The sequence below is a fragment of the Rattus rattus genome, chromosome 1, assembly GCF_011064425.1.
Source record: "Rattus rattus isolate New Zealand chromosome 1, Rrattus_CSIRO_v1, whole genome shotgun sequence".
Lineage (NCBI taxonomy): Eukaryota > Metazoa > Chordata > Mammalia > Rodentia > Muridae > Rattus > Rattus rattus.
In genome coordinates, this window is record NC_046154.1 from 257,995,779 (window position 1) to 258,067,556 (window position 71,778).

The 71,778-nt window shown below is 47.7% G+C and overlaps 1 protein-coding gene across 4 annotated transcripts; it reads right to left on the bottom strand.

Moving 5' to 3' along the window:
- Window positions 1–12,533: 12,533 nt before the first annotated feature.
- Window positions 12,534–60,574, bottom strand: Brd1 (bromodomain containing 1). 4 transcript variants are annotated; one of them, XR_004389771.1, is made up of 14 exons: window positions 60,280–60,574; window positions 55,771–57,151; window positions 44,778–44,934; window positions 39,805–39,936; window positions 39,270–39,398; window positions 38,521–38,833; window positions 32,971–33,231; window positions 27,051–27,361; window positions 26,864–26,968; window positions 17,030–17,165; window positions 16,463–16,590; window positions 15,364–15,473; window positions 15,029–15,183; window positions 12,534–13,991 (listed from the first exon to the last, which is right to left on the bottom strand). XR_004389771.1 is itself a non-coding variant. In XM_032919263.1 (14 exons), exons 2-14 carry the CDS (start codon window positions 57,135–57,137, stop codon window positions 13,808–13,810), a joined length of 3,291 nt encoding a protein of 1,096 aa, XP_032775154.1. In that variant the 5' UTR covers window positions 57,138–57,151; window positions 60,280–60,574; the 3' UTR covers window positions 12,534–13,807. The 4 variants fall into 4 exon arrangements, 3 of the variants coding, with proteins under 3 accessions (XP_032775154.1, XP_032775162.1, XP_032775146.1); XM_032919263.1 differs by having other exon boundaries at window positions 27,248–27,361; XM_032919271.1 differs by lacking the exon at window positions 27,051–27,361.
- Window positions 60,575–71,778: the final 11,204 nt, after the last annotated feature.

Sequence of the window (71,778 nt, forward strand, 5' to 3'; positions counted from 1 at the left end):
TGTAGCTCTCAGCTCCTCCTCCAGGGCCATGCTCCCCTAATGATAATGGACCAAATCTCTGAAACTGTAAGCCAGCCCCAATTAAATCATTTCTTTTTATAAGAGTTGCCTTGGTCATGGTGTCTCTTCACAACAATAGAACACTCACCCAGTCCACGCTGGCTTCAAACTTACAGCAATTTTCCTGCCTCAGGCTCCTAAATGATGTCATCGCAAGCATGGGTCACCACACCTAGATCATGGTGTGGAGGGGTTTTGTTTGGTTGGTTTGGGGTTTGTTGTTGTTGCTGTTGTTGTTGTTGTTTTTATGCTTCTGTTTGGTTCAGAGTTAGGGTTCTGCTGTCCTCAGAGTGAATTATGAGCTGCCCCTCCAGGTCTTTTGTTGTAGTGTTGTTTGCTTGTGTAGTTGTTTTGTTTCGCTGGAATGGGCTGTAGAGAACCTCCATGATTCTTTTTATAAGAGTTGCCGTGGTCATGTTGTGGTCATTTTGGTAGCATTCACCAGTGAGGAGACCATCTGGCCTGTGCATCCTATTTTGAAGGTAAATGATGACTGACTTGATCACTTTCATAAATACAGGCCTATTCCAGATTGTCTGCTTCCGGTGTGACATTTTGTCCTGTGCACACAGATTGTCCAAGGTGGGCAGTGGGCTATGTCTCCTTGTTACCTTGCCAGTGTCTCTAAGATCTGTACTAATGGCTCCTCTGAGCTCTACTGACTTTATTCTTGGTCTAGCTAGAGGTTTATCAGTCTATTGAACCTTCCCAATTTTGTGGATTGCAGTTCTGTCTTATGATTGTGGATTATTTTAGAAATCTCTTTGATATTGCTTTTCTAGAGTCCTTTGGTGGGAGTGTGGGTGATTTTAGAACTCTCTTCTTTCTAACACATGCATCAAATGGTATAAATTTCCACTAAGAACTTCTTCCACACATCCAACAATTCCAGATAATATAATCATTTAGTTCAAAATATTCTTTCAGTTTTCTCCTAGTTGTTCTTGACCCATTTGTTGCTTATTCTCCAAGTGCTTTGGGATGATCAGGTATCAAATCCTACATTTTAACAACACTGTGGTATGATGAGATCACATATGGGATGAGGATGATGATGGTGGTGGTGGTGGTGGTGGTGGTGGTGGTGGTGGGGGTGGTGATGGTGTGTGTGTGTGTGTGTGTGTGTGTGTGTGTGTGTGTGTGTGTGTGTGTGTGTGTGTGTGTTCTTAATTTGTAAGGTGTGTTTTCTAAAATGGCCTATTGTGGTGAACGTTCCCTAGGAGCATGCGAAGAATACATTGTCTGCTACTGGATGAAGCAAACCCACAGGTGTTCTGTGGTTAGGCAAATACACATATGGGCCTGCCCAAAATGCAGGCTTGGTAAGGGTGGAAAACAATATCTTAAACTTTGAGGGGGGCAAGGAACTCAGCCTTTCCCATCCCAAAGACCCACATGGAGTCTATGTGGAGGTTCTCAGACCACTGAGTAGCAGCACTCACTCATCTGAAGGGTAACCCCATCCTGGAGAGCTCCTGGTATATATTACTTCTGAATGTTGTGAGACCCTCTTGATGCTCACCATAAGATGGGACAAAGGTGAAGGTGCACACATTCTTGCTGGGCTCCCTCTTCCCTGCATTGAAAGCAAAGCAGCCTTTTGAAAACACACATTGTAGGAACCTACAGGTAGCCTCGGGGACCTGAGAACAGCCTCAAGACTACAGCCAGAGACAAGGGACGCCACCCCCAAAAGGGACAACAAGTACAAGTCACATGTTGAGCTAAGTAGGGTTCCTCCCAAAGACATTCCATCCATGTGGCAGATCAATGGCAGGGACCCTGTTCTGAGTTTCATTTCTGTTGCTCTGCTGAGGAGAGGGAAAGATGTATTTGCCTCGCACCTGGAAGTCACAGTCCTTCACTGAAGGAAGTCAAGGCAGGAACTCAACCAGTAACTTGAAGGTAAGCCTGCTTGCTGTTCCACACAGTGTCTCCTCTAACGAGGGAAATCACTCACAGACACTGAAATACAGCAGAGTCCGTGGAGGAACTCTGCCGACTGGTTCACTCCCAAGCCCACGCTAACCGAGCTTCTTTATAAAGCCCAGGACCACCTGCCCGAGGATTAGTGTCGCCCAGAGTAGACAAGTGTGGTGGTTGAATGAAAATGGCCCCTTAGACTCCGGGAATGGCACTATTAGGAAATGCATCCTTGTTGTTGGAGTAGGTGTAGACTTGTTGGAGGAAGTGTGTCACTGGGAGTAGGCTTTGAGATTTCAAATGCTCAAGTGAGGCCCAATGTCTCTCTCTTCCTGCCGCCTGTCCATCTGGATGTAGAATTCTCAGCTGCCTCTCCAGCACCATGTCTGCCCTCTGCGCTGCCACACTTCCCACCATAACAATGATGGACTAAACCTCAGAAACTGCTGGTAAGCCATCCCCAATTAAACGCGTTCCTTTCTAAGAGTTGCCAGGGTCATGGTATCTCTTCATAGCAACAGGAACCCTAAGACAGTGGGGCTCTCTTGTGTCAACGAAGACTCAGGCCAATCCCCTACAGTCGTGTCCACAGGTCAATCTGATCTAGGGAATTCCTCAATTGGGATTTTCCTCTCGGGTGATTTCTAGACTGTAGCAAGTTGACAGTTAAAGCTAAGACAACCCCCCAACACACACACACACACACACACATACACACACACACACACACACACACACACACACACACACAACTACATCGCATCCTGTTCCCATCCTGAAACAATGAGATGAGAAGTAGATCCTTTAAGTGGGGTGTGTGTGGTTATTGTTACCAGGCTTCTTCAGGGCTCTGGGACCTTTGGGGGCCTTCTGGCTGAGTTCAAAAGAGAGCGTAACCGAAGGTCATAGGGAGGCAGATCACCAGCCACTCAGCACCCACAGTACCAAAAGCCACAGGTTTCTGCAAGGAAAGGTGGGGACAGAAACAGGCAGGACCATTTCTATAAAGAGAAATGGCGAGGGGCCAGGACCCAGAAACATCCTTTAATCCAGGCAGACATCTATGGACTCCAGCCCCCAGCTCTCACAGTAGCCCATCAGAAGCAGTCAGTATAAATGTGACAGCCGGCCCCATCAATAACATGATTTAATTAAGAGATAATGACAGTGAGATTGAGAGCAGCGGAGCTGGGATAATGGCTCGGGTAGCCCAGAGGAGCGCACGGTAACTCCAGGCTTTGATATTAATGCATCATCCTGCACATTGTTTTGAGAGAATTACAATATCTTTCAAACGTCTTCAGACTTTTATTCTCCTTGCACGGTCTCTGAGTTTTCTCTGGCCCCCGTTGCTGATTAGTCCCAGCTAAATCTGCCTTTTCTCATAAAAGAAAAGATCATGCATTTTATTTTCAATTAACTTGAAGAAATCTATCAAGAGAAAAGTCTAAACGTACCTCATCATTCACAAACCAATTTCTCCATCTCCCTTCTCTCCCTCTTCTCCTTTCCCTTCCCTTTCTTCTTCTTCTTCCTCCTCCTCCTCTTTCTCCTGTGAGTGTTGGGAGTCAAAGTGCACTCTAAAGAAATGCTCTGCCTCTGGTATCCATCCCTAGCGTGGAGTGGTGGGATGGCCTTTTACTAGCCAGGGTACCCAAGGGGCTCCGTCAAGGCCTGGGATGCTATACCCCAACCCAGGAGAGCCAGTGCTCAGCCAGTCTCTTTCACCACTTCCAACCTAGGCTAAGTGCCTGGTGTTCAGAACCCTCTCTGTTCAATCCACCGGTCCCGGCAAGAAGTGATGGTGGAGTTCAGCTGACTCCTGGGTCTATCTGGCTGGGGCACAGTTCCAGCTGCTTTCTACTAAGCATCTCCCAAAGCCTGCAAGAACTACATCCACAAGGTCTAGCCTCTGGACCTAGCGGGACTGGGAGATGTCTGAGGAGCTCCATCTTCCCAGAAAAATGACTCCGGGATCCTGGAAGAGATGGTCGGTACCAACAGCCTGACCTGGTGCTGTCTAGACAGTCTCCCAAGCTCCTGATGCTGTTTGTGACTGGGCATAGCTGCTCTAGGGAAGAGTAGGTTTACGCCATTGATCAATAGCAACCTTTTCTTTTTCCTTTTTCTTTCTTTTCTCTTTCTTTTTTTTCCTTTTTGTTGTTGTGTGGTTGGTTGGGTTGGTTTGGTTTGTTTCTTTGTTGTTTTTGTATTTTTAAAGCAGGGCTTCTCTGTGGAGCCACAGCTGCTGTCTTGGAAGTCATTCTGTAGACCAGTCCAGGCTGGCCTCAAACTCACAGAGCTCAGCCTGCCTCTGCCTCCCTCCCGAGTGCTGTGGCACCACCACTCGGCTAAAAATAACCTTTTCTAACAGCTTCTCCTCATCAGAAGTTGGTCTTCTGCCCATGCTCAGCTGGTTAGCACATCAGTAGTGAAAGGGGAAGAGTGTAGGTTTCTGGTAAGTTCCTCAGAGGCCAGAAGAGCACCTTATGGGAAGGAGGCAGCCTGGGTTCCGGATCAGCCTTCAGTTCCAGCCGGCAGCACGAGAACCCACAGAGAACCACTGTTCTGAGCCAGGTGGGGCAGACACATCCCAGCACTTCCTTCTGAGGGTGCAACGTTTGCTTCAATCCTAGACAGTGTAAGGGGGTCCTGCTGCTGGCCAAGGTTTCCCCAGGTCTCTGCCACTTGTGCTCTACATACTGAGGGCCTTAGCCTGTGCCTTGAGGCCTCTATAGACAGAGTCCTGCCAAGCAGGTGTGCAAATCAATTCCCAGTGAGCTCATGTTCACAAGCATCTAATTCCATAGTAAGGACATCAATTTTTTCACATGTCTGCTGCCTCAATAAAGCTTAAAGGATCTAGAGAGAAAGAGTGGGCTGGGGGTGCCCTAGGGAGCCTGTTAAGATCTTCCTGCTGACCAGCCTCTCTCTCCAGACCTCTGTGGTGGTCAACCCTAACCAAGGCCTATCCCTCTCAATGGTTGTCAAACTTCCTAATGCTGTGACCCTTTAATACAACTCCTCATGTTGTGGTGACCCCAACCGTAAAATTATCTCGTTGCTACTTCATAACTGTTAATTTTGCTGTTGTTATGAGTTGTAATTTGATATGTAATGTAATCTGATATGCAGGATATCTGATATGCGACCCCCAGAGAGGTCACAATACACAGGTTGAGAACTGCTGTGCTGGGGCCTACATCTACGAAGTCTTTTCTTTCCCTCCCACCAGGAGGCTAGATCCCCAGGGCAGCTGGGCGTTATGGAAAACATTTCAATTTGCCCACATAGGGCTCAAATTCTAGCTCTTGACACTTTTTCTCAGAGGCTACTATCCAGAATGGGCTATAGCTCAAACAGACAGCACCACCAGAATGTAGCATGTAGTTTTTGCTACCCTGCTTTAAGCCCTGGGTGGCCCATGCCACCAGCCCCACCCAGGTTCCCTCAGATACGCAGATAAAACACACACACATTAGTATATTTTCAACCCGCCTCCTGGGCTCAACTGCTGGGCACCTCCAATCTCCCAAGGCTAGCACACTCTTCCCAATACTCTTCCAAGGCTAGCACACTCTTCCCAATACTCTGAGCTCAGCACCTCTCAGTCCACCCTCAGATTCACTTGCTCAGCCACCTTTAGTCCCTGCTCAACACCCTTAACCTCCCACCAGGGAATCGGTCTATAGCTGTTCCGCCCACGATCTCACATGGCTGTCTCCTTTTCTCCCTCTGAAGAATGGTGAAAAATTCCCTTCCTCCTCTGTGTCCCACCATCACCACCACCACCACCACATCATTGTCACCTTCAATCTTATCTTTTCCTCCTCCTCCTCCTTCTCCTGATCCTCCTCTTCCTCTTCCCAGGACCTGGAAGTCCCACCCTTTTCCTTCCACCAAGCAATTGGCCCTTGGCATCTTTACTGATAGATCAAGAATCAATCGGAGGATTGGAGAGATGACTCAGTGGTTAAGGGCAGTGACTGCTCTTCCAGAGGTCCTGAGTTCAAATCCTAGCAACCACATGGTGGCTCACAACCATCTGTAATGAGATCTGATGCCCTCTTCGGGTGTGTCTGAAGACAGCTACAGTGTACATATATATAATAAATAAAAAAGATTTCTTAAAAAAAAAAGGGGGGGGGCTGGAGAGATGGCTTAGCGGTTAAGAGCACCTGACTGCTCTTCCAGAGATCCTGAGTTCAATTCCCAGCAACCACATGGTGGCTCACAACCATCTGTAAAGAGATCCGATTCCCTCTTCTGGTGTATCTGAAGACAGCTACAGTGTACTTATATATAATAAATGAATAAATAAAAATAAAAAAAAAAAGAACCGATTGGGAAACAGGACCTTAGTAAGTGTGGTAGCTTACACCAGAAGTCATTGGTGGCCCAGCAAGGGCTGCTCAGAACACCCACTTAGATCTTTCCCAAAGTCAGCAGTGGCCAAGAGCAGAACAGCCCCCAAGAACCACAAAGCACCCACAAAGAGTGACCTGGGGGAATACCAAGGAACTTCAGGGAGATGGAACTACCCTTTACAAAGTCTGGGGAACAGACCCACAGCCTTCGGACACACAGCACATGCCATGGGAGTCCCCCAGGCAATAGATGCTGGCCCTACCTGCTGTGATCATCTGGGCATGGACTCTGTAACCAAGCAGTCAGCCGCAGAGCTGTAAGCCTGTGTGTGTTACCCTGGCTACTGCATCAGCTCAGTAGCTGTGGGCAAGGGTAGACTCCGACAGGACTTCCCACCACCCAGCATTTGACTCAGAGTCTCTCAAAGACAGGAGCCTGGCCTCCCGGTGAGACTTTCCACTTAGTACATTTATTTAACTACATCCCTCCAAAAGGGGTGGCAGTATACACCTTTAATCCCAGCATTCTGGGAGGAATCCAAACAAAACACTGGTGTGGCCAAAATCTCTCCCAATTTGTTAGCAGACTTTTTTTTTTTTTTTTTTTTTTCCCCAGAGCTGGGGACCGAACCCAGGGCCTTGCACTCGCTAGGCAAGCGCTCTACCACTGAGCTAAATCCCCAACCCCCGTTAGTAGACTTCTGATCAACATTTGTCAAACACCTGCATGATATGCTTGGGGACGGAGGTGGGGTGGTGTTTTTTGTTTGTTTGTTTGTTTGTTTGTTTTTACAAATTATACATGAATGATAACCTCAACATATATCCTGTTCTTGAAACGTGAGGTGTTTTTTTGGCCTGCATAAAATCTAGTCACATGTCCAAATATTAACTTCATGAGCAGTGAAGTAAATAAGATATTTTAAGGGACTGGAGAGATGGCTCAGCGGTAAAGAGCAGTGACTGTTCTTCCAGAGGTCCCGAGTTCAATTCCCAGCAACCACATGGTGGCTCACAACCATCACTGAAGTCAGCGACAGTGTACTCACACACATGAAATAAATAAATAAATAAATAAATAAATAAATCTTTTTTAAAAAAGACATTTTAAGTTTATTATTTTATGCTTGTAAATTTTGCCTGCATGTACGAACATCTACCACCTGGGCACTTAATGCCTATGGAAGCCAAAAGAGGGCGCCAGATCCCCTAGCACTGGAGTTACGGACGGTTCTAAGCCACAGTGTCGATGTTGGGAATCGGATCTGGGTCCTTAAGAAACCAGTGCTCTTCACCATGTCACCATCCATCTCTCCAGCCCAGTGAAAACATGTTTTAAGGCACGGTGGTGCACCCTTCAGTACCAGTACATGGGGGGCAGGGAGAGCTCTCCAAGTTCAAGGCCAACATGGTCTACATAGCAAGTTTCAAGCTATATATAATAACCTATCTAAAAGAAGAAAATAGGACCAGGATATATGACTTAGCCGTTAGTGTTTATTCAGGGGACTTGGTCACAGCTGTCCTCACATTACCAGGTTTCCTGGGGAGCTATCTGTTTAGCCAAGGGTCATTCACCAAGAGCCTTCCACGCTGAAGCAGGTAAATACTGTCACCCACCTGGGTTTGCTGTCCATGCCCCAGGTGTTGCCCAGGGCAGGACCCATCAGAAGGGCCTTTCATGCCTCCAGACCTCCGCCAACATGATCAAAGGGCTTCCCTCCCTGGTCAGTCCGCAGCTCCCTGAACCCCCGATTTTCTATACGACTCACACCACCATACACAGACCTGTTTCATCATCTTGAAGGTAGGGAGAAGCCCCATCCAGGGGAATGATAAGGCAGGCTACAGAGCCAACCAGAGACAGGGGTACTTGGGGGAGGGGCGGGGAGCAACATGGGACACCCAGAGACCATGTGGCAAGGGTGTAAGAATTCCTCCCCTCCCGTCCCCTGGACCTCTGAAGCAATACTCCACCTGAAGTACTTGCCCTTGCCCCAACATTGCCATGCAGACTTGTCAGCTAGCTACGTGACAGAGCGCAAGAACTTGGAAATGGGAAGTAAGCCAGTTCCTGTGGTCTCATCTGAAACTGGGGAGGAAGCACTGACTTGTAGCCTTTAGGAATGACTAAATAAAAATATCTACTGTATCTTCAAAGGTAGCTGGTGCCACTGACGAGGGAGTGGCCTGCCTAGCAAGATGCTCACACAGTTACCTGCCTGCACCTGAGCCCCCTACCTCAAGCCTTTAACCTATGGGTCTTCTCATTAAACTTCAACCCGGGGACATCGCCACAGCACTGGTGGAGCTTCAGTCGGCATAGTCGGGGAATCAGAGCTTTTCTTTGAGTCTCCTGGGTAAATGGGCGGATGTAGCAATGAGGCTATGGCTCCGTGAGCCCAAGTTCTGATTAGTTAAATGGCATGTTGCTTAAAGCAAGTCATCTTGGTTAGAGTTTCATTGCTATGAAGAGACGCCATGTCCAGACCAACTCTTACAAGGGAAAACATTCAACTGGGGCTGGTTAACAGTTCGGAGGGTTAGACTGTTTTCATCATGGCGGCATACAGGCAGACATGGTCCACAGGCAGCAGAAGGGACCCACTAGGCATAGCTTGAGCACACATGACCTCAAAGTGGCATATATGCCCACTGGACAGACACACCCAACTGAACTTTGACCGTATGTGATTCCCTTGGGCCCAGTTCTCAGGACCCCATGAAGTGATCTACTTGCTTTCTCTGTGGGAGGGCAATGACCACCCTATTCCTCACACCTTCTTCACTTTCTCTTTACCTGACCAACAAATTAGGTGACATCGTCTCTACAAGCTTCGCTCATCTCTGTTGTGACCAAGGCCAATTATTTTTGTTTGGAGCCATCAATCCCTCTGCAGTGGTAATATGGGTATTTAGGGCTGTAAGGTAGTGAGGCCCCACGTCCAGAGTAGCATTGCCCCTGGGAGCACTGGGGGCAGCCTTCTCTTCTCTTCTCTGGGGGTTCCTCCCTCACTAAGCCTAGCACCCTAGACTGAGCACCCTACCACCTCATGCTCTCAAATGCCCATATATCATAATCTGGGGAGAACCAGCCACTAGTCTGCAGGGAGGAGTGTAGTTTAAGTGACCAAGTCATAAGCACTTGCTTCAGATCTTCAGAAAACGGCAGGGTCTGAGAACGTCTAAGAAGCTGTGGTGGATGCCTTTTGAGCTTTCTAGAAGCCCACTGATCAACATGAAGAGAGGAAAGTCCCCAGAACCACCAGAATCCAAAACCCTGCTTCACCATGAACTACATCTACCACCAATCAAAATCAACCTAACAAAAACTGAACCAGGCCACAGGTTACCGGCCTCAAAGTGTTCAACCCTGGTTTTGAACGATTTGAAATTTACCAGCTGTAAAGAAACGTAACAGGGTTTTAAAGTATAAATGTTTCTATCACATAACCAATGTTCAGACCCACAGGGAAGTTCTGCATTAGACTGCAGCCACAGGGCTCATCTGTCTTGTGGTTGTCACACTCAGCCCGGTCCAAAAAGGCTGCTCCAGGCCATCTATCAAACGTACACCCCAGTAGCCAGAAAGAAAAACAAGAACACAACTCAACTGTATTTCCTCATGTCACCCCACCCCCAATTCCTCACTGGCTTGACCTTGCTTGCTTTCCTGTCTGCCCTCCAGCTGCAGAGGAAAAAGAACTTAGGGAAGAGGCTTTCAGGTGGGGGCTCTGCACCCAGGGCTGTGGTGAGGCCAGGTGGAGAGAGGTCACATGAACTGATTTTTGTTTGTGGGCACTCTGATTTTTTGTTGTTGTATTTTCCAGGGTGTTGGTTTTACACTTTTACCGTAATTTTTAAAAAGCGATTTTTTTTTTTTTTAACAGCGGATGGTGGTGGATGCCTTTATCCCAGCACTTGGGAGGTTTTTGAAGATCATGGTATGAAGGGCTGGAGAGGTGGCTCCGTGGCTAAGAACAATTGCTCTTGCAGAGGCTTGGGTTTGATTCCCAGCCCCTGTAAGGCCAGCTTAAAACCTGAGATCCAACACACTTTTCTGACCGCCAAGGCACGCATACATACGTAAAGGCAGAGCATTCATACACACAATGGAGTAAATATGTTAGAGGGGGAGTACAGTTCAAGGCAGGGTTTCTTTATATAGCCTTGGCGGTCAGAGAACTCGCTGTGTAGCCTATGCTGGTCTCTGCCTCTGCCTTCTAAGTCCTGGGACTAGAAGCCTGCGCCACCCGTCAGGCTGCGCCACCCGCCAGGCTGTGCCACCCGCCAGGCTGTTTTTAATGCCTGTAAACTGAGCTGTGTGGGCTTCATGTCTACCTTACATCTCTCAATTATTTTTTCTTTACAGCTAACACATAGTGAGTTCCACCATGCTCTGTGGGCTTCATGTCTTACATCTGGTCCACCTTACAACTCTCCATTTTTTTCTTTCAAGGTATCACACAGTTGAATTTCACTATGAAATGTTCATACATATACATCAGTTTTGGTGTCTTGGGTCTGAAATTTTGCTAATTCGGAAGGCAACGAAGTGCTGAGTGTCATGGTACCATTTCACAGATTCGTGTACACAAAAAGATGGAGGAAAACCATCTGCGTCTTCAAGACGACCACGCTTGGACCAGCTCCATCTCTCAACATGAATCCGAGAGACACCCAAGCAACTCATTTCGGCGCCAGGATGGGAACCAGAGCTGGCCCAGGACCTCGGCTGCTCACAACATAAATCAGAGGCAGTACTTAAAGTGTTCAGCCATCTGTGGAAATACGCACACCCAGCAGGTCAAAGCACTGAGAGGAAACTGAGCTTAGCCCTGAGTAGGATATGAACACCCTCGCACACCAAGGGGATATCACAGAAGAGGTGAGGAAAGAACGTAAGAGCTAGAAGTTGAAGCCGTGTGCTGTGAAATGCCTCGTTCAGACACGGCAGAGTCATGAACCCACAGAAGCCAGCTGTGATTATCTAATCAAACCGGTACAAGACTGAACCAGCGAGTTCCCAGTATAGATGAGGCCCATGATCTCCAGGCCCCATTCCCTACTAAGGAGTCACTGCTGTTGGCACTTAATGGCTGCTGGGGGAGACACCTTTTAGTGTTCCCAAGCTCCATGGATGGCCCCATACCCATATGGACATTAACTGGAATTAGTGGGCTAATAAGGAAAAAGGACAGCAAGTGGAGAGAGGGACGGGGGTACGCCTGGGGGATACAGAAAGAGTTAGAATAGGGACCTGGAAGTGGGTATGATCACAGTTCTTTGTATACAAATATGGAATACAAGATTTTTTTAATTCAAAAACTTAAAAAAGGAAAAAAAAAACAAAACAAAACAAACAAACAAAACCAAAACCAAAAACAGCAGTTTAAGCGGCGGTCCCAGGACTAAGGCTGTGAATCTGAGAAGACAATGGGGGCCTCCTGAGACGCAATACACACTCCCAACACTGGTCCATAATGGCCCAGCCAAAGTGTCACTCTAGGCTGAGGTCACACTCTCTGACCAAGCCATTCCCACAAAAGGCCACATTCAGCACAGAGACTTGCTATTCAGCCAGGACGGTGCTCGCATCCCTGCCTCCAGGGTTGATGCTGCTTAGTGGGCTCCAGGGTGACTGGTCACCTAGTCTATTTGGCACCTTCTAAATTGTCAGGGAAGGAAGTCTAGACAGATTGGCCTTACACCAGTGGGGTACACGGTGAGATCTGGATCAGGGGGTTGGAGAGACAGGAATGAGAGCTGAGAAATACCCAGCTAGTTCTGAAACATTTCAGACAATCTCTCAGGTGGAGATACCTGGCCCTGGCTTCCCAGGAAGCAGGGATGACAACAGGATTCAACCTCTTGTTAGCTCTCTGTATCCTTGACAATCTCAAGACACACCAAGCCATTCCTGTAGCAGCTCACACCCCAGCCCACACATGCACCAGCTCCACCCCACGGGCTGTCCCAGGGCAAAAATCAACCACAACTCAAACCAGAACCAACAGCAGGAGGTGGGGTGGGCAGCAGTGGACAGCAGGTGGAAAGTCAACAGTGTCTGCACACCATCAGCACAGATCCACTGCCTCAGTCCACCCCAGGCTTCCTCAGAGAGCCAGAAGGGGATGCTGACCCCCCTTTTTTTTAACCATCTGCCAAACACGGGACAAAAACTACCAAAGGAAGACTTTTTATTTTTCAAGTTTCTATGGAGATATTACAAACATGTAGACTTAAAAGAACATTTAAAATTTTTAGTAACTATTTAGCTTTAAAATAAAAATATGATTAGGCAAAATAATAAATAATGCCATCCCAGGTCAGCTGTTAGATCAAGTGTGTCACACCTGGTCACACCACCCACTCAAGGCCTCAGTGCTCCCACATGTACCTCAGGCTACAGCTCACCCAGCCTCCTAGTGATGCAGGAATGAGAGGGCCACACTGTCCAAATCTTCACTTTATTTTTAATATAAAAATGCAAATTTGGAAACCCACCCTGCCTTTTCCCCTAACATAATGCTTTACCTCTTAGAAATAAAAATAAAGTACTAATTCTATATACATCACATGTACCATACAAAAATGTATCCAAAGGTCTATTGCTACCAAAGTGTTCTAAATTAAAACAAGTTACAGAAAGCTCCTCATTGTAAACAAAAGATTACAAGTTACAAAAATCAAAGTACACACAGGCCCATCATGTATATAACCTCGCAACACATTCTGCTCCCACACCAAGTTGAGTTTTTATGTGCCTGTATAAAAATGCATATCAATATACCTTTGCAAATTTATTTTTTCATTATAAAGCAAATGAGTACACTTTCTACAATAAATAACCCGCTGGGAGGCACACCTGCAGGAGCCAGGGCGGAACAGGAGACTCAGGGCAGTCGGAACGGTGAGAACGGGCCCTGGCCGGCAGCAGCTGGCGGGACATTTTTTGGTGATTTGCAAGTGATGCACACAGCATAAATTTATTCCCTCTTTGCACAAAGTACCATTCAAAATAATGTCATTTTCTTTCTTAAAATACACATTTGTCATTGTAAATTTACACCCCGTCTTATTAAATAAGCGGTACTCTGTGTAAAGAGCATGATCTACAAAATTATTAAACATTCAAAAGTCTTTAAAAAAAAAAAAAAAAACCCTACAGATTAGAAGTAAGTGAGGCCTCGGCACTCGGCACCTGCAGTGGGACCCCACACCACACTGCTCGGAACAGACCCTCCTCACCTGCGAAGCCAAGACCAGATGGTTTCATAGAAAACTTGGAAGTGAAACCTCCCCTCCCGGGGGGGAAAAGAATTAAAGAACTACACCTAGAAAATCAGAATAAGTTAAGTTCTGAACAATATACAAACATGTACAGCTTATCAACACTATTGACAGGGCTCCTGGCTGGCTGTGGCTTTAGCCACTGCCTTTTGCTGGAAGCCACCTCAGTCAATGTCACTGAGGTCACTGGCTGGCTCCCCATGGACTCGGCTCAGATGATTCATGGCTCGATCAAATGCAATCCGCACAGCCTTCCGGATGCTAGAGTTCCTCCCTTCCATCATTTTCAGTTTGTCAATGGTCTCGTCCACACCAAGAGGAACCATCTTGGACTTGGGAAGCCACTGCCTTTTAAAGAGAAGACAGAGCATAAGAACCGCCAGCCCATACTTGGTATGGCCCACTAACCATCAGCCCATGTGCGCAACAAGGAACCTGGCGGGGTACCCAACCCAAGCTCCCCACATGCTGGACACCTCATGCAGGAAGTTCAGCTGCATAGGGCATCCACCTAGCCAGCCCTGTCTGGACTCAGGTAAGGCATGTAAACCATAATACAATCCTCTTTTCCATACACATGTAAGTGGCCTTGGAGATAAATCTGGAACATACAGCTATGCGCACAGAACAGGCCCAAGATAACACAAGTGTGTGGCCCACTAGGTGAGCCCAGGTACACGTGTATGTAAGGGACCAAGCAGGATGTGTATACACATAACATAGGCCAGTGAACTCTGGAGCAGAGTAAGGAGGCATCCTAGGATGGGTGAGAAGACTATACACAGAACCATCGAGTGGGCAAGGCCAGTCTAAGCCTCACTGAACACCAACTGCCAGGAGCCAGAGCCAGGCAGAGAGAAGAGGACCACAGGGGACCTGCTATCTCCCCAAGAGTGGCCACTCAACAGGACACTACTGACGCACCTCTTAGTCCTAAGCAAGGCCAGCTGAAAGGACCTAGTTACACAGGAAAGGGCTGGATTCAACTAAATATGGTCAAGGTGTCACTAGATAATACCCTCAGGGGATATTAGGGTCTGATCCGTGGCATAAGGGAGTTCCGGTAGCTCTGGGTAGAGAGAGGACAGGAAGATGGAGAGGGTGGAAAGGGGTGGAGCTTGTGTCCTGGCAGAGCTGTAGGATCAAAAAGCCCATTGCAAGAGAGTCTAGAGCAAGAACTAAAGACAGCCTGAGCCGCTCAGGGATCTAGGAAGTGAGAGGAGCTGTCAGCAGGAGAGACCAGCACTCCACCGTGCCCAGGCGGCAGCAGACAAGGACCAGGAAAGACTGCTCGGAGGCACCCTGACTCAGCATGGGTAAGCGAAGCCCCAGGAGTAACAGAACCCCAGCTCTGCCTGCTGTAGAGTTCCAAACACCACACTCACCAGCTTCTCTTATTGTCGAAGAACAAAACAAGGAACAGCTTCTCCTCAGACTTGGTCTGCATGTGTTCACCGATCTTCAGCACATCCAGGGGCGGGGCGGGGATGGTGACACCATTGTGGTGGCCAGGCACTCGTGGCATCTTGGGGTCAATAATCTGCCAAGGACATGCTCCAGTGACTCAGAGCCACATGCCTAAACCCACAGCCATTCATACACCTACCCCAAGCTCTGACAATCACACCTTTGGCAGCACAGAACTGCAAGGTGCATAGCATGCACTGGCGCCCCAACCCAGGTCCCACCAGAACACCCTACTCACTGCCTCCAGACTCACCAGTGCTGGGTAGGAGGGATAGCCGCTGCACTTGGCCCACACCACCTTCAGGGGCTCCAGGACGGAGGCAGCAGCATCGGTGGAAATCCACATGCTGTTCTGTCCCACCTCTAAGAAAAAAGGAGCACCTGAGTCAGACCAAGCAGGAGAACCACTAATCCCCAACACAGCCACTAAGCCTGGGGCTAGAAAAAGTCCACTCCCCTCAGGTCCCAGCTCCCCTAGCTGCTAGAGCAGATAGTTCTACAACACCTCGGCCAGGAGAAGCAGGAACCTCACTGTTCCTCCTGTGGAAGTGAGGCCTAGAAGCCTGTCAAAGGCCTCCCTGCTTCCCACCACCCCCAGTTCTAAGGCCTAGGATTTCAGGTCCCCTGTACCGCACCATACTTAAACCTCTATTCTAAAGACAGGATCCTTAGCATGTACCAGATGCCTATTACACAACCAAACAGCCAAATACAAGTTCTGGCTTATTCCAAACTACTGCCACCTGGCTCTTGTGAGCCTCGCTGAGTATATCCAGCCGCCCAGGACACACCTGTGTACAGGCCTCACCGACTACAGTTGGTAAGTGATGCCACTCTCAGCAGCACAATGTACTAGCTTCTCCATAACTCAGGACCTCCAGCACTCCTGTCACACTGCACTGCAGCCTCTATGGCCACAGCCCATTCCCTGCAGTCTCCAGCCCTTCTCAATTTCAGGTCTTTGCCCTGACAAGCCTCAAACAACAGCCAAGTACTTCTATCCCCGGAGTGGGCTTGGTCCACTAACAGGAAAATCTAAACAGCATCAGCCTAGCAGCCACTCCTCCCTTACACGGAGCCTGAAGCTAGGAATGATCAGCCTGCTGTGACACCTTCAGTTACAAAGCAGATATCCTCAACAGACCCTGTCCTGGACAAATACCATCATCAGGAACTACCCAAGCCAAGTACAATGCAGCCCCGGACAGGCCTGAAACCCGAGGCAGCGGCCCTCCATCAGTGAGTTAAGCATATGCTTATTCCTTTCCTCTAATGTGGGGGGGCTTGACTCACAGCCCCAAGCCACCAAGACCAGACCTTGCCTTTCCATCCAAGTCTGTATCCCAACTCACCAGCTGCAATCCTGGCCGCCTTGGCGTAGTTTCCATTTTCAATACAAGATATCAGCTCACTGCGGTCTTCCAGTGTGTGCCTTCGTACAAGCGCGGGCTTCCCTCGGCCACACTTGGGTGTACTAAAGCTTCGGGAGGAAAGCAGAGATGAGTCAAACTCAGACTACGGTTTATAGTGCCCTTCCTGGGGCTTCATCCTGTACCAGGTGCCAGGCTGCCAAGGGACAATGTGGTGTGGAGACCCAAGGAAAGTAAGCCTGTCCCCATGAGGCCACTTGACAGAGTGGTCACTACAGTACCGATAGGCAGAGCACTCAGTGCACACCACAATCTTAGTAAGAGAAAAGATTTGGGGAGTGGGAAGTACAGAGTTTAATTATACTGATTTAATTATACACTGATTTAGAGTAACTTCTGACTTCTGTTAAATTCTACTGAGCAGGTTCAATTTATCCCGTGAGAAATTGTCCCTGAATGGCAGAGCACACACATAAACTCCAGGGCAATCTTTCTAGATCTTCATTCAGAAGGCGGCCAAGGCCCCTGCTGCAGAAGGCAGAGGGCTACCTTGAGTCACAGAGTGGGCTGTTGCTGGAACAAATGCTGGACTCAGATGCACAGCGCCGTCGGGGCGCAGCTTTCCTCCCTGGGCAGCTGCCTGGCTCCTGCTCGCTTCTAGTACCCCCAAAGCCATTGGTGAGACCTGGAACACAAGAAGCAGACAGATACACGGTCACAATACACCAGAGCGCTAGCTCAACTTAATACCCTTTCTCCTCCTTAAAAATTACAATCAGTTTTCCAAATAACTGTGCTTCTGTGAGGCAGGGTCTCAGGTCCAGGTTGCTCCTGAATCTCTGATCTTCTTGCCTCCATCCCTGGTTCCTGAGGTGCTGGGGCTCAAGCCCAGAGTTCCCGGCTGCTAGTCCAGCTAGTTGAGCTACATCACTGGCCCCACAAAGAACATTCTATACACAAAAGCCAGCACCTCATCTCTCACTCCCACGACCTCAGTGGACAGACGCAGAGGCACTGCTGTGTAAGCTCAGCACAGCAGACCACAGGAAAAAGTCAGAGCAGTTCTGCACATGCTCAATGAGTTCCATGAGTGCAAAGCAAAAAGAAACTGTCACCACTTCCCAAGTTAACCTATCACATGCTGTAAGGTCTGTGAGCTTACAACAAAACCAGACTGTCCACTAGACAAGGTAGCAGTGTCTAGATGAGAGCCCTGCAGTACCCGAGGGAGGTGGAACACTGCAGTCCTCCACAAAATACACTGGCCACGCACAACTGTAGGGAGGGGAGGAGGGGAGAGGGGAGGGGGAGGGAGAGGGGAGGGGGAGGGAGGGGAGGGGAGGGGAGAGGGAGAGGGAGGGGAGAGAGAGAGAGAGAGAGAGAGAGAGAGAGAGAGAGAGAGAGAGAGAGAGAGAGCGCACAAAGAGAGATCAGGGCAATACAGTCCAGTAACAGAGCACCTGCCTAGCATGCATGCAGGCCCTGGGTCTGACCACCAGCAAAAAAAAAAAAGAAAAAAAAAAAAAAAAAAACATCAATGTTAACAAGGACTTTTTTAAACATATGGATAAAACATTTTAAACTAGCAAGTGTGGGCCCAATTCACCTGAGCAATGCCAGGTCCCCAAGCACCAAAGAATGTGGAACTTGGCAGGAAGCTGAGCCAAGATATACATCAGGTATAATGTCTGCACAAACGCAACCACAGCATCTGGATATTTGTAAAGTATTTTAATAAAGGCAAATCTGAGTCAAGGCAACCACCATATTCCTCGCAAGCAAGCGTGACCCTCAATTTAAGTCAGTAAGTAGAAAAAGGCACATCCACCCATGGTCCTTGCAGACCTCCCTGATTCAGAAGGATCATGTCCCCAGGCTGTGTGCTTGTCTGGCTTCTTCTGGCTGCACCAGTTTGGGAAAGGGAAGGGGACAGGAACAGCAAACAGACAACACTTTTTGTTCACATATGCCCATCTTCCCCATATAACCTTAAAAATGTAAGCTCTATTTTCCAAAGTAAAGCATGTAAACTTATTTTTAAAGAATGTTTTCTTGGACGTATGAGGTGACTAAGGTCTTCACTGCGTTCTCCCACATCACACCTGTGAAAGGACCTGCTTGTGCTAAAGACTTCTGAGAAGCTTCCTTGTTTGCTCACTGGCAAAGCAGAAGACACAGACAGGGAAGAAGCCACATTCCTCTCCTAAAAGCCTCAAGGCTCAAGAATTCTTAGGAGGTAGGAGAACATGGTGCTGCCTTGGGTAGGTGCAACACACAACGTAGAATGGACACCTGCTGACTTAGGTCAGCAAAGTCAACACAGAGACAGCCCTGCTACCTGGATGGACAGAGAAACGCAGAGCCCTTGCTCCAGGACCCAAGATCTTAGAAAACTACAAGCCCCAAATCATCTGCCATGGCTAGGCGGAACTGGCAGGTCAAGCCTCTCTGTGCTAGGAGACACCCCAGGAAAGGACCCAGAAGTACAGTTCCCACAAACACTTGGTACTCCCGACAAGGATGGCAATAGCTTTTACCTGCAGCAGGGGCCTTGTCAGGGCCTAAACAGCCCTTGGGGAGTCTGGAGGAGGTTGGAAAAACTAAAAGAAAGTTTGTAACTTTGAGAAGGGAAAAAATATGATTAAATGTCTCTGCCATTTTCCCAAGTGTTTAATTACCAGGGCACACTGCATCTGGGCTCCTAAGTTTACAGAAAGTTTTCACACGTTTCATAAAGACACCTTGAAAAGCTGGCAGAGCCACTGTGAAACCTGAGAAGCTTCCAGGAGAGACCCCTGGGGCCTGCAGAGACAAGCAGTTCTCTGGGCCTGCTTTTCAGAGGGTGCTACAGCCCAAACTACTACAGTGCTTGCATGGCCCAATCAGATTCTTATTCCAAGGCCCTGGACATGCCCCAAGAGGCAACACAGGCCAGAGACACGAGCTTGAAAAGCTCTTGCAGCCACTGTCTGAAGAATGCATGGCTGTGACCCAAAGCCAGGTAATGAGCAGTCTCTGCCTCCCTCTTTGTGATCCACTTCCTACAATGATTCTCCCATTAGCTGCGGAAAGGAGAGCAAAGGAAAGTGCCCTCCTAGCACTGAAGTTTACTGTAGAAGATCACATACATGCCAACTACTCCTGACAACCAGAGCAAAAGATGAGATGGCTTCTACACAAAGCCAATGGCCCCATGCATATGGTGCAGAGGGTCCTGATGTCTCCAAAGACTAAGGCAGAGTTCAAACGCCTGCCTTACTCAGGACCAAAGGAGCCCACAAAGTAGCACTGCAACATGTCCCTAGGTGGGCCAGCCTCAGCCTTGTAACTACCACAGCATCCCTAAAAGCTCCCCCCGGCCCAGGTATCTACAGCACAACTGGGGTACACAGAGTGGCCAATAAAGGGTACCCTGAGGTGCTCAGGTCTTCAGCTCTCACCCACAGGCCAGGGAGAAGTCCCAGGTTGTCTATTTGCAAAGCTGAGAGGCACAAGGTGGGATAGTAGGGACATGATCCTTTCTACCATGGGCTCCTAACCTGCACAATGCAAGAGCTCACGGGCTGCAGCAAGTGAGAATGTTGGGGCCTAGTAAGCTACACTGACCAGGCTCTCACCTACAGAACACACAAGGCTTATGAGATATTATAGTCACTGAGTGCATCCTTGCTGGTAACACCCACTACCAAGAGACAGCTCCCCAGAGTCCACGGATTCATTTCAGACAGCACAGGATCGTGTGCCCACAGCTCCAGCTTGTTCTCACCTACTGCACCTCAACAAGCCTGCGTCCTAGGCTCGGAACGCAACCACTTGAGGGTGGCAGCAGAGGCATCTATGGTCTTCCGATGGCACCAAAAGAACGTCACAGTGGGTGCATGTTCCCACCTTCTGATAAAAGCATGGCAAACAATACCACCCCACCCACCACTCTGCTTTTCATGAGTGAAGACACGGCTGCATATGGCCACAACAGGCCAGAAGCCAGGCCGAAATGCCCTCCCGAGGGCCATGCAGGACTTCCCAGTTGGCTCAGCAGATATCCGCACAGCTAGTAACTAGACGAGCAGTGCTTAGTAAGCCAAGACACATGGAAGGAGAGGAAAGGGACACCAGACAGAGAACAAAAGATGCTAACAACCAAGTAAGGAGCTCTATTTAGGGCCATTAGGGCAACGAGTGTGTACAGTCAGTCCCTTCAGACACCTAGACCAAGACGCCCTAACCAGAGCCCCCAGTCATCACAGGTCAGTTTTGGATGTGCTCAGGATGAGGCTCAAACTGCTGGATTTGTTGTCCAAGCTACAGCAGGTTCTGCTATAGCACCAGGAAGACCTGAGGCACCGAGACATCAGCTCAGGCACCAGGCTCCTCCAACTGCTGGCCCGGGACAGATCTCCTCCAGGGTAGGTGTGTCTGAGTGTCTGTTTAGAGGATGGCTCAGCAGATGACTCCAATGTGATCCTCAAGAACTAGGAGCAAGATAAGAAGGCAGCGAAGGCTTTGCAATCCAAGAGGCCATTTAGCAGAACTCCAGTCCAAGTCGAGGTTAAGAGAAAAGGATTAGGATCCAAAGAGTGAGCTACCCAGGCACATTAGTGGTTAACTGAGAACCTGGAAAACAGTGAGAAGCCATTTAGTCTGACTGCAAGGGCAGGAATGTCTCCTCCCTCAACAGCCTTGGCCATGGAAGACATTCACTTGCTTATCACCACACCACACACTTCATGGAGAATCTCCACACCACAGTACGAGTAAGGAGTGACACGGGTCCTGGCCTGATGGTCCATTGACGGAAATAAAACAGGCAGAGTAAAAAAAATCTACGAAACAGAGCCAGCTCCAAAAATTATGATAACCATAACAGCAGTCACACCATGCTCGGCACTGCCCACATGGCCCGCCTGTCCTGCAGGCATGAGCAAGCGGAGGCCTGTGGATGGGCAGTTTAAAAATAAGTAAGTCCATACTTAATCTAACTTGGAATCTTGCAGTGCACTGGAGAGCACCAGAGAATTCCCCTAAAAGTTCAGTGCCAGATGAACCTGGAAAAGATCAGAAGGTTCTGAATATTCCAAGTCCTCAAACAGCGAAGAACTGCAACTTGAAACAAGAAATCCAGGTGCGCAGAAAGCACCAGAAGGTTCAAGTGGAGGCACAGCCAGCACCGATGGTAGGATGGGCCCATTCAGCCCATGCCTGGCCCACCATGGGCCAAGCAGATGCAGCAGTGGACGCCTCCTGTTCCTGAGGGTCAGATCTTAGTGCTAATAAGGCTCCCGGCTGCTCAGGAGTGCGATTAGGAATTCATCATGCATCCACTGAAATCTACTGCCATTCTGGAATAAGAAAGCAGAAATCTCCATTTCAGTCAGGATCAAAGGCACTGGGGAATCACACAAACTAAAGGTCTATTATTAAGACTCCGTGGGACTCACCGTTATTACTAAGAACCCAGAAAAGAACTGAGATGTGCACACACATAACATTTCATGAACTCGTGATTAGTAACCCAGAGGTGACAAACAGTCTCGCAGAGCCCATACGGCCTAGTTAGCCACAGTACTTGGCAGAAGCTGCCAGGTACAGAGCAGGGGCTCAAAACAGCAGCTCCACGGTGAAAGCTTTTTCTACAGTGTCTTGCAGGGTCAATAAACTTTCTGTTGCTGAAAGATATGAACCCTGAGGAGAAAGCCATCCTGTGCATGCAAGTCACTTGGTACTGAGACACTCACTGAGCAATCTCCTAGCAGTAGAACACAGCATAGTACGGCCAGTTCAGTGTCAAAGGACTTCCAGAGAGCTCAAAAGACACCAGTCTTGCACTAAATGCGGCTAAGAAAAGCTAAAGTTACATGGCTTCAGAAACACCCAGAAGTGAAACAACTTCCGTTTCAAGCTGCTTCCTCTGGCATATTAGAACTGCTTCATCAAAACCAAGTGTTATTGGATTTAAATAAGAGGGCATTGAGAACAGTTTCTATAAAATTACTGAATGCAAAATAAAAATGAAATTAGCTGGGCCTACTAGTACAGGCCTGTGATTTCAGCTACTTCAGAGGCTGAGGTAACAGGCTAATGAGTTAAGGCCTTTGTTATAGAAAAGGTTCAAAACCAGCTTGTTTCAAACTTTTCTGAAAGGGTCACCAAGATGGGTCAGTGCAAAGGTAAAGGTACTTGCTACACAAGTCTAATGTATGTTGGGACCCACATGGTAGAGACAATCTTTTGATCCCCACACACACTGTGGCACGCATGCACGCACGCACGCACACACACACACACACACACACACACACACACACACACACACACAGTTGAAAGGGGCTCCATAGTACACAACTTGCCATGAAGCACCAGAGTCAACCTCTAAGATAGACAGACAGACAGATATAAAGTTGTGTGTGTGTGTGTGTGTGTGTGTGTGTGTGTGTGTGTGTGTGTGTATGTATGTATGTGTGTGTTCATGTTCCCTAGTATCACACACACACACAAGAAGTAAAATTTGAAGAAATTTTTCGGTAACCAAAAAAAAAAAGAAAAAGAAAAAAGAAAAAAAAATCACAATTTACTGAGTTTGGCAAGAAATGCTCTTCAGGGTGTGGTGCTTCAGGCCAGGTAACTCAGAGACATCGATGGAGAGAGATGGAGAGGTGCCAACAGTCCACTGTCACTACCAGGCCAGCCTTGCCCTTCCAAATCTCTGACCTGGACCACCAGGCAAGGTTCCAGGAAACAGATTTCGCTCATCAGCAACTTATGTACTGCTCACTGCTGACGCGCAGACAAGAACAGCCAACACTAGAGTGCCTGGGAGGAAATGCAATTTCCTTAGTGTGGTGGTCTGAGTGAGAATGGCCCCCATCTGATCACATTTGAATGCCTGGTCCCCAGTTGGTGAAGTGTTTAGTAACATTTAGAGGTGTGGCCTTGTAGGAACTGTGTTGCTGGGGAGGGGTTTCCAGGTTCCAAAGCCCAGGCCGTTGGGCTAGCATTCCCTTTCTCTGACTCATGCTTGTAGATCCGATAAGAGCTCTCAGCACCAAAATGGTGAGGGACTGACAGACTCTAACCCTATGGAACCATGAGCCATAAATCAAATGCCTGCTCTTACAAGTTACTCTTCACAGCAACAGAAAGGTAACTAAGACAGAAGCTGGTACCAGGGAGTTAGGGTGACCGGCCTGACCATGGTACTTTTTGGAAAACCTTGGGACTTTGGAACACTGTAAGTGGGGTTAATGAGCCAGAGTAATAGGAAGCCTGGAAGACCATCCTGAAAGCAACGTAGACTAGGAAGGGCCCGTTCAAGAGCTTTAAGAGGGAAACAACATTAGCAACTGGGCTAAAGACCATTCTTGTGATATAACAATGTGGATGCTTTTGTCTTTAATCTAAGACTCAGCCGGAGATACCAGGAGGTGGTGGTGTGCGCCTTTTATCCCAGCCTATGGGAGCAGAAGCAGGCAGATCTCCAGGTTCCAGGTCCGCCTAGTCTACAGACCCAGGACAGCCAGGATTACAAAGAGAGGGTTTCTGTCTTGGAAAAACAACAACAACAACAATCAGCCCGAAACTAAATTAGAATGGGAGAGGGGGATTTAATCTAATAAACTCTGTTGTATAGTTGTTAGTAATCACTCTTATGTGTTATCTACAATGAAAAAGAACAAGTGTGAAAAAAAGAAAACACAAAATACAGAGTTTAAGGAGAAAAGAAATAGCACCAAATTTAATAATGGAGCCCAGGCTTGTTCCAACAGAGAGGAGGAGAAATGGAATAAAAGGAGTGGTGTCCTTAGGATGAGATTCTACTCAGCTGACCCTTGTGAGAAGAACAGGGCTAAAGAATGATCTGTTCCTAAAAAGCAACAAGTCAAGGTTTATGCCAATGTAATTCAAGTCGGGCCAAGTTCCATCCCCGCTGGCAGCCTAATACAGCTCTTCAGCCCGGCCGTTCTGACTTCAGAGTCTTGTTGAAGAATACAGGAATGAAGGAGGTATGGGATCTTCCTCCTCTCTTAAGGAAAGTCACTGAAACCAGACTCGTTGAAGGTCAGTCTCTGCATGGGGAAGTCCGAAAGGCTACTGAGTGTGGCTGAACTGTATTGGAGATGCCAAGATGTTGAAGCTGCCAACGTTACAGGACGTCTACCAAGGAGAGCTACAAACAGCATGGAACCAGTTCATCAGGGAGATGGTTTGCAATCCGCAGAGCTGGAAGGAAAGCCACCTCAGTCTTTGACATTGGACACAGAGCTATAGGACTGGGAGTTTGCCCTGCTGGGTTAAAGCCTTGCTGTGGTCTAGTATTTCCTCACTGTGCTCCCTCTCCTGCCTTTTGGAATGTTCATGTATTTTCTGTGCCATTGTATGCTGCAAGTATGTGATTTGTTTTTTTATTTTGATTTTACAAGGGGTTAAAATGAGGAGTCTCAGAAGACTTTGAACTTTTAAACTGTTGAAACTGTGAGACTATGGGGACTTTTGAAGTTGGACTAAATAAATACACTTTTCACTGTGATATAGCCACAAGCCTACAGGGGCCCAAGAAATGGAATGTGGTGTTTTGAATGAAACTGTTCCCTGTAGCATCACGTATTTGAATATTTGTCCCCAGTTAGTGTAACTGTTTGGGAAAGATTAGGGAGGTATGACCTTATTGGAAGAGGTGTGTCGCCAGTTTTAAGGTTTCAAAACCCAAGCCATTTCCAGTCAGCGATCTCTCCTGCTTGTGTGATCACTATCTCTCCTCTCTCTAGTGCCATGCCTGCCAGGATGCCTGACATCTCCTTGCCATGATGGGGACAGACTCTTAACCCTCAAGAAACATGAACCTCATTTCTCTTCCAAGGAAGTCGCCTTTGTCATGTGTCTCTTTATAGCAACAGAGAAGTAACTAAGACGCTAATCCAGGTAAAAAACAAAGGTGTAAGTAAACCTGCCTCCAACAGAGCAGACACTGAACATCACATCTGATGCTGGCAACCACTGCCTCAGAGCACAAACACCCACTCCCCACTGTGTCTTATCTGGGATTGGACGGGAAGGAGGCTGTGAGGAAGCCAGGCCAGTGCTGTCCAAGCACAGCACAGGGAATTTCCATGGAGGTTCTAAAGGTACAGGCACACATGGCAACGTCTTAGAAAATAAAAACACTACTCAGGTTAACCGTGGGCCTAGGTGATGGCTCAGTGGGAATTCATGTGCCACCAAGCTGATGGCCCCAGTTCAATCCCAGAGATAATGAACTTCCCGGTTCTCTGATGATTTATTCCCAACCCCACCCCATTATGTATGCACACTGTGGCATCCAACCAAACTAATTTAGCTTTTTTTGTTTGTTTTTGTTTTTTTGAGACAGGGTTTCTCTGTGTAGCCCTGGCTATCCTGGAACTCACTCTACAGACCATGCTGGCCTCAAACTCATAAAAGTCTGCCTGTCTTCTTCCCACCCCCCACCCGCTACCCGCCACCCCCCCCCCCCCCCCCCCCCCCCGGCCAGTGCTAGAATTAAAGGCATGAGCTACAAAACCTAAGCAAATTTCTCATTTAAAAAGAAAAGGACTACCTCCATTAAGAACAAAAAGCTGGGGGCTAGAGAGGGTTCAGAGATTAAGAGCACTGCCTGCCTTTCCAGAGGTCCTGAGTTCAATTCCCAGCAACCACATGGTGGCTCACAACCATCTGTAATGGGATCTGATGCCCTCTTCTGGTGTGTCTGAAGACAGCAACAGTGTACTCACATACATAAAATAAATAAACAAATAAACAAACCTTTAAGAAAAAAAAAAAGAAAAAAGCTTACTAAAAAAGAGAAACGTTTTGAGTATGATTTTACCAAGCATTAGTAGTACATGTACCTTGACATGTACTTACCAGTCAAGTGCACGTGTACTAAAACAAGATACAAAACACATCGAGGGAACATCACAATTTTCTTTAAGCCAATTATGAAGTGTTACAAGTAATGAGATGACAGAATATTTTCAGAAAGCTCAGGGAAGATGCAGTCTTCAGTAAAGAGAGGTTCAGGTTCAAATCTATGGCTCAGTTTGTGGGCACTGCTCTTAGGCGACACCCACTACCCCAGGACACCTAGTGCCAGGTGTGGCCATTCACAAGTACCAGTTTACACACACATGCACACAATAGTCAAGGTACGCAAATCACATTCAAAGTCAATAGGTGAAAAGCCACAGAGAAAGAGGAGGAACAAAGGAGGGCGGGGCCAGACATGCCACTGCTGTATGGCCAGCTGCTGGGTTGCCAAGAGGCTGAATGGCCGCTGGTTGAAACAGTCTGCAGCTTTAGGACTGAGAGGATGCTCAGCACCACAGTTTTACATTAAGAGTTCCCCGGAGAGCTGCCCCTGACATTTACCTGTATCCAGGCGCTTTCCCGGGGACTCCTCCTCCACTTCGGAGTCTCCACATGTGCTCCTCGACCTTTTCCTTGGCTGCAGTAGAGTCTCCAACCTCGGAAGGACTACAGACAAAAAGGTTTTGGTCCCTAGCTGAGGAGAAGTTGGCTGGGTTTCAGTGTTCTTGGCAGACTTTGGGGGGCTTACACTTTTCGATTTGCAGAAGAGAACAGAAGTGCGTCTGTTTACATCGCTTGATGGCTCCGCCACTGCGGAGGCCGCCGCCGCCGGCACATCGCCACTACTGGCGAGGGTGGGCTCTGGAGGGTGTCCGCTTACCAGTGCGCTCTGAGTGCAAGTGCTATGTGATGCATTATCAAATGTGACTCTTTTGAATAGCTTACTCTGCTCGGGGTTGAGTTCTACTGGTTTGAGGGTTGGTGGTTCTGAATTAGTCTCCGGGTCTGAAGGAAGAGGTAATGCATCTGATGGTTCAAGTTTAGGGGGAGATTTATCTCCTGAAAAAATTATAAATAAAGTGATTTTGAAAACTGAAGATTATAAAATCTATTATAAAACTTATATAAATGTGAAGTCCACCAAAACACTAATTCAATTAAGGAAACAGCATCACACACAATGGTCTGCTCTCGTGTGCAGCCCGGGGCCTCAGGTAACACTGTGTGTTTCCCTAACAAAAGATTTCGGGCCTGGTGTCCTACGCCCAGGTGCACAAGTTACTTTCTGGAAAAAACTGTGAAAGAGCATTTAACACACAGCAATATTAAAACTCTTATCTGAGTTCAGGACAATCTCTGCATCAGTATGTACTTACCTTGAGGAAACAGTCATAGAACTCAGGGAGCCATAAAGGTTCCACAGTAGCTTACGCTGCAGCACAAAGTGACGAAGAGAAAGAAAACAAACACTGAACTGCCGAACCAGGGCTTCTAAGCCAAAGCCAAAGCCAAAGTCTGGGGGTGGTAAGTGGCTGGTGAAGACTCTAACGGAGGTAGGCTCATCTTCGCTCCCTTAGAATACACAGACCAGCGAGTTGCCCACTCTACCCTCATATCTTTAAAAATAAAAAAGACCCCCAAACTTATTTCAACCTCTTCAGGAAGTTTAGGTAGAGCTGGCTCAGTGGTTAAGAGCACGCGCTGCTCCTGCAAGGGACAGAGGTTCAGTTCCCAGCACCCACGTAGCAGTCAACAACTCTGTCTAACTCCAGCTCTGAGCAATCCAACGCCCTCTTCTGGTCTCTGTGGCACAAGGCATGTGCACTTGGCACACTTCCAGAGGCAAAACACTCATACAATAAAATAAAATAAAATAAAATAAAATAAAATAAAGATAAAGATAAAACCAATATGACCTGACATCTTAATCATTAAACGCAAGCCCAGGGAGAAATATCTTCCTGTCCCCACACACAAAGGGCTCACGACAGAAGAGCAGTGAAGCCCACTGTGTAAGGTTAGGCCCCCCGGTTAAACTGCTAAGGATTCTTTCAGAAATTCTCACTACAGGACATGTGGTAGGAAACTTAAGAGCATCCATTTCAACATTCCAAAGTAGCATGCACGTGTTACCACTAGGTATAGTTTCTACTTTATTCGAAGTACAAATCTCCCACAAAACATTTACACTCAAAAGTCACTGTGAAAATAAAAGGCTACTCAGGGTCACTTGATTAACTCACAACAAAGGCTCTATGCCAAGACTGGTCTCCTTGTCCTCCCCCTACCAGCAACACAAAGCTGAGGGACACCAGACTGGAGACAGCCACATTAGTGGCTCGGGGCTCACTGTGTGCCCGTGGAGCCTGTGAACAACCCCACCACAGTGGTGACGCAGCCTCCAACAGCCTGTTGAAGAGGCTGTGGCTGAAAGCTTTACCCAGGAGTTAAGAGTGCACAAACCCCTGCTACAGGAACCAAAACTCTGTACTTGAAGAATAAACTTCCAATGAAGTGGAAATGCTCAATCTCAATCACTTACATGTTCAATATGAAACTCTTCCTGCCCGCTTGGGTTAGGTTCATTAACAGCTTCGGAAGGACAGTGTGATTGGCAAGGCACACAGGGACACTGACAAGATGGGATTAGGAGCAGTGCTGAGCCATGCATGGCGTTCTTGGTCCATAAACACGAAACAGAAGCCACTGGCTGCTGTGTCAGGCTGGTAGGTAAGCTGGGCTGGGAGTGACCGCTTTCTGGCTCACTTACACTCAAGTCTCCAGTCTGCCTCCTACCTCCTCTTCCTTCATGGGTCTGTACCTTTTAACTGAGTCCACGCAGCTGATCCTGACTGAGGCTTCCAAAATGTCCAATCCAGTCCCTATGGCCTCTTGAGGCCAAGGCTAATGGGCAGCCCCAAGCAGTACAAGACCACCAGAGAACAGCACCAGAGGCCTCCTACCCAGGGCTCCAGACACTGTAGCTCTCCCATCTTTCCACAGCCTAGAGGTACCAAAGGCCCATTTTGTGCCTCCTGCTTAACTTCCAGATTCAGTCACTACTGCTAAGACAAGTGAACATGCCTGTCCCTCCCCACAAGGCCTCCACCACACTCCATTCCCTGCACCCACTGTCTAATCCAAAGCTGCTTGTCCACGAGGGACTGCATAGCCAGGCCACTCATCTATGGTCCCCTCTACACTCAAGCCATGTATCCTCCCTGCTTTGTAGCAACCTGAGGAGAAGCCCTGGGTCTCAACCACCACCACAGTTCACTGTCATACTCTAGGTGTTACAGAAACAAGCACACTGGATACACAAGGCTATACAGGTCAAGTGAAGCATCGCCTCCAGTAACCTTATGGCTACATGGACCACCACTGGGGGTGTTCCTTAGTCTCCTCACCACAGTGAGCCCTAGCAACCCCTGAGGCAGTCAGGCTCCTTATGAGTGAACTCTCACTCTAGCACACTGGGCAGTGCCAGGGCTGCAGCTAACACTCCATCAGGTCCCTCCCTCAGACAGAAAGAACTCTTACCGGCAGTTAAAATACAAACGTAAAACATTTTGATTTTTAAAACCTCACTGTCTGCTAACAACTGAACATTACTTGTAAACTGTATCTTCTGTTAACTTCCAGAACCAGTGCCACACAACTTGAAAATGAGTAAGAATAGCAGTACTCAAAACTCCCCAACTCAACTTACAACCTAGAGCAGCGAGGGAAAGCTGCCCATCCTCTTCACATGCGGATCACAGACTTCACTCAGACCAGCTATGCTGTTTGACCATGACGCTCTACACAAAGCCAATTGAATGCTTCCACCAAAGCCAGACAACTCTGGATACCACAGCAGAATGTGTAGACACATTTAACAGCTAGAAACCGCACCAACCCCCGCCAGCAATCTACTCCTGCTTCCCTCTCCAGCCAGCCCTGAAGGAGCAGTCGCCACTGCATTCAGTGGAGTTTAACATGGGGTGCACAGAGCAGGAACAGTCACTGGCAGTGCGGATCTGGCCCAGAGTCTTCCACACCCCACAACCTACATAGACTCTGGGCTTCCCAAAGCTCCTAGTTAAAAATGAATGAATAAAAAGGTCTAAGAGCTCAAGTTTGCCCCACAGGTTTATCATGACCCTATTCCATGTGTCCCTTAGACTTCAACTGACTGAATTCTTCAACCTTAAGTTCAGCATGGAAGGCCTCCTGAAAAACAGCCTTCCCCTTGCACAAGAAAGCCAGGGCATGTCCACTGTCCAAGAGAATAAGACCTATTTTGTTCCTCAGACATTAGCCTTTGGGATGTTCCCTCTAATGCAAACACCCTAAATGTTACAATACAAAAATGTTATTTAATTACAGTTTTTAGTGAAATTGCTTATTTTATATTGATAAGCCTTCCTAGTGTGAAGAAAAAATCTATGATCATTCTCAAAAACAAAACAAAACAAAACAAACAAACAAACAAACAAGTCATAAGGTCTCAGGACCCTAGCTGGTCTGGCACTTGCTCTATAGATCAGGCTGGCCTGTAAGTTCATAGAGCTCTACCTCTGCCTCTGCGCCTCTGCGCCTCTGCGCCTCTGCCTCTGCGATGTATGACTGCACCCAACCAAAACATCCTCTTGGGGAAGAATATGCTGAATTACATAATGTCTTGAGTTCGGGGTTCTGTCCCAACATGCATATAGCAATTTTCACAGTTCTGCTTCTGTTGTTTACAGCAGAATTTAAGTTCTCCCCCATTGCCTGTCTGGAATTCAATCTCTTTAAGGGGCCCTAAATTCCACCCCACAGCTCTGCCTCAGAACGAACCATCAGGCTATTTCCTTCTCCTTTATCTTTCCTCTCAGCTAAAAGGAAAATGTTCCTTTCCTGCATTTTAAACACTGGCCAATAGCAATTCTGCCTCAGGTAACACCTATTGCTTCCTTTAAAGGGGCCACAGCAGTACACAACACCAGATCTGGTCTTCCAATAGCACTGCTCTTCCTCAGCCCTGTAAAACCAGACTGGTGAGGGAACTTGGGGGGTTGGGGAGGTGGAGAGGGGATTCTGCACACCTGCACACAGCTGTGAGAAAAGAAGTTTCTCTATCAAGAGCAAGAAACCGCAATATCCATGAGCTGTCCTGCCTAAACCTTCTCCCCAGCTGACTCTTCACAAGAAACAGCGCACAGACTCACTGGGTGGCTGGACCAAGGGTCCTACCCTAGCAGTGGGAAGAGGAGCCTGCAAGGGCTCCATGGGAAGCAGGCAATGGCACTACAGGGAATCACCACAGAATGCAAACAATAACAGTACCCTGGATGCATGTTTGTCAAAGGTCCCATCAACAAAGGTTCCTTAAAGAAAGCATAGAGCCCCCAACAGAGGCAGAAAATAGCCATGTGCACATCATTTGGCTTCTAGAAAATGAGGGGAAAATGTGTCACACACTGAAGAATAAAACCTCTACTGTGTGGACCACACAAACCTGTTCCCTAATGGCAAGGCAAAGGGTGTTTGTGGATTTACAAGTGGACACACTGGAAGGGTGTAAGGCCCGGAGAACTCAGTAGTGTTAGCCCTAGCTTCTGCTGGTTGCCTAGCATAACCACATGAAAGATGCAACCAGAGAAGGATGAAGTGGGCTAGAAGATTGTCACCAGCTGTTAAAATTATAAGACTAAATTTAACATGGCACAAGCATGACTGAGACCATGTCATTCTGAGGATATCTACTAACAGCCAGCCATACAGACCAAATGCAAACCACAGCTACATCTGCCTTGTGCTAATGTTTTCATATTCTTATTTGGATGGGGCAGAAAAAAATACCCAGGAAGATACTAAGTCAAACTGCTAACAGCAGTGGCGGAAGCAGTTTTATTTTCCTTTCCATTTCATGGAACTGGAATGTGGTGACGGTAAGGCAAGAGGATTACAGGGTGCTATGCTTCTCTAAACGTGCCACCACACAATGACCTGCTTATCAGGTGTGGAGCCCACTGGGCAGACAGCCTCTTCTGTACTCCTCCCTTCCTCTCCATCCTAACATCTCAGCTATCCAGCTCTTCCCAGATGCCACTCGCTGCTGCCAGAGTAAGACCGTGTCCACTGCAGGTGACCCACAGGAAGGGCCTGAAGCAGAGAGTCGGGAGAGGGAGAGGCCTGTGCTCAGAAGCACGTCAGTCCCCTCCAGCCAGGGCCGGGCTGCACTCTAGCAAGAATCATTCCTTTCAAAAAGCTGGCATAAGGCAGCGGGGGCAAAGGGGTAGAGGTGCTCACGAGGCCTCATCGCCTTGGCTTGATACCCAGATGTTGTAAGATGCCAGGAAAACCAACTCCAACTAGTCCTCTGACCTACACACACAAAGTAAAAACAATTTCAGGGGATCTAACCATCTAATGCTCTGCCTCGATTTAGAAAATACAACTAAGAATTTCTTATTCCCTCCATAGAAGCCACCTTCAATCCAGCATCAGCTCTATAAACTATCCCTTGTAAAGTCTTTCAGGCTCAAGTTAAAAAGAAAACCTAGGAGGACTATCCAGTGACCAAGAGTTCTGTGACCCTCAACACTTACAAGTTCACGACTGATTACTACAGAGCATCATCTAAGCCTGTCAGGAGACACCCATGTCCATGAGGTACGGCCCTCCCACCCCATCATGCTTACCTTCCTCCCCTGTGTCTGGCGCCAGTGGAGCAGCATCGTCTTCAAAGCCTCCTGTGCCTGCCCCTGTGGATGGGGTCTGGCTGTGCTGCTGACTCAGCTTGTTTCGGAGAAGAGCAATCTCTTTTTTGAGCAGCTTTGCCCGTTTACTCCGTGAGCCGCTGGACTTCATGGAGCAGGTCAGGTCCAACTTGTCCAGTAGTTCTCTCAGCTGCTCCTCCAAGCTCATGTGGGCCCTGTTGGCTGGGTCCAGCAACCTGTCCACTGAACCAAAGAACAGACATCATCAGCCCCCGACTCTCGGGCGCCTCTTAGAATAACACACTGATCCCAAGTATTCTTTAAAGCCTGCCCATGGCCACAGCACAAGCTTCACCATTTCTTTTTTGTTTGGTTGCTTGGTTTTTGTTTTGTTTCATTTCACCATTTGATGCCATATATAGTCCCCTCTACCCTGATTCTGAACACATGACAAGGCTGGCGCTAGAAAAAAGGCACTCCTCAGTTAGTGTGACACAAAGGACTAACGTGGCCACAGCAGAGGACATGCAGGAACCGTGTGTGGCCTCTCCTGGAAGAGGCTCCCACTCAGTCCTGCTGTGTAAAACGTGAGGGGCGCGAAGACCACCAGAAATGTGTGAGACCAACACAGACACAAAACCGACTGCCGACAGGAGCTGCAGTGCACTACGCTCACATCAACACCAGGCGCCCAAATTCTAAGAACACTGACTACAGAACTTAGTAAAACAGCCAAAGAAATTCTTTAATCTTGCAAAGATAAAACCAAAGACCAGCAGGGGCAACAGAGAGACATACACAGCATAAAGGAGACCTGCCCAGACCTGGCAGCTGACCAGTGAGAACCGGAACTGCCCTGTCTGAAGAACAGCACTGACCAGCACGAGACACGAGCAAACCCTGCCCGGCTGGCTACCTCAGGGCTCATAGTCACACTATTTCAACAAAATCTAAAAGTTAACGCCTCAAATGAGTTCCGGTAAACAAAATTCCTTTAATCTGAAGTACCGAAAATAAAAAATAATCTTAACACCCCTCCCCTCAAAACTTTCCAATGCTGGCTTCCTTTTGCTCTGTTCTTTGCTTGCTGAGATAGGATCTCACAGGCTGGCCTCACTTGTGACTCTCCTTCCTCAACTCCCGAGTGCTAGGCCTGCACACTCTGCTTGTCCCTTCTTTTGGATTTGTATGAGCTTGGCTTAGGGAGTGGCCCTGTTGGGAGGTACGGCCTTGTTGGAGAAGGTGTGGCCTTGTGAGTGTGGGCTCGCTGCCTGGGAGCCAGTATTCCGCCAGCAGCCTCCCGAGGAAGATGGAGAACCCTCAGCTCCTCTTGCACCATGTCTGCCTGTTGCCATGCTCCCACCTTGATGATAATGGACTGAACCTCGAAACCTGTAAGTCAGCCCCAATTAAATGTCCTTATAAGAGCGGCCTTGGTCATGGTGTCTGTTCACAGCAGTGAACCCTAAGACATTGGTCCAGGGACTGGGGCACTGCTGTGACAGGTGTGACCATGTTTTCATGTGGAAGAATGTACATTTGGGGGACTTTGAATTTGGAAAGCCATAATGTTTTAAGTGGGGCTTAAGGGCTATTCTAGTAGGAATATGGAAGACTTTGTTGCTGTGAGTGATTTGAACTGTGTAGACCTGGCCCAAGAGGTTTCAGTGGAGAATTTCAGTTGTGGCCTAGAGACTGTTTTGTAGTTTGGTGAAGAATATGGCTGCTTTTTGTCCTTGCCTGAAGAGTCTGCCTGAGGCTAAGGTGAAGAGACTCAGAATAATTGCATTTACAAAGGAAGTCTCGGAAACGCCCATCACAGACTTTCTTCTGTTAAAATTCAAGAGTGTTTTGAATAAGCATACCAAGGTTAGAAAGGAAATCAGGAAGTGAGCTAAAACCTATATTCAAAGATAATAAACTGAATTAAGGGAGTGGTAGAGCCTTGGGGCAAGATCCCACCCAGCTAAATTTAGGTCCAGACAAGGTAGAACAAGCCTTTGAACCCCACCCCCACCCCCAGGCAAAGGCAAGCAGATCTCTAAATTCAAGGCCAGCCTAGGAGCAAGTTGTAGGTGAAGAAAAGCTTAAATCCAGGCCTGGTGTTACACACCTTTAACCCCAGGAGCCAGGCATGCCAATCTCTGAGTTCAAGGTCAATCTACGGAGCAAGAACCGACACAGCCAAGCTAGGGTGGAAAACAGGAAGCTGGTGATAGTGTTATAGAAGAAGGGGCCATGTTCCAGCTCCTGCAAGCAGCAGAATTTGGCAGCTTCAGTCATGTGTCTCTGGCTTTATGGTCAAGAGGAGAAAACAGACTACTGGGACAATTGATGCTAGTTAACTGGAGCTAAAAAATTAGTGGTGATTAAGAAGAGACCAGCAGGGCTGAAGAGATGGCTCAGGGGTCAAAGGTCCTGAGTTCAATTCCGGAAACCACGTGGTGGCTCGCAACCATCTGTAACAGGGACCAATACTCTGTTCTTGTGTGTCTGAAGAGAGCTATACTGTACTCATAAAAAATTAGACCATCACTGAGATGAAATCTTCTGGGAGTTTTTCCTGAGAACACAAAGAAGCTGTGTTCATACTTCTTAATGTGTAAGAATCACCCGGGTGGCACTGGTTTTGAAGGTAGGAAGGGTCATGAAGAGCAGCTGAGGCTGGGCACTGTGGCCATGGTGAAGGTACAGCCTCAGGTGTAGTTGATGGCCCAGGACTGAAAAGGTCGTGCAAAGGAGGCTTGGCACCATGAAGAGAGCCTATGAGAGGTTATTGGTAAGGCCTAGCTGCAGCGGACGTCCCCAGTGTACAGTAGTGGCAGTTCCTCTGAGTTTAGAGGGCTACAGAGGGCAGAGCTGGAGACAGAACACCAGCCCTTTGGAGGATCATATGTGGATCCCAGAAGCTAAATCAAGAAGCTATAAAACAGAAGTTGCCTTGGAGACTCTGCTGGGGAAAGCTGCTAACAGGGAATGGGCCAGCCCAGAAGAAAGAAGTCTGCTGCAGTCAACAAGGATGGCAAAGGGGGTGGGTGATCTGAAGACATGGAGACTCTGACAGACATGGAGACGCAGACTTTGCCCCGCTGGTTCCTGTCCTGCTTTGGAGATTAGTTAAATAACTGAATGAATCTCAGAAGATCACTGACAGACATGGAGATGCAGACTTTGCCCCGCTGGTTCCTGTCCTGCTTTGGAGATTAGTTAAATAACTGAATGAATCTCAGAAGAGACTTTGAACTTTGAACATTGTTGAGACCACGACTTGAAATTGGACTAAATGTAATTTGCATTATGCTATGTTTAGGTATGGCCTCTCACAGACTTGTCTGAACAAGCCTCTGGGGGCCAGGGAGTGGAATGTGATGGTTTGTATAGGCAAGGCTCAGGAATGGCACTGCTAGGAGGTGTGGTCTTGTTGGAGTAGGCGTGGCTCCTAGCTGCCTGGGAGCCAATATTCTACTAGCAGCCTACAGAGGAAGATGTAGAATTCTTAGCTTCTTCTGCACCATGTGCCTGTCTGGATGCTGCCATGTTCCCTTCTAGATGATAATGTACTGAACCTTGAACCTGTAAGCCAGCCCCAATTAAATGTTGCTTGTAGGGGAATGTCAGGGGGAGGTGGGAAGGAGTGGGTCGGTGGGTGAGGGAGCACCCTCATAGAAGTAGGAGGATGAAGGGGGATGGGATAGGGGGTTTCTGGAGGGGTTTCTGTTCACAGCAGTAAACCCTAAGACAAGCATCTTCATTAGAGCAGGCTCAAAACAGTGGCAGAGGTACCCAGAGCTCATCCTACTCACTGAGGGAGAAATCAATTTGTGCTTTTCATTATTACCTTCCCCTTTGGCAAAAAGCCTGGCGTAGAAATTTATTTAACAATGGCAAAGTTGGTTTCCTGGAAGTATCAACTTTGAGGCCTCCAAGCCCTGTCCATCTACAGAGCATGAGAATCAGAAGCTATTGGGTCGAAGACTCCCAGATGTCATTGACTCCTCTGCTTCTAAGGGCACCCAATACCATTCAGAGCAGTCACAGCCACAACAGCTAAGACTGGAGCACTACCCTTGCCTCCCACACAGGCTGAAGAAAGAACAGGATGTACATGAAGGACTGAGAGTCACTCTAATCCTGGGCGCAATCAGGCTCATCTGCTGGGGGGACATCTCAGCACAAGATGGCTCCCACTAACCAGTTGCACTGGACCTGTATCTAGGGTTGCAGAAATCTCTCACCTGTATGTATGCAATGCATCTATTTTTCCAAACAAGGGCTCATGTAACACAGGCTAACCTTAATTCACTATGTAGCCAATATGACCTTTAAATCCTAATCTTTGTATCAACATACCCAGTTTATGCTGTGCTGACACTGAACCCTTTGTGCATGAAAAGAAACTACTAAACCACACTCTGGCCTGCTTGTGTTTTCTTTCTAATTATACTTTTTGGATCAATTTTGGTTTTTAGGCAGGGTCTCAGAGTGTAACTCACAGTAGCCTGGAAATCACTACAGTCTAGACTGGCCTTGAATTTGCGGCAAATGTCCTGTTTTAGCTTCCTGAGTGTGGCACTACATCCTATCTTGAAAAAAAGAATTCTATCTATCCTGTATGCCCTGCAGATGCACGAGTACTAAAGAGACAGTTTCTCTGGGGAGTGAGGGAGCCTTCGAGGGCCCTGACGTCACTAAGTCACAAATATAACCAATGGGAAAGCAAAGGCAGAGTCAGAGCTGGCTGACCATCCAGGAGAAGGAAAAGCACTGGATAAACCTAAGTCAGTACAGTTCCACCATGTTCCTGGGCAGTCAAAACAGGAACACAGGATCTTGGGTAAATACAAGCAAACTTCATGCACCTACATAATAAAGATTAAGGGGCAAAGACCTTCATAAGAACTGCTTGAAGGGCAGACATGGCGGTGCACATGTAACCGCGGCGCTCAGGAGGCAGGAGCGGGTGGACTTGTGTCAGTCCCAGGCCAGCCTGACCCACATGCAGCCAAGGCTGTCATCAAGACCTTATCTCCAAAATCAGCACCTTACTTGGAGGAAATCAATGAACAGCACAGCAGCATGTCCCTGGTGGGGTCCAGAGTACAAGCTCACCCTGAAGGGCTAGGAGGGTTAGGCCATGTCCTAAAAACAGGCTAAGGCTGGGCCCTCTGAGGACCTGCAAGCATCCCAGAGAGAGGATCAGAGGCACAGCCAGTTTTAGTTCCTGCTTTTATTTCTCAGCTGAAATATGATGACTAATGGCTGCCTTCTCACTGCAAGACCTCCTCAGAAGCAAGGCCAGTCCCTTTGGGGATGAATGCTTAACTACAGTGTCTTCACGGCCTTCACCACCTAGACCCCTGTTTCTTGCAGTAAGTGTGTGAAAATGTGGCAAGGCCCATGTGAGATGTGCTGCATATACGGTGCACATGCACCTCAGGAGCACGCATGCTGCCTGTATGCTGGAGTCTTAATAAGTACAGTCTGAGAGAAAAAGCATCCGCTGTCCTCCTGGATGCAGTGCCGGGTTCTTACCCTCTTCCCAGGAGAAGGGCCGCCGAGGGGCTGCGATGGGTCGCTCAGGCAGGTGCATTCCCGAGGCCTCTTCCAGGCCGATGCTATCCACCTCACGCCGGGCCTGCCTCAAGACAACACCTCCCTGATCTCGCAGCCTCACTGCAGCTCTATAAAACACGGTGTCCTTGGCATTGTACTTCATGCAGTTATCTACAATGAGATTAAAATCCTCCTCAAACGCATGGAGGTTTTTATACCCTTGAGCTTCTAGCCGTTTCCTCATTGTAGCAAAGTCCATGGGATGTTTAATGTGATCCAAATAATCTGGTACCTAATTTTAGGAAGGAAAATAAACATTTACAAACCAAAGAAAAAAAATCAAAACTTATTTCATGCTTTCTATAGCTAATCACACCTGAGACATACAACTCCGCCCCGCCCTCCCATCAACTCTAAGCCAATACAAACTAAGCCCAGTCACTACAGGGACCCTCCCAACCTACTTCCTTGAACTAAAAGTACAACAGATGGGGCACCAGCAGGGTTCTCATCACCAATAACTAATTTCTGAGTAGAAATTCTCAGTGCCTTACAAAGAGGCACAATCTTTTATAATTAAAATACTATTCACTAAAATTCATTAAATATTAAATAATAATGAGAATTAAGAAAGCAGGTAACCTGCTCTCCCTAGTCCCGTGCTTCCTAACCAAGCAGCAGTATGGATCCAACCACATGAAAAAGAACAGAGTTACAGCAGCACGCACCTCCTTGAGACTCACGGGCTGGGCAAAGATCTTTGCAGGGTCCTTCTCCTGTAGCTGCTCCAGGACTGAGCGTAGCAGCACAGTCAGAGGTGTCAACCGGAGCTCCATAGCCATCTGCTCCACCTTCACCTGGCAACAACAGCATAGACTATCTCTAGAGGAGCGTAGGGACAGCTCTCTTGGAGACAGATCGTGCACCTCCAAATACAGCACAATCACAGAAGCGACACTCCAACCATCAGCACAGAGCGGCCTACGTGAACGCTCCCACCCTACCACAAGGCAGCCTTCTCTCTGCAAGGACAAGCATTTCTCCTTTAAGACCCTTGTACACTGAGGTGGTGGCTACCCAAAAAGAACACAGAGGTACCACAGGACCAACTATAAGGTAGGGATATGCTGTGGGGAGGGAACAGCACACAAAATCAGCAGGTACACAGGGGCCACTCCGGAGCATTCCGTGACAGCAGCAAGATGTCCATCTAGAGAGAGCCAGCCCTGAAGGTGGCAGCTCCCGAGGGCCCCACACACTCACCTGCTCCCGTTTGAGTTTCTCCCGCTTGCGCAGCAGCTCGATCAGCAGGCGTGCACGCTCCAGGTCATGCCGCAGCCGCTGCCAGTACTTGAGCTTCTCTTTGGCAGCTTTCATCTCTTCATCATTTTCTCTCTGAGAAAATTAAATCAAACTTTCCATCAGTCAAACCCAGAAGTTCCTGCCAGGGGTCTAACAAGCTCATATAACAAGTGAGACTAAAAGGGTAACAGGACCTGGGACCCAGTCTCTTTTAAGAATCCCTATAAATGTACTGTGACAAGGAACAGGAAGGTCTAATGGGACCATGGCACAAGGGGTCCTGGTTTGACTCCAGGAGGTAGGAATGGAGGGGGTATTAGAAAGGAGATGTACGGGGTTGGGGATTTAGCTTAGTGGTAGAGCGCTTGCCTAGGAAGCGCAAGGCCCTGGGTTCGGTCCCCAGCTCCGAAAAAAAGAACCAAAAAAAAAAAAAAAAAAAAAAGAAAGGAGATGTACGAGAGGTACAAACCTAAGCCATCCTTACTGGCAGCGGAATATTACACAGGCTCCGTTCGGGGCTCGGCAGGTAAGTGTAGGGATCACTTCTAACTAACCCCATAGACTAGCACGGGCACTGTAGTTGCCAGTCACAGCTGCCTTCTCAGGTGACAGAGCAGTACACCAGATAGCACCTCTCCTAACTTGGTCAGCATCTTGCACCAGCCCCTCTCTACCCTAACCATCAAAATGTGCAAAAAGTGCAGCACTGGGAAGTCAAGCGACACAGACAGTAGCAGAAAAGCAGTGGGGCTCTGCCTGGTCACATGGATGTGAATCCTTGAGAAGCTCAGAGTTCTAAGCAGGATTAAGAGACAGAAACCCCGGGCTGGAGAGATGGCTCAGCGGTTAAGAGCACCGACTGCTCTTCCAAAGGTCCTAAGTTCAATTCCCAACAACCCCACATGGTGGCTTGCAACATCTGTAAAGAGATCCGATGCCCTCTTCTGGTGTGTCTGAAGACAGCTACAGTGTACTTATATATAATAAATGAATAAATCTTAAAAAAAAAAAAAAAAAAAAAGAAGAAGACAAGACACCTGATGGAGCCACTCAAGGCTGAAATGTCCAAAGGGTACTCTTACTACCTCACAAATGTACAGGGGACAAGAGCCAATGCCACAGGGATAGCACACGTCCCTCGATAGCAACCAAGGACACCAAACAAGACCAGAGCCCTATCTACAAAGGACCAGGTTTTCCAGCCACTTCCTAAGAAATTCAACATGCCACATCCTCTCAGTAATCCATGCATCTTATTTAAACCAAGTTCCCCAGAGCTCTGCTCTCCCAACCCAGATATCACTCTTTCCTGCCACCCCATAGTGAGCCTGTCCAAGACCCGGGTCCTCATCCAACAAAATAGTCATCATCCAAAGCTATATCCCCACTCTCTATTCTGTGTTAAAGACATGGGATGACCTCCTTGCAGTAACGCAGTGTCCTGTCCCTATGGTAAAGGGATGGAGAATAGCCTACCCAAAAGTTTCTGCACTACTGGACAGTAACCTAAATAGCCACATCTGTCAACCACAAGCAAAGTGCTGACAGCCAGCTGTAGAACACAGACATGAGACCCTTCTCTCTCTGGACAGCTTTGCCTCTCACAGCCCAATGACACCACAGCAGAGATTCTGCAACCCAAGCTACCAGCACACTGGTCAAGGATGGAGGGTCTCAGGGAAAAGTGTCACCAACCAAAAACTCTGTCGACAGCCACTCTTCATGGTTGAAAATGACAGCACAGAATGGGCATGGCATGATCTGTCTCAATGCACATACTTCAGCACCCACAGTAATGTACGCTGTACCTGATATTACCGACAATTCTTAAGCATTTAGTTGGGGTTGATGACAGTATCATCTCATATAGTAAGTAAATACAAGGAAAGGGAGGTTCAGAAACCAACCACCACCAGGTGTGTCCATGTACACCTTTAATATCAACTCTTACGAGGCAGAGACTGAGTTCTATGAGTTCAAGGCCAGCATATATAGCAAGCTCCAGGTCAACCCTGTCTCAAAAATAAACAAAGAAAAAAGAAACTAATACCCTAACATCTGGACAACTTCCTATCTGCTACTTAGAAACAGACTTGGTTACTCAGAGAGAACCCCCATGAAGCAAAAGAAATCTCCCGATTGCCAATAGGTCTGAGCTTGAGTATTTAGGGATAGGCAAAACTCAGTGGTTTGCTCGTGGCCTGGTTTTAATCTTTATAAGGTCATGGGGTAACTGGGCCACTGTCTGTACTCCAACATGCCACAGGCTCATGAAGACAGGACCCTGTACACCAACCTACACCAAGCATCCCATCTATGAACCAGCTTCCCAGTATGGTTCTGACGCAGTCTGCTTTGGTACAAGCAACCAATGCTGGGAGTCTTCCAGGAGACTTCTGAGAAGAGGAAGCTCAGTCGTCACCCGCCCACTCCCAAGAAGAACACATGCATTCAGTGTTTCCACTCCTCACACAGGTCACGATCTAGGCGCTGGGATAAAGGAGGACAGCAGAAACCAAACCCTGTGACAAGGACCAGTCCAGCAGTGAGGCCAAGGGCCCCTGTACTGGGAGAACTGGTCAGCGTATCTGTGAGGCACACAGCAGATTGGCAGCAGTGGCTCCCATACGCTTCAACCATGACCCTAAGGGCAGCTAGGCTCAGCCATGTCAGACCCAAGATTTCCAGAATTCTATGAATAAATGGGTAGAAGTAGAGGCCCAGAGCTAGAGGGAAAGGAAAACAGGAAATAAAAAAAATAAAATAAAAAATAAAAAAAATAAAACAGGATGAGTGGGGGCTTGCACCTTGCAAACTGTTGGACCAAATCTAAGGAGCCACACCAACCCACCTCCTACTATACCTCAGCAGAGGGCACAAGCAACATGCCTGCTTTCCTACCAGAGTAGGGCCTACGGAGTCACCGCACAGCTGGGAAGCTTCTAACCACCACAGTGAAAGACTCCAGTACAACAGCAACCTCAGTGATGTCCTCTCATAGCAGCTCATCCTGTCCCACCATCCCTATGCCTCATCCATCCTCCACAAAGTTAGTCACAGTAGAGAAATCGCACAGCCTTTTTCCAAAGCTGGGCTGAGCAGAGACAGCTAAAGTCAAAGGTAAGTCAAATTCTAACATTCAGTATTTCTAGTCTATAGATCCAGGCTGAGATGGAGCACACACAATGTCCAAGGCAAGGCTCAGGGCCATTACATCAAGCCTTACTAAGACAATGTGGGTACAGTTCACAACTTCCAATTTCATGTCCTGCCTGGTCCGACACAGCAGAGCAGACCTCTCTGCCATGGACAAAGCCTTCTACTTCCCTTCTGGTAATTCTAGAATGACCCAGCCCAGACCATCACAGAGCTTGCGTCCTCACAATTCGGTGCTCCCTCTCTCTCATGACCTCAATGTCCTATGCAAAAAGGGCAGCAAGTGTCCTTCCTCACAGGCCTGCCCTTTGACAGGGACGACCATCAGGGGGCCAGCCTTGCTTCCTTCTCTTATCACCTCCTTCCTGTAGCCTCTTCTTCCTCCTAGATCCACCTCTCTAGGGAAGCTACCCACAGGGACACTGGCATCCCATGCCCTTTGTTCTATGCTCCTATGTATGCAGAGGAGAAGAAGCCAACAGCTGAAGGCCCCAGCACTATACTAACGGCATTCCATTCTGATAATCTACCAAAACATTCCTCCTCAGCGGTTCACTAGGAATCTCCTCTAGCCCAAGACAATACCTATGGTCTGGATTCTCCACTTTTCTCTCCACATCTTCTCTTCCCAACACTGCCACCATCACATAAGCATCGTTCCTACCAGTGCCCAGGGTTACCAAACACCTCCCCCACTTAATGACCAATATCCCTAAGACTCTCTTGCCCTAAAACCTTTTTCTCCTCTGGTACAAAGGAGAGTCCCTCTTTCCCAGGACAAGCCATCCTGGGAACCCATGGTAGGGCTGGGCGCCAAGAGTTATGGGCGGTATTGAGAACAGCAGCCTCTCACAGTATGTGACGTAAAGAACACGGTTGATTCACTCAACAACTAAAACAGCCTCTACTGTTCTAGGCACTTCAAAGCCTGGTTATACAATGACACTCCTCAGATGGGGCTGCTTCAGATACCCTATCTGGTAGTTTGAATATGCTTGGCCCAGGGAGTGGTACTATTAGGAGGTGTGTCCTTTCTTTGGAAGAAGTATGTCACTGTGGGGGTGAGCTTTGAGATCCTCCTCTTAGCTGCCTAGAAGACAGTAGTCTTCTCCTAACTGCCTTTGGATCAAGACGTAGAACTCTTGGCTCCTTCAACAGCACTGTGTCTGCCTGGATGCTGCCATGCTTCCCGCCAGGATGATAATGGACTGAACCTTGTCCATTGAGCAATACTTGGTAACTTCCAGATATAAGTGTCTAATCCACACAACAGGGCTCCAGAACCACTGCACACCTAACAGACAGGATACAGGATGAGAGCCCTGAGCTCATCCCACAACTGTGCCTGTGACAGCCATACCTGTGACAGCCACAGGGACGCAACAGGATTCTACAGTTGTAAACTTCCGTTAACCTTGGTTGATATGTTACAAATGAAATGATCAGCTCCTCCCACTGGAACCAGCAGAAACCACCAGATGTGTATCTCGGGCAATGTGTAGAGGACTGCATAGGCCTCATCAGGCCTCCTGTCTTGACTATGCATGTGGCTCAAGCTGAACTAGGTTCTCTTCGCACTCCCTTTTCCCTGGGCACAACTCAACCCTGGAGCCACAGCAAACCTTGGGCAAATAGGAGCCACCTGAATAATCTGCAGCTTAGTAGTTCAAGGCTCAGGGGTCAGGGGTCAGGGGTCGGGGTTAGCACATCCAGCCTGAAGGGGCAGCCTGTGTTTGGAGGCACGTGACACCGAAAGGCAGATGAGCATGTACACATACCTGCTGCGTGTTTCTCTGGGACTGCAGGCTGGACTGGAGCCGCCGCAGCAGGGGAGCACCATTCCTAGACAGCCTTTTGAGTAACCAGTAGCTGTGGGCTCGCTCCACAAACTGCTTCTTCCGCTGAATGGCCACCTGATTCGCAATCCTATTTAATCTAAAACATGGAAAAACTGAGAGTTTAGCTTTGAAAAGCACATTAAAAAGTGTTTGCATTTAGAAAACTAGACAGGACAATGTTACCTTCAATAACACTGCAGTTCTCTCCTGAGCCTGTCCCTGGTACTATAGAAACAGTTCATAACCTTCAACTAACTAAAGATTTCATCCACCAAAACAGTCATCAGGTCAAACATCTAAAAGAAACAGCTTAACAAACTGCTCCTGTGTGACGTCCTATCTACACACACAGCAACCACTATTGATCACTGTCAGCTGAGATGCTGATGGCTGGACTCTGAGGTCACAGCCTGCTCTCACCAGGTGGCACCACCAGCCCTGGTCACACTGAACCTTGAAGAAACTCCAGAAACAGAGTGGCTCACCCACTCGCTCAGGTTGGGAACAGTCTGCTCTTAGTAAATGACAACCATCTGAGAAACTTTGTCCTTTGTGGACTAGCAGCACCAAGCTGTAAAAACCTCGGAGAGATTCTGGGCTGCTTTACACCACAGCCGCAGAAGAGCTCAGTGTGCCTCACAAAGATACTGAAAGACAAACTCCACCAAACCCCACAATTTCAAAACAATGAAACTCCAAAAGGCTACAAGAAGGTGTCCTTCATTGTACCACACATCGAAATCTCAGAACAGGCTTTAAAATTTTCTAAGTTCAGTTTTTTCGTTTTTTCTTGCTTTAAAAAAAAAAAAAAAGAATGCAAACCTAAATTCCACAGAACAATCAAAACACACCAGCACAGGTAGAAGGCCCAGCTCTGCCAAGGCCGGCTTGCCCGTGAGAATGCTTCACACAGTGAGGCTGTCAAGCCTCCTGGCTGAGCTCCACTAAATGGTGCACTGCTCTAGGTGGCTCTGCGTGTTCAGTGTGGGTGGGTCAGATACCAAGCCCACGAAGCATCATCTCTAATGACAAACCCACCAAAGGACACCCGGATGGAGGCAGGAAACCAGGCTGCAGCAAACAGTGATCAAGACCCACAGGAAGCTACATCAGCAGGTCAGGAGGCCTGGCTACTTCACTAGTACTGCTTGTGTTTTCAGAGGTGTGACATCTGGGCAGTAAACTACACACATCCCAACAACATGCGAACAAATGTTTAACACTACACTCGTGGTTATTTTAATGTTTGCAGGAAGCAGTACAGAGATACAAGAATTTTGGCTGGTTTTGGTTGATTTTCAAGACAGGGTTCTCTGTGTAATAATGGAGCCATGGCTGGCCCGGAACTAGCTTTATAGGCCAGGCTAGCCATGAGCTCAGAGTTCTGCCTCTGCCTCCCAGGTGCTGAGATTAACCATGTGTACCACCACACCCAGCCAGATACAAGAATTTTTTAGATTTTTTTTTTTTCCCGGAGCTGGGGACCGAACCCAGGGCCTTGCACTTCCTAGGCAAGCGCTCTACCACTGAGCTAAATCCCCAACCCCAAGAATTTTTTAACAATTTAAAAATCCAAAGAAATAATGGTTAGCAATTTGCTTTAAGATACCAATTTCATATTAGCCCCACCCCCTTCTCCAGTGCAAGAACTTGGGAAGTTGTGAATAGCTTGCAAGTTGTAAACAAGATATAAAAATAATTTCCATGTATTCTACAGGATGTACCCAAACATTACATGCAGACCCTGACTCACCCCGTGCGCAACCTCACACCTCGGAGAAAGGTGGACAACAGGCACTACAATACTGTAGCTCCCCAAAAACAGACCATTCAAGAGCAAGCATGTCCAACCAGTGCACCCCACACTCATCAACACTCAAGCCAACTACCAACTAACTCAGAGAAAACAGGCCAAACCATACCACTGACAGGCAACCAACACAAGGCAGACCAGAGACCCACAGCACACAGGAACCTGGAAGTGGACAAGACCAAAATGAACCTCTAGAAGGAAGCAGGCGCTTACCCTAGCCTGCCCCAGATCCCTGGAGTGACAGGTGCCAGCAGGAAGACCAAAAGCCGGCAGCTCCCTGTGCTCTGGCTTCCTATTTCACCACATCATTTCCACTTCCCACACATGCTCCCACCACCATGCCACTGCCCGGATAGGATTCAGCCACACAGTAAGTTGATGTGAGGCCCAATCTTGTGCTCTCTGCTCCCCAAATTGTGAGCTCAAAAAAACTTCTTTATAAACTACCCAACCTTGTCTATTTAGCTTTTATAACTAAAATCTGGTACAGGCATTATATATATCAAAGGCACAAATACACCAAGATTACTAGAGGAAAAGTCCATGAAGCAAACCTAACACAAGCCAGAACACTCATAGGAAGGGACTGTGCAGGGGCTGCCACAAGCAAGGGCTCATCGGACACAGACCAATTACAATCACTCCATTGTACCTTATTAACCACACGTCTGTCTTGTGAATCTTCTAATATCATAGTCTATTTAAAAATTTTAAATGCTGGCGAGAGTGCACTCAAAAACCTCAAGCCTTCCTAAACACAGCTACTAAACAAAACAAAAACACAGGAGGAAAACTAACTGGACCGTTATGCTGAGAGGTGTGAAGAGATGCGTACAGAGTGAGGGTGGCAAGTGACGTACACTGCCCGTCATTCCAGTCTTTACAGGCCTAGGTCTAAGGTGGAAGTCACTGCTTACAGCTAACTTGTAACTTGGTACGTACACTGCCACAACAAAGTCACTTTTATACCATCTACGTAGGGCAGGATTTCCAGCAGCTCAGTCAGTAAGAACAAACCAGGAAGAAAGCGGGCAGGCCGCACACAGCACTTCCGAGTCTGAGGCAGAAGGATGGTGAGGTTGAGGCCACTTGAGCTGCACAGAGAGACCATCTCAAAAGGAAAGGAAAGAACAGCAAGAGACATAGGGCTACCTCGTCCCCTTCTAACACTAGTATCCATCCATGGAAATCCTAACTAGTCTTTTTTAAAAACGAGTGATTCGGTTGTGAATTAAATATTACTTATTATTAAGAATTCTCCCCAGCACTCAATACACAGAGGCAGATGGATCTCTGTGAGTTGGAGGCCAGCCTGGTCTACATACAAGTTTCAGGCCAGCTGGGGCTACACAGTAAGACTGCTTTAAAAAACAAACAAACAACAAAAAAAACCCAAAAAAAACAAAAAACAAAAAACACAGCACAGTACACTGCATAGCAGAGTCAATCTTCTGGGCAGCTCAATAGGCAGGGCCTCGTCTGAGGTTGAGTAAAACAGCTGACAGACCAAAAAAGCCCACCTAAACTGCCATTTTCACAGATGCTGTCTACAAAAATAACTTAAGATTTATAATATATTGATATAAAAACAAAAAACCTAGCAAAGTCACAAAAGGGTAATTTTGGGGGTATTTTGGAAAAGGAGGTGGGTAGAGTTGTGGTTATTGTTTTGAGACGGCCTCACCAGGTAATCCTTTCACGTTAGCCAGGTGTGGTGGTACAAACCCTAATCCCAGTACTAGAGAGGCAGAAGCAAGGCAGTCTGGATTACATAGTGATTTCCAGGACAGCCAGACCTATGAAGAGACCCTATCTCTAAAAAAGGAAGGGGAAGAGAAAAAAAACCCTATGTGAGTGGCAGGGTAGTCCCTACCAGTCAGTATTCCTGTAGAGCACTGATGTCACCGGGACAGTCATGCAGTCATGGGACAGTCAGTGAAAAGCCCCAGGTGTTATGATCTACCTCCAGGCTCAGCAATGCTGTGGAACCAGACTGAGAACACATGAGGTAAGTAACTGTGGGGTGGGAACACTTAGGCTCCCTCACACCATCCTCAACAAACAATTCTAGGACCCCAAAGGCTCCTGACCTCTGGGCTTACTCTACACAGAAAAGGACGGATCAACACTCACTTCATCGGTCAGCATCAATCTTCAGTTCTGAGAAGGATCTTTATATACTGTAGAGTCATGGACAGAGTCACATGGCTGGGCCTGGCTTCTAAACAAGGCAAAGGGAGGTACAGGCAAGGGAGGACTAAGCAGTCACAGCTTAAGTTGCTCAACAAATGGTTCTCTGTACTTCTTACAGCTTTTTTTTCCTTTATAAATCCCAGCAATCACTAGAAAGGAGAAGGCAAGCCTTGCAGAAAGAAGCTGGTACAAAGCAACCAGATGCACGGGAATGCACGGGAATGCACGGGAATGCCGCCCTAAGAACTCGATGGATCCAGGACTGCAGGCCTCCAAAGGGAACTGAGGCTCTCTGTGACACTTGATGTTCAGATGATGTCAGTCTCTGGTTTATCCTAGGCAAAAATCATGAAAAGTAGGAAAAGAACTTCTGCCCATCCATGTGCACAGACAAATCCACAACCTCAAGATGCCCCAGTCACTTCTGGACAGTGAATTTTAGAAACCAGCCTCCTTTCTTTTTCACTGTTTTAAAGATTTATTTATTTATTTTATGTATGTGAGTACACCATCAATGTCTTCAGACACACCAGAAGATGGCATCGGATCTCTTTACAGATGGTTGTGAGCCACCATGTGGTTGCCAGGAATTGAACTCAGGACCTCTGAAGAGCAGTGCTCTTAACACTAAACCATCTCTCCACCCCAGCCTCCTTTCTTAATGCAACATTTCCTATACATCCTACATCTTTTTTTTTTTTTTTTCTTTTTCTTTTTTTCGGAGCTGGGGACTGAACCCAGGGCCTTGTGTTTGCTAGGCAAGCGCTCTACCACTGAGCTAAATCCCCAACCCCACATCCTACATCTTTATAATGAACTCCATTCATATTCAGGACAGCTCCATGGTCAAGCTGGCAGGAGTCTCTAACCTTAGTATCAATGTATAGAATCATTACATGGAAATAAAAATAAAAACAAAAACAAACAAACAAAAAAAAAAAAACCCAAGCATCATTTTAAAGCCTAGGTTTTCTGCCTCCCAGGACCCAAAAGTCTACAATTTACCTCTAGGCAGGGGCCAAGTGTATTATAAGTGCTATCATATGGTTGACTGTTCTCCTCCCATGAAATAGTAAGGAAAGGAAGGCTCCTCTCAGACACTCTCACCATGCCCATGTCCTACGTGGTAAGTAAGGAAAGGAAGGCTCCTCTCAGACACTCTCACCATGCCCATGTCCTATGTGATAAGTAAGGAAAGGGAGGCTCCTCTCAGACACTCTCACCATGCCCATGTCCTACGTGGTAAGTAAGGAAAGGGAGGTCCTCTCAGACACTCTCACCATGCCCATGTCCTACGTGGTAAGTAAGGAAAGGAAGGCTCCTCTCAAGACACTCTCACCATGCCCATGTCCTACGTGGTAAGTAAGGAAAGGGAGGCTCCTCTCAGACACTCTCACCATGCCCATGTCCTATGTGGTAAGTAACTTCCCAGCCTACTCAGGTAACTGACAAACCAGCACAAAAGTATGAAGACAAAAGCTCTACCGAGAAGGAAGACCCCAGGCCCTGAAGATGAACACCTACTCTAATCATCATAGGAAGACTGGTCAGGCAGAAACCACCCTCAGTCTGACTTGTTCTGAAGTCCCACCAAAGATGTCAAACTAGATCTAAGAAACAACACACTCTGAAACACTGAGGCACGGTGGCACACACCTTTATTCTCAGCAGTTGCGAGGCAGAGGCAGGTGGATCTCTTGAGTTCAAATCCAGCCTGGTCAACATAGACCTGTCTCAAACAAACAAAAAGACCATCAATACTGTAGACCAGTGGTTCTCAATCTGTAGGCTGTGACCCTTTTGGCAAAACTCTATCTCCAAAAATATTTAACTATAACAGTAGCAAAATTACAGTTATAAAATAAGAAAAGGAAGAACATTCTTCCAGGTATCACAAAAGACAAAGACAAACCATCCAAACCCAGGAAAGCTGAAAAGACTAAACAGCCAAAATGGTGTCCCCTGTGTCCTGCCAGTGACTAGCCTGCCTGCCTCTAGGCCCTCCGGCCCCTTACCTTCCATCTGACCCAATGCTCTAGCACCTTAGAACAAAGCAGGTATCAGAATGGTCTTCCTATGACTCACAGGGCCTGAGTGTTGTGTGAGGCAGGCTGGGTTGGGGCATGGAGCTGGAGGCACAGGTATGGAGCAACGACCAGGTATCAAGATCACCTCTACAAGGTGACCATGTACAGGACAGGACACCTACGTGTCCCTCCCCACTGCGCCCTGAGAGCACATGACCATGTAAGGCCTCTCTACAACCCATACATAAGGATTGTCAGAATTCACAGCAGAACACTAGCAGCAAGTAACTGGGTGATGTAATGCAGTCCTTCTTTCTAATGCGGTCCTTTTTGTTCCCTTTATTTTTATGTTTTGAAATGTTATCACTAAAAAAATTCTAACAGCCAGACTTGGAAGTCCTGCTCCATCCCACAAGAAGAGACTCTGGGCAGCTCTGGCACTAAGTCCATCCCAATGTCAGCTTCAAGTGGACTCACAGCAGCAGTAGTGAGAGCAAAGGAACAACCCTACCCCCAATAAACGTCTAAAGTCAGTCTACTTCTACCTATGCCAAAGTAACTATGGTAAGAACTAAGAGGACATCAGCCATACTGGAGATGCACAGGAGACCCAGGTCCACTAAGGGAAGGTGTACAGGCTGGGGACAGTCAGTACACAGTGGTTTCAGCTCGACAGTGATCCAGCTTTCTAGGGGCACGCTGCTGCAGCTCAGTAGGCGGGCCCACTTATCTCCCAGACTGAGAGAGTTCCTCTTCCCAGTGGCCAGCTCTCAGGTGGCTCTGCCCTCCACACATGACAGTGTGTGCCATTTGTACTTTTCTGTTGGTTGTTTAAATGCTTCCCCAACATCACTTCTGTAGCTGCATCTGCCTGCTTTCCCAGGCCCTGGCACAGCAGCAAGCCCTCCTTACACTGCTCTCAGGAGATGCATGGCTTCCACCTGGCAGGGAAGGAGCCAACCGTGGCAGACGGAGATGTTTATCAAATGCAGACGCTCTTTGCCAGGAGGAGGCGACATGCGGATAACCTCACATAACAAGTCAAAGGTTCATTCTTACAATGATGCTACCCAACAGCCCAGGTAAACGACACGGCTCCCTCTTCGTGCAGCTCACTGAAGCCCTGGCTCACACCAGCGCAATGTCCAGCATCCCCAGGGAGTATGATACATACCAGCCCACAAAGAGCAAAATTCACATTATATTATTTCTGCATGTACCGTTTTTCGAAACTGGTAACTAACCAGGCATGCTGTGGACACGCCTTCAACCCCAGCCTTCAGGGGGCAGAGGCACATGGAGGGAGTCGGAGGCTAGGCTAGCCTATGTATAGTGAGATCTTACCTCAAAAACTTACGTAGACAGACAGACTGACTGACTGATTAGGGGAGGAGGGAGGAGAGGGTAGAGAGAAAAAAGTCAGGTGTGTTGGTACACGTCTTTAATCACAACACTTGGGAAGCAAAAACAGACAGATCTCTGAGTTGGTGGCCAGCAGGATTCTCAGAGCAAGTTCTAGTACAGTCAGTACCATGCAAGAGGAAAAACCCTTTCTGTAAAATTCAAAATAAACAAATAAACAGCTATGCCATTAACAAAAAGAGAAAAAAGCTGGTAAATCAAATTTTACGTCAGGGACTGGCCATACAGTAAGCCACCAGGAGCATGAGGAGGGGAGTGTACAGACTCAAGCCAGACGACTACATGAAAAGGCAAGACCTGGTCTACCTACTGAATGCATCAAGTGCTCACACGCCACTTGGTCTTTTCCCAGAGACATCAAGGACTGGCAGTGTGAACACCAAACAGAAGGAGAGCAGTCTCACTAACCCAGTACCAACCACTACTTAGGCATCTGAATAAACTGCACACCAAGCATCTAGCGACAGAGGCTATCTGAGTCAAGTCCCAGATCTGGGCAGACACAGCTGCTCACTCACCAGCAGCCTGTTCCAGGGATAAAGAATATGGCCCCATATGGCCAAGGCAGGGAAGAACCAGGCTTCATACTTCAGGGGAGGGAACAAAGAAGCTTTGCCCTTTACCTGTTCCTTCTCTTTCCTCCTCTGTGAGACAGAATCAGATGGATGAGCAGGGTAACAGCAAATTCTATCAGAATAGAAAAACACATCAAAATGTTTTTCTTTAAAAAAAAAAAAAAAAGGCAAGGTCTGGAGAGATAGCTCAGCGGTTAAGAGCACTGACTGCTCTTCCAGAGTGCCTCAGTTCAAATCCCAGAAAATTCATACTATAGTATGTACTCATACTTAAAAAAAATTGGCAGAGTAGTGGTAGTGCACGCCTTTGGGACGCAGGGACAGGGAGATGTCAAGTTCAAGGCCAGCCTGGTCTACAGGGTAAGTTCCAGGACAGCCAGGACCATACAGGAAAACCCTGCCTCAGAAAACATCCAAAAAAAAAAAGAACAAAAACCCACACAAAAATTATCTTCTTTAGACCTTCCTCAGTCTCTCTATGTAACCCTGGCTCTCCTGGAGCTCACCACATAGACTAGGGTGGCCTTGAACTCTGTACAGAAATCCTCCTGCCTCTGCTTCTCAAGGGCTGGGCACAGAACGGTACAGTACAGTATGGTCCCCAGCACTGCCTGCCCTCAGTCTACTAGTTACAGCTGGTGCCAAGGAGCTGTTCAACCATATTCAATCCACCTCACTGGTGACTCAGAAACCACCCCAACTCGAGTCCCAGGGGATCTGAGCAGAGGGAACCAGTCATACACATGGTGCGCATACACAGATAGATACAGGCAAACACTCACACATACAAAATGAATACATCTTTAAAAAGCAGCAGCAGCAGCAAGCAGCTATGCATGATGACTTACACCTGTAATTCCATCATTCATGAGGCTGAGGCTGGCAGTCTGAAACCTGCCTGGGTTACATAGTGAAATCCTGTCACAAAACAAAACAGGACAAAACAAAGTAAGGCAAGCCAGGACAGGACAGTGAGCACTTGACAGGCAAGAGACTCACAGTTCTGAGGCCGACCGGGCGTGTGCTCCATAAGCCCCAGGTAGTCTTGGCCTATAAATAAGACCTTGTCTGGAGGAGAAAAACACGAGCCACAATGCGACTCTTATCGGCTGAATTCCACAACAGACCCTGGAAGATTTAAGTTTAAAGCTTCAGTTCTTTCCTCAATGGCTCTGAAGGCCAGAGTCTTCGTTGTCACCTGCAGATCCTCCTTGCAACAGTCCCGCCCACCTGGCAGCTTTCATGTCCCAAAACCTGAACATCAGGAACCACAGGACAGGGTGCAGGATCGCACCACCACCTGCAACAGAGCATCTGGCACTGGCCAGAGACAGCAACGGCAGACGACTGATGGCTCAGCTACTTCACTTTTGGTAAAGCAGAGCCTCCCTGAGCAGAGGCTCTTCACATAACCCTATGCTTTCTGCCTCTACAGACACAGAAATCCCAGAGAGACCATCTTCTAAGTCAGGCTGAAAAACTTTTCAGGTATGCTGGTCCTAATGGGACTCTTCTCTGAACAAGGGGTTGGTTATGAGACCTCTGTGTTTGATTCACTGACTAGAAGAATAGGTCTACAAAAACAAACAGCATTTACCCATTTCAAACTCTAGCATAAAGGCAGTGCTAGCTCTTTTTCCATTTGTGCTCCTAGCTCCAATAGTAAGCCCACTGTGGCACAATGCCCAACTCCACGGTATAACCACAGCATGCTATAAGAATGATTAACTTCTTCAAACCAGACATTCATAATAACACACACACAAAACTAATGTTCGCTCGCTGTGTTAAAGACAGTTTCTGAGCAGTGGTGGTGGTGCACGCCTTTGATCACAGCACTCATAAGGCAGGGGCAGGCAGTGGATGGGAGTTCCAGGACAGTCAAGAACACAAGAGACTTGATCTCAAAACACACAAACACAAACACACACACACACACACACACACACACACACACACACACACACACACACACACACACCCCTGAAATCTACTATCCACCATGTATGTTGCTTTAGGGCAGTTGCCTCACATGAACTTCGTCATCTTGGGGCTCTACAAACCTGACCAGACTAAAAGCCCACGCCCCCTTCACAAAAAAATCACTTCCTCAAGGCTCTAAAATGGATTCAAATGGATGCAAAAGGAGTAGATTCACCTGGCATCCACAGGCTATGATGTGATATACAGAACATTTCTTGAACTAATGCAACAAAAACAGCATGCCACAGAGCAAGTCCAAAAGACACAAGGAGACAAGTCTTCCCACCGGGAACACAGATGCAGGGCTTGGCACAGCAGCCCTCCTGCAGATCAAGCGACATGTGCACTACTGCACACATTAAGTAGTAGTAGAAGTCAAGTATGATTGGAGCATCCTGAATCCCAGCACCAGGGAGACAGGGAGAGGATCCCTGGGAGTTCAAGGCAGGCAAGAAGACAGAACACCATCTCCCTGCTGACAGCAGCCCCGGTCTAACCTCACCTCAATGGTCACCTTACTGAGGATGTTGGTTCACTTTTCCAGCCAGATGCTTTTCTACAAGGTCCTAAAATCTGGTAAGAAGGCAGTTTAATGGCATTGTAGATAGAAACAAAACTCAGGATGCTGAGATCCAGAAGCCCAGGGTTGAATGAATACTGGTGTGGCTGTGGCTCCAATTGAGCATACCTACCTTATATTCACGGTCAACAGTTGACTAAGAACCATACATTATCCCAATCTGTAATTTCTCTTGCACTTACACCCCATTGGACAGTAGTGAATGAATAGCTACAGCTTAGGACACAGACTACCGGGAGGTGCGGTGGAGATGTGGCAGGACTCCTGCAGGCCCTGACTTGTGTCCTGCATCAAGTCCTTCCCTCCAGGCCCATCTGAGCTGAAGCTCAGATGCACTTACCTCTGAGGGGGGATATATGGAGCACACACGGTCGGCAGGACCGCGCAGGGCTCAGCCAGTGTTTTCTTAGCCTTTTTTGCTTTTTTCCTGACCTTGGATGTAGACCTGACCGTTTTGACTGAGCTTTCTTTTCGACACACACCATTTTTCATTTCAACATCTCCATAAATGTTCAGAGGCCTCCGGGTACAGCCTGGAGGTGTGTGGACGTCACAGTAAGCAGTCTTTCTGACAGAGAACGTGGTGCTGCCTCCAGTCAGCTCCTTCACAGGCTCCATCTTCATGTACAGACCAGCCTTCTGGGCACATGTCACATGGAATGCTGTGTAGCAATTTGCTTTGTGGCACTGAATGCAGGCACCCACGCCCTTCTGCTTACAGAGGTAGCATGTCAGTTTCCACCGGGCAGGAGGTATGTTCCTCACACCATCGATGGGCTCAATGAATACCGTGTTGGCAAAGCCAACCTCTGGGATCCACAGTGCACATACCACATGGCCCCAGCGGTCATCGTCTGTCTTTTTGAAGGCACCACCCTTATTCGGGCACAGCACGCAATCTGCAGGGCGGGCCCGAGACTGCAGGCAGTGGCGGCAAAGCCACTGGCCCTCAGGGATGTAGGGCACCCCGTAGCACTCCTGGTGCACAGCCAGGTTGCACATGTCACAGAAGAGTATGACGTTGCTGTTCTGGCATTCCCCATCCATGCAGATGCAGCACACAGCGTCCTCGTCTATCAAGGACTGGTGCTCACCCTGCTTCTGGTTCTCACAGTAGGACTCCTTCTCAAAGCGGTCCATCAGGAACTCAAACATGTTCTGTGACACGGCAGAAACACAGTCGCCCTTCCGCTTCTCATTGATGATCTCTAACCAGGCGTAATCTTCCTCATCCATGTCGTACTCTACCTCGTTGTCCAGCTCCTCAGCTGACTTCTCGATGAACTTGTAGTACACAGGGGGCCTCCTGGGTGCAGATGGAGGACTATACTCCACAATCCGCACCTTGGGCTCAGGAAGGGCACTGGCTGAAGCCGGTGTGCCATGGGTGCTGGGCAAGACTTCATTTTTCTTTTTGACTCTGTTGTTTTTGTGACGCTTAGTTCTTAAGCAAACAGGTGGCCTCTCACTGTTTTCTTTATTACTGTTGCATTCACTCATTTCTTGAGCAGTGAGGTCATCTTCTAGAATGATCTCCAAGGGATCGAAAATACTGATCCGATGCAAACGCCCTTCAATTTCTATCTCCACCATCCTTTGAGCTTGTGCGTATGTCAATGTTTCACGAGTGGGGGAGTGTTTAATACTGCACGGGGAAGAAGGATGCCTCGCTGCAGAACCTCGATGACATCGTCCTTTCCTCCTCATTTGGCAATGATTACCTAGAATAAAGTCAAAGAAAAGTTAACTCCATGCAGGGTGACAGAAGACTTCAGAAAACTACAAAATATGCTTGGGCAACACTAACAAATCACCCCACAAAGCTCAGAGTTGAAGACTTCCAAACACATTACAACAAGCCTCCAACAGTAACCTCCCTCACCACACCCAGGTAAAGGTATTGACAGTCAGGGAAGACAGCAGGAAGCTGCAGCCCTCAGGGTTCCTGCTGAATAGCTAGGGCACAGGTGCATTCCACCCACAAGTCACCTTTTTAGACCAAGCCAAAAGTTACCTACAAACAGCAACATAGGTCTCCAGAGCTGAGAGCTTGGCCTCTTGCCCACAAGTACAGACTGTTTTACTGACAGACTTCACAACAGAGACTATGACCTGTGGCCACCTACTTTTAGCAATCCCTTAGGTCTTTCTTTCTCACTACTGCCCAGCAGAGTGCTCCTGGGAACTTTGTGCTGGGGGCCAGAAGCATCCATAACTCAACAGTATAAAGTAGTCCATTCTTTCCACAAACATCCCACACAGGACTTGAAGGGAACGCTGAGCTGGTCTGTGGGATATCTTTGCCCCAAGGGCCCAATGGAGCTTTTAGGACGCCTCAGCAGTGACCACCCTGGAAGCTGCTGTGGCAGCACCAGCCTTTCCCTTTCACTCAGGCCAGTACCTGGCTGTGGGCTGGGCCACAGCCTCTCCAAGCACACCTAGCTGAGGGCAAGGTATCAAGTGGCACCTCTGCTCTCCTCCTGACACACTTGAAAATGCTCAGCTCTTGCCCCCAAAAAAGGATGATTTCCCTCAGACCACAGCCTGCAGAGCCCCCCACCCCACCCCTTATCACTGGTTCACATGCCTGAAAACTTCAGAGATGTGTTCATTTCAGTATGAACAAAACCAGGGAGCTAACAGCCTACACTCCCACTCCTTGTAGTGGACTCCTCACTTTTAGTTTTCTCCGATGCAGATCTTATGTGCAGACGTGCCCACTCTGGACCACTAGTCAAGCAGAATGAACACATGGAGTAACAAGGGCCAGGACCACTCACGCCTCCCACTGAACAAGCCCACTCAACTGACAAGTAGATAAAGACTGACTCCCAAAATATACCAAGTTGAAATGTCAGAATAGCCCACAAGCAGGGCTCTCCAGGAACCCCAAATTCTCAGCTCATACTTATCTTACTAGTCTCTGAAAGCCCTCGAAGAGCAGACTTCATGTTTTAAATCCCAAAAGGAAATCTCTGCAAATCTTATACGCATTTTTAAAGACAGACCTTGCAGATTGCAGAAACCCACATTCTGTAGATACTATCTCTCTATGAACAAGAACAGCAGACCCCAATGCACCTGCATCTGAGGAGCTTCCAGGTGCCTGCTCAGCAAAGGATTCTGAGGGAGCTGTCATCAAAGCAGCCCTAGCCAGCCCTAGGCCTCTAGCAGCATCCCTGAGGTGAGATAGGTGCAAATCCAGGTGTCAGCACCATATTCTGCACAGAAAGAACCACAGTTCACCTCGGATGCTTCACAATTTACTACTGAGGCAGGCAGAAGCAACAGCTCCCAGATTAAAAACAAACATGTAATTTTCTCCTCTACAGTAAAGTACTGTAACCAGCCTGTCAAACCCCACATTCTCCTAGTGAGCACTGAAGGTCTTTAAACCACTTTTCTACAAGAACTGAACCTAATACTTAATGGCCACAGCTACTCTGTAATTTGAAGATGTAATTGTGACCGGGGGAAAGAAGGCATTTAGAGGCACTGCCCAGCAGTGACCAACAATCTCATCTGCTTCCTCATTTTCATACACCCAGCACTTTGACCCTCTGGCTCTATGCAGGAATGAGCATTTCCATGAAGGAATCAGCAAAGGCAATAAGCATGCTTCTCCAGAAATAACTGTGCTAAACTCATCCTAAAAAGCTTTGTTAGCAGAAAGAGGGAAAGACTCCATGCTCAAAATCAGCTCAGTTCATTTCCTGCCTGGTTTGTAGACAAGTCATTTAAACTCTTCCAGCTTCTACCCCTCACTGTGAAAGCACACAGGAAAGACACTTACTCTAAAGTGACATCTGAGGAGTAAACACAGACTCAGAACAGTGCTAGACCCAACAAGTGATAAAACAGTAACTAAATAATATCAAAATTCTGTAACTATGTGTTACCAGATGACAGATACTCTAAAACAGTCGCGGCTGGGTGAAGTGAATGTCCTCCATTAAGGGGGCGGTTTCCTAGGTGTGTGTAAGTGTGTCACAACTGCAGTGCACGATGAGGAGCAGTGTTTTCTGCAAATTAAGCACAGGAAAGTTGCTTCTCTCCTAAAGGCCCAAGAAAGCCGCGCACGCGCGTTCGTTTCTCGGCGTTTCCTGCACACATCCACGGAGTTTGGCGGAGCTGCGGGCTTACTCCGGAGATACCAGGCCCCGCTCGACTTAGGAAATCTTCCGAGCCCGTCCCTCTTCAAGGGAGTTTCCTGTCTTGGCAAAATAGATCGGACCTATCTGTTACATAATGCGACCGGCTCCTCACCGCCAAGGCTACGGGCGAGGACGTGGGCAGACGCCACGAGACCCCAGGCCTTCCGCCTCCTCCGCTGTCCGACGCCCGTCCCCGCAGTTGCCCCAGCTGCACAGACAGCCGGGCCGCCCAGAGCCCGCCCGGCCCGGCGGCTTCCCCGCCTCCTGAAACCTGCCGCCCGCTCCATTCTCTTGGCCGCGCCTCCCGCGCCGCGGCGGCCTCCTTCTACTCCTCTGTCTCCCCGACCCCGCCGCGGCCTCCGTGTCCCTCTCCGCCCCCACCCGGCTGCGGCCTCCGCCTCCGCGATTTCGCCGCGGCCTCGCCTCCCAGACCCGGCCTCTCGGGCAAGCCGCCGGCACCATCTCGGCGTCCCCGGCCGCGCCGGCTCACGGCGGCACTCGCCCGCTCGGCCTTCTCAGTTCCTCCGGCTCCCGCGCCCACCAGGCCTCACGGCCTCCGGGCCTCGCCGCCCCGACTCTCCGGCCTCCCCGCCCGCGGACAATGCGGAGCCGCCGCTGCCGCCTCTAAACATGGCGCCTGCACCTCCGCCCCGGCCGGCGAGGCGGGCGGCGAACGGCGACCGTCAGACACTCACCTTCGGGGCGCCGCGGCCGCGGGAGCCCGGCGGCGGGCGGGCGCGGGGCCGGCGCGGCCGAGGCGGCGCTAATGGCGCCGCGGCTCCTCCGCCAACGGCCGCGCAGCCGTGCCCCGCCGGGCTCCGGGGCGCGCTCGGCCAGCGGCTCCGGGCCCGCAGGGCGCCACGGCTCGGCGGGGTCGGCGGCGCCGGCACGGCCGGCTAAGGCCGGCTCGGGGCCCGGCCGGGCGGAGGACGCGAACGCGGAGCTGCTCGGACGCCTGCCGAGGCGCTGCTCGCTCCCCAGCGAAGCAAACAATGCGGCGAGCGCTCCGCCCGGCGCGCTGCGTGCGAGACGCGCCCCGCCCGCCGCCGCCATGACGCGCGCCGCGCCAAGCCGGGATAAGGGGGCGGGGCGGGACGCGAAGGAGAGAGTGGGGTGACCAGGAAGGGTGGCTCTCAGGGAGTTAGGGTGGGGATCCGGAGCGGGGGATGGGAGGAGTGCTGCAAGAGTGGGGTGACTAGGAGGAGAGTTCTGGGGGAGACAGGATAGGGCTCCTGAGGAGTAAAGGACTGCTGTAAGAGTAGGGTAACCAGATGATGTTTACTGTGGGGTCAGTAGCAGTGAGTAGAGCCAGAATGTTGACCCTGAGGAGCCAGGCGGAGTTTCCTGAGTGCGTGATTTTTAAGGGACTGGTTCTTGAGAGAATCAAGAGATGCATCCTAAGGGGGATAAGAGGGGTTCATGAAGGATGAGTTAAGAGGGAATGGAAATAAGGGCTCTGATGAAGGGTCATCAAACAAGGGTAGATCCCTCTGAGGAATAGATGACTAGGATAGGAACCCTAAGGTGGCATAGAAAGGCACTAAAAATGGCACAAGGTGAGGTCAGTGGTTGGGTAGAGGAGGGTATGGAAAGGAACTGAGGATGGCTAGCTAGTTACTGTGACAAGTACTGGAGATCTCAGAAACTATGGGGCAGCCAGGGGGCATGCCCTCTTTTTTTGTTTGGTTGTTGGTTGGCTTTTGATTTTGTTGTTTTGAGACTAAGTATTTCTGGCTGTCTGGAACTCACTATGTAGACAGAGACCTGCCTCCCTAAAAGCATGGGCCGCCACGCACGTGACTTAGGCCTTCCTCTTACAAGCACTGCCCTAGTAGAGGTGATTAAGCATTGATGTCTACCTAGGACCTGGTTAACACTATAGAGCAGCAGTTCTCAGCCTTCCTACTACTGTTGACCAATGTTGTGGTGACCCCCCCCAGCCATAAAGTTATTTCATTTCTACTTCATAGCTATCATTTGCTGCTGTTATGGATGTAAATATCTGATATGCAGGACCTCTAAAGGGGTCATGGCTCACAGGTTAAAAACTTCTGCTGCCCAGCCTTGAAGTTTTCAAGATCAGGGCCCTGTGGGTTGGACTGGTCCCACTCTCCAGCTCATTCCTTTTACTTTAGTCTTTAGTTTAAAAAGTTAGTGGCTTCTTGAAAATGTTCATTATGAGATTAATCTCTAAATATTTCGAAATGTGGGTGAAGACTAGGTGGCTCTTTGGTTGCCTTGGAAGTCTTGTGCCTGTGACATTCAGGACAAAGCTTTCCCTCAGGAGCTGAGCTGCTTCCCCCACAGGACAGGCAGGGCAGGCTCCCTGCTCAGGCTGTACCACCAGTTACTGGAACAAGGTAGTCTGCTCGGTTATGCATCCAGGCCAGGTCTGGGCTGGAGCCCCATGAGCTTTCCACTGGCCAACTCTCTATCCCATTGTAGCCAAACTATGGGCTGGAAAGTAGTTGTTTTGTTGTTGTTTTATTTTTCAATACAAGGCCTCTCAAGTATCTCTGAACTTCCTCTGTAGACCAGAAAGGCCTTGAACTCAAGAGATCTGCATGCCTCTGCCTCCAGAGTTCTGGGATTAAAGGCGATTGCCCTGCTGGAAAATAGTCTTTAAGGGTGAGTTCTGGAGCCACTCCCAAGCCAGGCCTCATGTTTAGCTAGTATTCTCTTCAGGCACACCAGTGAGCATGGAAGGAGAACCCGTGAGGCCTGAGCACATATGCCACAAAGCCAGGAACCGCAAGCGCTGCCTCTTCTAGAGACGTCCACTTATCTGAATCTAAGCATGCCGGACAACTGGCCATGAAGAACAAGCAAGATGAGCCCTCAACCTCCTCTTACCTTAGGAAAACTAAATGCAAACCAACAAGGGGAGGAGCTCCCACAGCACAGAGCAAAAGTAAGACACTGTCTCATAAATCCAAAGTTGAGAAGACACAAAGCCTTCACAGAGCAGGAAGGGCTGAGGGAGAGCGGCACTTCTCAGGGAAAGCAGTTCTTAGTAGGTTGTGGGGTCCCACAGACAGGCATGAGACAGAGCCTATGACTTCAAGGATTAAAGCAACTGAAAAGTTATCAGACTGGAAGGCCTTCATGTTTGTTAGTTTGTTTGTTTGTTTCAAGACAGGGTTTCACTGTGTAGCCCTGGCTATCCTGGAACTCACTCTGTAGACTAGGCTGGCCTCAAACTCACAGAGATCTACTTCCTCTGCCTCCCGAGTGCTGGGATTAAAGGCATCCACTGCTTTCTGGAAGGGCCTACTTTATGATGACTCAGATAATGTATGTAGGAGGAATTATCTAAAATTCTAAAAAAATTGAATCTAGAATTCACGCACAGTAGAAACTAATGTTCATTGTCAATATATAGTCAAGTTTACTGAAACAAATATCTTTTAAAAATTACTAAAAGAGGGGTTGGGGATTTAGCTCAGCGGTAGAGCACTTGCCTAGGAAGCGCAAGGCCCTGGGTTAGGTCCCCAGCTGGGGGGATTACTAAAAGATACATGTTAGCAAAACTAAAAGTGATACATGTTAGCAAGACATGGATTTCAGCCAGGAAACTAATTTGGACTGTTAATGTCAAATAGTACCAAAACTCTCAGACAAACTCTACTGCACCTGTGAAGAGAAAAGGCAACAAGAAATGCAAATACAGTGGTGTTCTTACATTGCATGATTAGCAGATTTTAGAATCCAAAGAAAATGGATTATAATATTATAATGTTAAAATATATAATATTTAATGTCAAAATATGTAATGTCACAATTTCCACCTGAAAAATAAAATGTGACTTACACCTTTCAAATGTAAGAAAAGGAAGTCAACAACACTAACAATAAGAAGGACAAAGGTAAAAGACTAAAGTGCCTGGCAGTGTTGGTTCACACCTTCACCCCCATCACTGAGTTTCTGGGCCAGCCTGGTCCACAGAGCAAGTTCTTGGACAGCCAGAGCTACACAGAGAAACCTTGTATCAAAAAACAACAGCAGCAACAAAAGAAACTAAAGCATGGCCAGTAAGGACCATGACACCAGCTGGCCATTGTGTTATGTGCACATACTCCTAGTTCTCTGATGAGTAACACAGAGATATTGTGAGTTTGAGCAGACTAGACTACAAAGAGGCCATTCAGGTGTGGGGGGTTGCGGGGGGGGGGGAGACAAGAGATAGCAGGAATAGGTTCAAATAAAGAATTGTAATTGAGGGCTAGAGAGATGGCTCAGTGGTTAAGATGACTATTCTTCCAGAGGTCCTAAGTTCAAATCCCAGCAACCACATGGTGGCTCACAACCATCTGTAATGAGATCTGATGCCCTCTTCTGGTGTGTCTGAAGACAAGTAAAACTTTTTAAAAAAGAATTATAATTGAATTAGATTCATCTGTCAAGAGTTTTTTAATCTGGTTGGTTATTATTGTCCACTTTTTATTTTTGATATAGGGTCTCAATATCTAGCTAGGTTGGAACTCACTATATAGCACAGGCTATATAAAAATCTTAACTTAAACTAAACTTAAACTAAAATCCTCCTGCTTCAGCCTTTGCGGTGTGAACAGAGATTACAGGCACATGTGACCATGCTCAACTCTTTTGTGATCTTTTTTAAATTCCTTAACTTTATTTTTTACAATAACTAGTGATTTTTTTTTTTTTTCGGAGCTGGGGACCAAACCCAGGGCCTTGTGCTTGCTAGGCAACCACTCTACCACTGAGCTAAATCCCCAACCCCCAACTAGTGATTTTTTTAATTGATTACTGTTGTTGTAAAAATATAAAAAATAAAAAGAGGGGGTTGGGGATTTAGCTCAGTGGTAGAGCGTTTGCGCTTGCCTAGCAAGCGCAAGGCCCTGGGTTCGGTCCCCAGCTCCGGAAAAAAGAAAAAGAAAAAATAAAAAAATAAATAAAAAGAGTAAGCTTGTCTTTTATCCCCACTAGGTCTGGCACCACGGTGCCCCATGATATCTGATAGACATCTTAAGTCTCAGTCAGCAAAGCCTCTCACCCGCTCTGCTCCATCCCATATCACACTGCTATCACACTGCGGAAGGCCTTGCTCTGAGCCGTGAGCACTCTCCCTACCCATCTAGTTCCCAGGGCAGGGTTCCATGCCGGAAACACACATCCCAACTCCGTGGCGGCCCCTCTGCCGCCACACACTCTCCCAAACTCAGTTCTCCACATGAAAAACCACACGACACAATAAACTTTGACCCATTTGATAAGATATAATTGCCCTCCTAAACAGACAAAGCCCCATACCATCCATCCCTTAAGAACTTTCGTAACAACCTGTAAAGGTACAGCGTGGAATCTTAACGTCACCTGCCATATTGTCCTGCCACGGCTTCTCTCCCTCTCCCTCCTGTCTCTTCCTCCTTTTTGTTCCAGTCTCCTCCTCTTCCTTCAAACTTTTCTCCCGCCTATCCTTCCTTTTTGTCCAATGGCAGGCCTCCTTCTATCTTGTACCTGCCTCACCTGTGACATCATCCCACAGATTACATTCTGTGTATATGTGTCTGTTTGTACATATGAGCCCAGTGCTAGTAGAGGCCAGAAAAGGGTTTTGGATATCCTGGAGCTGGGATAACAGGTTAGGAGTTGTGGGATAGGTGTGCTGGGAACTGGGTTAACCTATTTTTTTTTTTAAGATTTATTTATTTATATGAGTACACTGCAGCTGTCTTCAGACACACCAGAAGAGGGAATCAAATCCTGTTACAGATGGCTGTGAGCCACCATGTGGTTGCTGGGATTTGAACTCAGGACCTCTGGAAGAGCAGTCAGTGCTCTTAACCACTGAACTACCTCACCAGCCCTTAAGCTCCCATTCTAATCTAGCAGATGGTTCATTCCGTCTTTCCTTCCTTCTATAACTTAACTGTGAGAAATGTCTATGTATCACCCGTCTCGGTGCCCTTTTGAGGCCATCTCTGGCCTCCATCAGACAGAACCCTGGCCTTCCTCCTTGTATGCACCATTCAAAAGCTTAAGGCTTAGCTCCCCAGGATGCGGTCCCATTCTAGGAGACATAAAAAAGAGCAAGGAGGGGTTGGGGATTTAGTTCAGTGGTAGAGCACTTGCCTAGCAACTGCAAGGCCCTGGGTTTGGTCCCCAGCTCCGAAAAAAAGAAAAAAAAAAAAAAGAGCAAGGAACAGGGCATTAGTGGGTTTCTCAAAGTTCTGTTTTCTGGCACAAATAAAACCTCTCTTTTGGGCTGGAGAGATGGCTCAGCAGTTAAGAGCACTGACTGAGGAGTTGGGGATTTAGCTCAGCGGTAGAGTGCTTGCCTAGGGGAGCAAGGCCCTGGGTTTGGTCCCCAGCTCCGAAAAAAAAAAAGAACCAAAAAAAAAAAAAAAAAAAAAAAAAGCACTGACTGCACTTCCAGAGGTCCTGAGTTCAATTCCCAGCAACCACATGGTGGCTCACAACCATCTGTAATGGGATCTGATGCCCTCTTCTGGTGTGTCTGAAGACAGCTACAATGTACTTATACAATAAATAAATAAATCTTTAAAAAGAAATCTTTTTTTAAAAAAATTAATTTATTTATATATTTTATGAATGTGAGTACATCACTCTCTTCAGATGCACAGAAGAGGGGATCTAATCCCATTACAGGTGGTTGCAAGCCACTATGTGGGTGCTGGGATTTGAACTCAGGACTACTGGAAGAGCAGTCAGTACTCTTAACCACTGAGCCATTTCTCCAGCCAATAAAACCTTTCCTTAACTGTGTTCTCACAAAACAGAAGACATGCCCTAAGTAGCAGTATAGTACATTAGAGTCTGGCGTGTTTTTCATCAGATGTCGTTACAGTGTTGCATTAGTTTCCTTTCTTGCTGCTGTGAAAAAATAACAAAAGCAATTTAAGGATGAGAGAGCTTGCTTGGGATCACTGTAAGGTGCAGGGCATCATCAGAGGGAAGCTGGTCATACTGTACCACAGTCAAAAAGTTATAGATTTCCCCAGCCAGTAGACTGGTGCCACCTACAATTAGGAGACGGTCTTCCCACCTTAAAAACCCTGATCTAGCTTCTCTCTCACTGACATTCCCAGAGGGTTGTCTCTGAGGTAAAGTTGATAATACTGACCACACAGATACTTACTCTTTTGTTTTTCAGCAGAATCTGACTGCCCGGGTTAGTCTAGGACTCACTGTGTGTAGCCCAGACTAACCTTTAACTTAACCCTCCTGCCTCTGCCTCCAAAGTGCTGAGATCACAGGTATTTGCTACCATGTCTGGCTAATAACCTTTCTTCTTAATGGAAATCTAATGATTAACAAAAGTATAATAGCAGTTGTCCTCTTTACTGGGAAATCAAATTATGTAACCAATGCCTTACATTAAGACCTTTAAGGTCTTTCTCATGAGTCACATGGCATGCCCACCATAAAGGAACAAAGTTTGGAGTACATGTGTTGCTCTGCATCACCCTCAGACCCACGCTAGCCAGGCACCTGGACTCTGACATACCAAGGGCCAGCCCTACACAAAGCAAGATAAGGTCTGGAAAGCCAGGAACCATGGTAGCCACTGAGCTAGGGAGAAGAGGAAAACTCACCTACATGCACAGAGGCCATAAGCAAACTTGGAGATCAGTTTGGCTCAGTTTCCTAATCAAGGGACAGAAAGGCAAATGGGAATGTACCCTGGGCATATTGAGGCCCAGTCCTACATTCCTCATGATGACATCCTCAGACAGAGCTGCTATTCCAGCCTGGGTCTTGTGTAATCCATGGCTTAGATATACCACTTAACAAGGAGGCTCATCACGTAAATTGCCACCTCTTCTTACAGGGCCTGTGTGCATGAATCAGGTCAGCACTAGGAAACTGACTTTCCCGGGACAGCAATACCCTTGAAGACTACCATCACAAGTAGGAACTAATAAAGCTTTTCTAGAATTTATGATTAGGCAAACAAGTGGCATGTGTCTTTTCAACAGCAGGCTGAGTGTTGTCCAGCCGACTTGCCGAGGGAATTTTCTGACTCCTAAGTCGTACATCTTGCTGGATCATTAATTCTGGTCTTTTTACAAGTCAGTAAAGGTAGATTTTTGTCTTGCAGAAAACAGATGGCTAAGTTAAATGAGTCTTGTCTGGGTGCAAATAAACTCAATAATGGAACGTGGAAACTTATTTTTGCCTGGGGGAGAGATGATAGGAAGATGGCAGTTTGGCGGCCCTGAAGAGCTTTAACAGTTTTAGTTTGTAATCTAGCCTGGCAAGCCTACTCACACAAGCTCTGTGTCAGTCATCGTAAATCCCACTCTCCAGTCTCATGAGCTGTTTACCATCATGCAGGCCCTGCTCGTTGATGATTAAAGAGATGTCTGACATTTCTGTGCTTTAGCGTTGCGTGAGTCACGTCTGTAAGGTTCCTTCAGCAGTCTCCTCCGCTTCCTCTCTAAGAAGCCCAATGGGCCTCTTAGACATCACAACCCATCTGAGGCTTGGCTTCAGCCTTCATCCCCAAATTGCTCTGTTGTCTCTCTCCACTGTGGGAAGAAGTGTGCCTCATAGGAAGCTGTTTTAATTGATCAAAGTACTGAACCATGACCTGGTTGGGAAACAGTCTTCACAGGTATAATGAAGGTCATATCATTAAGGCAGGCCCCACTCAGCCCGTGGGAAAGGAGAAATTTAGACACATGCACTGTGGGACAAGGACTGCAGTGATGTTACCACAAAGCCAAGTGTGCAGAAAGACGCACAGTCACCAGGAGCTGGAAGACATGGGAGGGTGTTCCACCGTAGGTTTGAGAGGGAGGGAGGTGGCCCTACAGACACTCATTTCAGACTTTTGGGCTCCAGACGGTGGGACAACAAATTTCCTTTAATAAAGTAGCCCACTCTGTTTCAGAAACTGACATGAAGGCAGTCTCAATTACTGGGACCTTTGTACTTCTGAATGATAAACATCTCACTGCTCAGATCCATCAAGATCCATAAGATCCATCAGGAGCTATGCACGGTGGTGCACGCCTTTAATCCTAGCTCTCACGAAGCAGAGGAAGGAAGACCTGAGTTCCTCTGGTCTACACAGAGAGGTAGAGGATAGCCAGAGCCACAAAATGAGACTCTGCCTCAAAAAAAAAAAAAATCACCATGCAGTGATAGTACTCACCTTTAATCCTAGCACTTGGAGGGCAGAGATAGGCAAATCTCTATGAGTTCAAGGCCAGCCTGGTTTACAAAGGGAGTTCCAGGACATTCAAGACTACACAGAGAGACCCTGTCTCAAAAAACAAACAAAACAAAACTCCCATGAGCAAATTCTGTGAGTTCCTCTTCACTCTGTACCCAGAACCAGACCTGCATCCCTCACCTGGGTGACCCGTGTCTGACTCACCCAGATCTACCATGTACCTCCCTACTTCTCTATGCAGCACCTTGGTGGGTTCAATTGCTCCCAGACTGAGAATGTCATGGATCCCATGTCCCTCAGCATGAAAGTCAAGATCCTCAACTCAAAACAACCAAACAAAAACATTCAAATATAGGCCTAAGACTTGAGCAAACTCTTCTGCAAAGACCAATGAGCACAGGGAGACTTCATATCATCAGCTGTCAAGGAACTGTAAGGAGTCCACAAGGAGATGATACCGCATATCCACCGAGGTAGCTGGAACCCAAAAGCTGTACGGTAAGTGTTGGCAGGGATGTAGAGACACCTGGATGCTCACATGTACCTTCTTCCGACTCAGAAACCTAGGCATGGAGTTAACCTGTCACTACAATTCCACTATAAGTTCACACTCAAACAAAATAAAAATACACATCTTAATTTTTAAAAATATTTTCTTATTATTTATTTACATGTACATGTGTGTCTGTATATGTGCCCGAAGCCAGAGGCATCCCTTGGATACTGGAGTCACAAGTCATTGTAAGCTGCCTGTTGTGTGGATGCTGGGAGTTGAACTCAGGTCATCTGCAAGAACAGTCACCACTGAGCCATCTCTCCAGCCTGAAAATACATGTCTTGTATGAAACGTTAGAAGCAATATTATTCACAATAGGCATAAAGGGGAAAGCGACTGGTGAACAATAAAATGCACTTCCATAAATAGGACATTATTTGAGATAAAAAAGATGTAGTACTGAGATGTTAAACCATAATTGAATCTGGAAAACAAGTTCAGCAAAAGAAGCCAGGAACAGAAGGACGCACGCCATGTGTCTCGACTTAGAGAGAATGCCTTGTCTAGACAAGTCCACAAGCAGATTCACTTGCAGAGGAGTCTGGAAGAAGCAAATTGAGAGTGACTGCCAGTGGGCATGAAACTGCTCTAGAAGTGCCCCAGAGCCTGGCATGGGGTACCCACCTACAATACCAGCACCCAAGAAACTAAAATGAGGCAAGGCAAGACCCTGTCTCAAAGCAATAAATAACCAGAGGCTTCCAGTCAAGCCTACAGGTGTAGACTAATCTCTTCCTGCTCATTCCAGCCAAATATAACTTTTAAATGACACAACGGATAATTACGTAAGTCTCCAGGACAGTAGGGAAAGCAGGTGGGCCAGGGGCCTAGGAAACACACAGCTTGCAGTCTCCCACCCCTCCTCAAGGAGGAGCCCATTCCCAGTATCTTCTGGAACTCTAGTCATGGCAGAAATGCCAGGTACCTCTGTGTTTCCCTAGACCCCTGCCCAGTAGAGAGAGACGCCTGAGTGCCTTCCATGGATTCAGAGACAAAGCAGAAACTGGTGAGTAGCAAGTCCACCTTAGCTGGTGTCTCCTTCTCCTATTCTATCAGGCAACGCCAAAAAATTAACTCCATGCCTCAGTGGCACCAGCTGAATGAAATAGAGCAGAAAAGCACGGCAAGGGCTCTGAGAGCTGCACTGCCATGGAAACCACAGCCAAGAAGCGGCCCAGGAAGCCTTACCACATAGGACAATGGCCTCGCTAAGTGACAGAGAAGGCGTAAGTAGGATTCCATTTCCTAACGCTAATCCAAACTGTCCAATCATGGTTAGAAGTTTACTTAAATAAAATCTCACAATGTGAACGGGAAGAGATCATCAACCAGTAATCACACAAAGGAATCAGATGTGAAACTGTCTGACAGGGACTGTCAAACACCTATCACAAAAATACTTCAATAGCCATTACTAATTATCTTGAGATAAACAAATAGAAAAGTTCAGGAAAAATTCTTTATCCAAAGAACCAAAGGGAAATTACAGAACTAAAAAAAACACAATGAACCAAAACTTGGCCTTTTGAAAACTTACTGGATAGATTCAATAGCAAATTAAGCAGAGGAATGAGTCTAGATTCTGAATTGGAAGATCAGGTCATAAGAATGCTCAATTGCACAACAGAGAGAAAATAGATGGAGAGAAATTGAACATAACGTAGGGATTTATGGAACAATTAAAAATAAATCTAGTTTTTGTTAGGCTTTGTGTCACTGGAGGCTAAGAAGAAGCATGCAGCTGAGAAAATATTTGAAGATCCAATAGCAGAAACTTCATAAAAAATGGCAGAGATGTGAACCTGCATACTCAAGGTTGGTGACATCCAAAGAGAACAAGCCCCAAGAAAGCAGTGTGTGTGTCAGCATCTGCAAAGGACTCAGGAAGATGCATACCCTGCCTGCAGCAAAAAGCAATCTCAGGGACTGCACTTCTCACCAGAAGCCACTGACACCAGGAAGATGTGGACACTGCTTCTCACGAAATGAACAGTCCACTGGGAATCCTCTACTTAATGAAAGTCCTTTAGATTGAATGAGAATAAAAAGAGTCTCTAATCATGGAGAACAATGGGAAGATTGTGAGAACTGTGCACCATGAACAGAGCTATGCTAGGCACAAGTGGGAGCAATGACTTAGCAGGTAGGGTGCTTGCCGCATAATCAGGAGGCCTAGAGTCCAGATGTCAGTGCTCACATATGATAAGCTTGCATCCTGTGAATGCCTGTAAAACCACAGCTGTGAGGGCAGACAGAAAGATTGTTGAGGCTTTCTGGCTTCCAGCCTAGCCCAGAAAATCAAATCAAATCAAAACAAAGCAACCAAGAGCTCCAAGTTCTCAGAAAAACCCTGCCTCAGAGGAATAGACAGAGATTGGTAGAGAATACTGATACCCTTTTCTGGTCTCTGTGCATGTGCACAGATGCATTTGCACGTGTGGGCATATATACATTGAAAGGTTCCAAAAACT

Coding starts and splice junctions, on each gene's coding strand:
- Brd1 (XM_032919255.1), bottom strand. CDS start 57,137: ATGAGGAGGAAAGGACGATGTCATCGAGGTTCTGCAGCGAGGCATCCT. Junction 27,362..32,970: donor GCCAGACACAGGGGAGGAAG/GTAAGCATGATG, acceptor TAATTTTTTCAG/GAGATAAATCTCCCCCTAAA. Junction 15,474..16,462: donor GGCGGCCAGGATTGCAGCTG/GTGAGTTGGGAT, acceptor CTTTTTTCTTAG/AGGTGGGACAGAACAGCATG.